Below are 72,089 nucleotides of genomic sequence, written 5' to 3'. Positions count from 1 at the left end.
TAGTTTTCTGAATGTTCAGTTTTAAACCAACTTTTTCTCTCTCCTCTTTCACCTTCATCAAGAGGCTCTTTAGTTCCCCTTGGCTTTCTGCCATGAGGGTGGTGTCATCTGCATATCTGAGGTTATTGATATTTCTCCCAACAACCTTGATTCCAGCTTGTGCTTCATTCAGCCTGGCATTTCACATGATGTACTCTGCATATAAGTTAAATAAACAGGGTGACAATATACAGCCTTGGCATACTCCTTTCCTGATTTGGAACCAGTCTGCTGTTCCATGTCAAGTTCTTACTGTTGCTCACAGTTTTCTCAGGAGGCAGGGCAGGTGGTCTGGTATTCCCATCTTTTGAGGAATTTTTCACAGTTTCTTGTGATCCACACAGTCAAAGGCTCTAGCGTAGTCAATAAAGCAGAAGTAGATGTTTTTTCTGGAACTCTTTTGCTTTTTCGATGATCCAACAGATGTTGGCAATTTGATCTCTGGTTCCTCTGCCTTTTCTAAATTCAGCCTGAATGTCTGGAAGTTCACGGTTCACTATGGAGAAGAGTATGGACTAAACATAGAACTACCACATGACCCAGCAATCCCATTGCTGGGCATATACCCTGAAAAAACCATAATTCAAAAAGGCACATGTAACCCAATGTTCACTGCAGCACTTTTTACAACAGCCAGGACATGCAAGCAACCTAACCATCCACTGACAAATGAATGAACAAAGATGTGGTACATATATACAATGGGATATTACTCAGCCATAAATAATTGAAATTGAATCATTTGCAGTGAAGTGAATGGACCTACAGTCTGTCATACAAAATGAAGTAAGTCAGAAAGAGAATCTGTCTGTCTTTTGTCAGACCCAGATCTAATGTGGTACCAATTCCCTGATTAAATGAGACGTCACTCTACTGTGCTACTCAATTACGAAGTTCTCTGTTGTCAATTCAAGCACTGGGTTCTCTGTTATCAAACCTCTCAAACTTTACACATCTATTTACTAATTACTTCCATTACCCCAAATTATTTAAAGGTAAATGCAGTGTTTATCTTTGCTACTACATCAAATCTTTATTAACTGTTGGAAGAATAATAATATAAATTATTTTATTTTTAGGGCAAAGGCTTTGAGAAGCTCCAGATCAGGGTCTGATTCCCAAGCCTTTCACTAACCTGCAATGAAACCTGTGACCTCAGATATATTATCTAACTTTTTGACCTTCAGCTGCTATATCTGTTCTAAAGAGTTGTGAGTTTGAAATAACAGACTGTAATATTCCTGCTGTTGCTGCTGCTAAGTCACTTCAGTCATGTCTGACTCTGTGTGACCCCATAGACAGCAGCCCACCAGGCTCCCCTGTCCCTGGGATTCTCCAGGCAAGAACACTGGAGTGGGTTCCTAGCACACCACGAAATCCACACTGAAAAGCTCAACTCTTTCATGCCACAGTGGACATGTTAACACTAGGTTAAGCAGGTTAATAAAGATTACTAAAAATAGTGCCATATATCTAAGGTTATCTTCTGTTTGTTTTCGGGACCACACAGATTGATAGGACGGCACCAGCACACAACAGAGTACTTAATAGCTGGTTCCATGCTTAATGCAGGAAATGTTTAAGAAAAATGTGGAACATCTTGTTATACTAGATAACAAAGGAAGATATCAAAGGTTTTCTGTATCTGTATTTTGTTTTACATGAAAATAAATTTCAAAAAGTAAAATGAACAAGAGACTTCTACTCCTAGCTATGATGGAATAGTTTATGGTAGAATAACTTTCATGTAAAAAATAACCATGAAAACTGGATAAATCTCTTAAAAATCTGAGGATATCAACAGACTGCTGAAGCAAAAAGGGCTTAAACATCAGATCCTGGGGAAGGATGAATCTCAGGTGGGTGAGCCAAAAGACTGATCTCTTTTATCCTTTGACCATTTACTGATTCTAGGCATGCAGTAAGAGACTGAGGACTTGGATAGAGCACTGAAGCAATAAGAAACTGCTAAGAGACAGAGAAACCAGCAGAGATCTTAGTGCTCTCAAAGGGCACTAAAAGACAAAAATTAGGCTGCAGTTTTTTTGAATATTGAATAGGAGGGAGGGGTGTGGAACTTAGTCAACCACTCACCCTGTTTAACCATTAGGACATTTTCTAGATTCTGAAACTGTGCACAATGGAAGATTAAGAAGCTAATCAGAGAATCTTTGGGAAAAAAATGGATTTGGGGGGCAGTGTCAGATACTGAGTATACAAGGATTAGAACTGCAAGTGAGACAGATCCAGGGAACACACTTGGCAGAGAAGTTGCAACTCTATTATTTCTCACATTCCCTTACTAGCTAGCTGGCTTCCTGTTAGGTTCTGACGGTGGAAGGCACTAGAGGGAGACTGTATGGCACCAGATAGGTAACAGTTGCCCTAGAACCAGTGATTTTTTGCATAAGAGATGGCTTTATAATTAAGCCATTGAGATTTAGGGATTATTTTACTACTCTAGCATAAACCTAGTCTATCCTAATAAAATATGTAAAAAGAATCTCTGTACTTCATACCAGATACAAAAATAAAACCTAGGCAAATTAAAGCTATAGATGAAAAAAAAATGACTATAATGCTTTTAGAAAAGAGTGTAAGAAATACCCTTATGATCTTGGGATACAGAAGAATTTCTTAAAAAGACATACAAAGTGTAAATCAAAAAGGAAAAGCCTGATAAACTTGACACAGAAATTAAGAACTTCTGTTCAACAAAAGACAGAACTAGGATTAAAAAGACAAACTAGAAAAAGATATTTCAAAACATGTAACCAACAAAGAGCTTGTGTCCATAGTATATTAAAAACTTGTATGAATTAGTAAGAAAAAGACATGAATAGACAAATATGAAATCTAAAGGCTAAAAAGCATACACGAAAGTATTCAATGCCATTAATAATCATGTTAAGATAGAAAACACTATATACATAATAAACTAGTTAAAATGCAAGAATATGACAAGACCAGCTATTGGAGAAAGTTGGGATAACAACTCTTACTCCTAGTAGCAATGTGCTCAACCACTCTAGAATATATTATACTAGTAAAGTTGAAGACTCGTCTACTGAGATTCAGCATTTCCACTTCTAGATATATATTCTACAGAGATGTGTTTATTTGTACCAGAAATCATGTATAAAAATGCAATGACAGCCTTATTCATTAAAGACTGAAACCAGCTTAAATGTCTAACAGTGTATCAGTATATTATAGTACTGTCCTATGATAGATGCTAACAAAAGTGAACTAGACAAATTAACATAAATTACAGCTGCACAACAACATGAATGAATCCTACAAACAACTATCAGACAAAACAACCCAACACCTCCCAAAATATACTCTTGATTTCACTACAAAAAGTTCAAAATCAGGGAAAACAAAATAACTACTATTTATTTAGGGATACAGACCTTGATGATAAAACTACAAAGAAAAGCAAAGGCATGACCACCACAGATCACTAGACAGTGGTTACCACCGAGGTACTGGGGGTAGGTCAGAGATGTGATCAGAGAGGCTCACAGGGGCTCCTGAGGTGTAAGTCTGAAAATATTCTCTTCTCTAACCCAGATGATGGTGACGTGGGTGCTCGTGCTCACTTTCATACTCTTCAAACTGTACATCTATGTATCATAAACAATTCTGGGTGTATATTTCAAATTTTTAAAGTAAGAAATTTCAAATTGTAACAGCATCACAACCATGGACATACATGATCTCTATGTTCTCTGAGATGCAAGAAGACTGACTGCTCACTTTCCAGAAAGGACAGTGATGCTTTGAGGAAAGATAAGTGGGAAACCGTGTCTAGAAGCTAACATCAGAGTTTATCTCTCAAGATTTCATTATCCAGACTCTCCCTGTACAGAGAAGATGTACAGGAAAATGGTAAACTTGGTAAAAGCTCCCCATCTTAAAAAATATATAGTCTAAATAAAGCTCGTCAAGGCTTCTGGCAGGGAGGGACATTTTGTTTTTTAGTTAAAGCCACATTAATAGAAATTCCATAAAAACAAGCATGTAAACAAGGTATTAGAACTTTGGTTCACTGAAACATCTCACATCTAAAGCATTTGAAGTACAAAAGCACCTTGCTATGTGCCAGACCACCTCACTCAGCTCCAACCCTACCTGAGCGGCCGGAGATAGCACAGGCTGGCCAGAGAGGCTGTGGCCAAGGTCACCCAGGATGTTCCCCAGTCCACTCTCTACTCCACACAAATATTCATGCCTCCAAAAACCCGCCTGATGGGACTGGAACATGAGGGGGGTCTGCCACATTGAACCTGAAGACAACATGGGTTGTGGGGCCAGGAGGGTGAAGGGCAAAAAAGGATGAGTCAACTTCTGTTGATCCACACAGCCTCAAGAATTCCTGCCCTCATTCATAGAACCACTTATTGGAGAATGGACAGAAATAAGTAGATTAGTTCAGCAGCCAAAATGAATGATTCCTTCATGATGACTCCTACACTGGACCTGGGAGTCAGAAATGAGTAAGACTTGGTTTTGGGCATCAAGTTGCTTATGAACTGGTGAGGAAAAGAGGTAACTGTACAAAAGCCTGTCAGTGGCACAAAATATATGTGTGTAGGCTGCCACAGAAATAGAGCTAAAGAGCGTCTAACCATGTTGGAGAAGAGGAAACCCTAGGGCTGGGACAGAAAGCTGAACACGAGTTATCCAGGGAAGAAAATGGACAGAGCAGGTAGTTCCTATACCAAAGGGGTCTGGGAAGTGGGAAGAGGATGAGAAAGAGAGCAAGGAATGATCCACGCTGGTATGTGTCAAGGACCCCAAGCTTGATATTGCTGGTATACGGAGGGTGGAAACTGAGAGATAGGAGATGAAGCTGGAGGTTAAGATTATGGAAGTCCTGGACGTCAACCTCAAGGGCTCTGGCAAGTGGATCAATCTTAGGAAGCAGAGTTGGTGCTAGCAAAGTCTATTCCTTAAAGCTGTGCCTTAAAGGCTCATGAATCATGATTTCATTTCTCAATATAGACACATTCATAATGAATTCTAAAAATTGACTTTAACGCATTAATGAAGTCATAATACTTTAAAATATAATTTATAATACTTAATTTTAAAAGCAATACATATACTTTTTTGGAAAAGTCAAACTGTTCCACAAGAATTACAGTGATACACAGCAATCTCCTACCTATCTCTTCTCACCACCAATTTCCACTTCCAGAGGACATTCAACTCCTTTAGCTGTTTCTTCTGATATTTACCTTTATTTTTCTAAATAATATACCTACAGTGCTATTTCTTTCAATTTTTTATCTTATATGATGATAGTCTACCATGGAAGATAGAGATTTGGAATTTTTTACACTACTCTTAAAATACCTATTTCACACTCCTATCTCCCAATATAGTTAAATTACAAGTTTAGTTAAATTAATATTTAGTGTTTACATTATTATGTCATTTAAGTAAATATTGCTCACACCTAAGCCATCTAATAGATAAAACAGGTGATTCTTGAACCACACAGGTCCATTTATATGTGAATTTTTTTAAGCAATTTAAATACTATAGTACCATACAACCCCACATTCAATTGAATCCATTAATGTAAAAGCACAGATATGAAGGAACCATGTACACAGAGGACCAACTATAAATTATATGCAGATTTCCAACTGTGCTGAGGGTCAGTACTCCTAATCCCAACTTCGTTCAAGGCTCAACTATACTTCTATTTCTTGTACAACTTTTTCTTTCTCCTGAAGTCAGCAATTATCTCATTTTCTTTTTAATTTGCTTAATTTTCCATGAACCTATTATTACGTATCCCTATAATTCTCTAAGAGGGCTATAAATTCTTCTCTTCGTGATCACTTCCTGTCACAACCTGCTTCAAGCCTCTCCACGGCTCACCACAGCTGCTTCCAGAACAAAGTTCAAGTTTCAGCCTCCATGGTTTGGTCCCAGCGTTGACCTTCATCTCTTGACCCCTGTGCGAAGGCCTCTTTCTGTGCAAGAGACAAAGGCAGCCTGTCTCCACACCTAGAATGCTGCTTTTAGCCTGAGCCTTGTTCCATGTGGGCTTTGCTTGCCTGAGACACCTTTTCCCATCTCTGATTCCAGTTCTCCCTGACTGCAATCTCAGAACCCTTGCCAGAGTCCATTCCTCTTGACAGCCATGATCAAGAAGTCTCCACAATGTTCCCATAGTATTCTGAGAATGTTCAAGGGAAACTCAAATCAATTGTTTTAATATTCTCAACAAACTAAGTGGGTAGAAAGCTACATGCTGAAAGAGGGCTCTAAAGTAGTTAGTGTAGGAGATTCTATATAAGGAAATTGTCTTGCCTTCATAAGAACATGGAAGCAGTTCACTCCCAGCATAGAGTCTAAGTTTGACCACCAAAACCTAGTGTGAGGTCACAATGGCTAACCCCACTATTTATATCACTCACCCCATTTGCAGCCCACAAGCACAGGACAGGCAGCATTTTTGTTAGATAGTTGTCTTTCCCACTCCGCAGAAGGTTATACCAGAATATGGCTGTACCCTGGAAAGAGAGGGCTTATCAGAACGTATCCTGTTGCTGGTTTTGAGGAAACAAATCAGAAACAGTCCTTGGAAGACACAAATTTTGAACTCCAAAAGAGATGCCACTTGTGATAAGCACATGACCTATTTTTGTCCAGGGAAAGTCATCAGCTACCTATATAGCCACCACTCCAGTTTCACACGGTCTCTGGGACCTGGCCATGGAGTACTTCTGAAACTCCAATCTGAAAGGAAACACTCTCACCAAAGTGTAAGGGCACAGAGCTCTAGGATTCCATGGGCATTATGCAGGCAGTATCTACCCCTTATGATGTGGTGAACATCTGGAAACCCACCCGTCCTTGAAGGATCTCCTATACCTTTTTCCAAAGTAGTGGCCAAAAGATTATAGTCCAGGTACAAAGTTAGTTCCTGAGGCCATCACAGTCACAATAAAGCAAGCTAAGGAATGAAGCAGGGAAATGAACAAGTCCTGTGCCCTGAAGCAACCAGTGACCTACAAAGAACACAAATTACCTTCTTGGGTGAAATCATAGCCCCCAGGTATGGGAAGACAGTGGCAGCACCAGCTTCTACATCACTCATCTGTGAAAACAAAGCATAATAGTTAGCCCTTCTCACTCAAGGCTCTTAGACTCTATATCCTGCTTGATTTGGGAAGGATCCAGAACACAACAAGCTGGTTTTTTTTCCCTACCATCCATGGTCAGGTCTCAGTAAAGATCAAGTTGGGCAAATATTTCTGGTCACTGACTATAAGACCTTTCTCTTTGAGAAAGGGGAACTGTTTCATAGAGCAACAAGTTTATTTCTGTTGATACTTTCTGTGTGGGTCTTTTCCCCAGGCCTGACTCCTTTACTTCTTGAACTCCTCAACCTGGAAAAGGTGCTCATTCTTTTCTCTGCAAGGATTCATAAGCAAAAAAAAAAAAAAAAAGAAAGAAAAAAAGAAAGAAAGAATTCATAAGCACCTGATACACAGTAAAAAAATTTTCCAACTCTGGAACAGTGATTAAAAAAAAAAAAAAAGGTGTATACATTCCCTGCCTCACAGTTGGAGCTCCCAGTTATGTACTGTGGTTCTCAACTTTGCTTCTGCCTGACATACCCCATCTGTCAAGAAGGGCTGACTACAATAGACATACACTTGGAAGGGGTCATGAGAGGAAGATGAGGCCAGAGATCAGTATCAGAGTCTCTGATGTCTATCAGTCACCAGTCTACTGGTGTCTGATCTCTAAAGGAGTCAGTGGCAGAGTTCAAGTGGAGGATACTTAAACCAGAGCTCACTCCATACTTCTCAGCCAGCTAATCCACTCCTTTACTTACCTAAAATGAAAGCACAGTTGTTGTTAAAGTGAAAGTCATTCAGTCATGTCCGACTCCTTCTGACCTCATGGACTACACGTCCATGGACTTCTCCAGGCCAGAATACTGGAGTAGGTAGCCTTCCCTTCTCTAGGAGATCTTCCCAACCCAGGAAAAGGACTCAGATCTCCTGCCTTGCAGGCAGATTCTTTACCAGCTGAGCCAAAAGGTTGTACAATATTATATAAGTTACAGGTGTTCAACAGAATGATTCACCATTTTTAAAGGTTATACTCCATTTATAGGTATTATAAAATGCTGGCTATATTCCATATGTTGTAACACTTATCCCTGTAGTTTATTCTATACCTATTAGCTTGTACCTCTTACTCCCTTACCCCTTTTCCCCTCTCCCCTTCCCTTTCCCCACTGGTAATCACAAGTTTGTTCTCTATATCTCTAAGTTTCCTTCTTTTCTGTCATATTGACTAGCTTGTTTTATTTTTTAGATTCCATATGTAAGTGAGATCATACAGTATTTATCTTTGACTTATTTCACTTAGCATAATGTCCTCCAAGTTCATCCATATTGCTGCAAATGGCAAAATTCTGTTCTTTTTTGAGTCTGAGTAGTTTATTGTACATGTCTACCACATCTTCTTTATCTGTTCATTTGTTTGGGCATTTAGGTTGCTTCCATACCTTGGCAGTTGTAAATAATGTTTCTATGAACTATGAACCAGGGTGTACATATCTTTTTGAATTAGCATTTTTGCTTTTTTCAGATATATACTCAAAAGTGGAATTGCTGAGTCACAAGGTAAATGAGTCATAAAAAAATAATGCTTTATTTTCAGAAATCTCCATTCTGTTTTCCATAGTGGCTACACAAATTTACATCCACACCAACAGCAAGAGGTTCCCTTTTCTCCATATCCTTGCCAACAGGTGCTATTTGTGTTCTTTTTGATGATGGCTGTTCTGACAGGTGTGAGATGGCATCTCACTGTGGTTTTGATTTGCATTCCCCTGAGGATTAATCACATTGAGCATTTTTTCACAAGCCTGCTGGCCATCTTCATTTCCTCTTTGGAAAAATGTCTATTAAGCTCTTCTACACACTGTTTAAAAAAAATTATTTATTTTAATTGGAAGCTAATTACTTTACAATAATGTGGTGGTTTTTGCTATGCATTGACATGAATCAGCCACGGGTGTATGTGTGTCCCCCATACCAAACCCCCCTCTCACCTCCCTTCTCATTCCATTCCTCTGGGTTGTCCCAGTGCACCGGCTTTGAGTGTCCTATTTCATGCATCAAACGTGCACTGGTCATCTACTTCACATATGGTAATATACAGGTTTCAATGCTATTCTCTCAAATTACCTCACCCTTGCCTTCTCCCACAGAGTCCAAAAGTCTTTTATTTATATCTGTGTCTCTTTGCTGTTTCGTGTATAGGGTCGTCATTACCATCTTTCTAAATTTGATATATATGTGTTAATATACTGTTTTTTCTTTCTGACTTATTTCAGTCTGTATAACAGGCTCCAGTTTCATCTACCTTATTAGAACTGATTCAAATGCATTCTTTTTAATAGTTGAGTAATATTCCATTGTATATATGTACCACAGCTTTCTTATCCATTCATCTGCCGATGGACATCAAGGTTGCTTCCATGTCCTGGCTATTGTAAACAGTGCTGAGATGAACACTGGGGTACATGTGTCTCTTTCAATTCTGGTTTCCTTGGTGTGCATGCCCAGCAGTGGGATTGCCAGGTCAGATGGCAATTCTATTTTCAGTTTTTTAAGGAATCTCTATACTGTTCTCCATAGTGGCTGTACTAGTTTGCATTCCCACCAACCGTGTAAGATGGGTGCCTTTTCTCCACACCCTCTCCAGCATTTATTTTTTGTAGACTTTGGGATAGCAGCCATTCTGACCGGCATGAGATGGTATCTCATCATGGTTTTGATTTGCATTTCTCTGATAATGAGTGATGTTGAGCATCTTTTCATGTGTTTGTTAGCCACCTGTATGTCTTCTTTGGAGAAATGTCTGTTTAGTTCTTTGGCCCATTTTTTTGATTGGGTCATTTATTTTTCTGGTATTAAGCTGTGTGTGTTGTTTGTATATTTTTGAGATTAATTCTTCATCAGCTGCTTCACTTGATATTATTTTCTCCCATTCTGAAGGCTGTCTTTTCACCTTGCTTATAGTTTCCATCATTGTGCAAAAACTTTTAAGTTTAATTACATCCCACTGGTTTATTTTTGCTTTTATTTCCATTACTCTGGGAGGTGGGTCATAGAGGATCTTGCTATGATTTATGTCAGAGAGTGTTCTACCTTTATTTTCCTCTAGGAGTTTTATAGTTTCTGGTCTTACATTTAGATCTTTAGCCCATTTTGAGTTTATTTTTGTGTACAGTGTTAGAAAGTATTATAATTTCATTCTTTTACAGGTGGTTGACCAGTTCTCCCAGCACCATTGTTAAAGAGATTGTCTTTTCTCCACTGTATATTTTTGCCTCCTTTGTCAAAGATAAGGTGCCCATAGGCGCATGAATTTATCTCTGGACATTCTATTTTGTTCCACTGATCTATATTTCTGTCTTTGTGCTAGTACCATACTGTCTTGATGACAGCAGCTTTGTAGTATAGTCTGAAGTCAGGCAGGTTGATTCCTCCAGGTCCCTTCCTCTTTCTCAAGATTGCTTTGGCTACTCGAGGTTTTTTTATTTCCAAACAAATTGTGAAATTATTTGTACTCAGTTCTGTGAAAAATGCCATTGGTAGCTAGAGAGGGATTACACTGAATCTATCAATTGCTTTGGGTAGTATACTCATTTTCATTATACTGATTCTTCTGATTCATGAACATGGTATATTTCTCCATCGATTTGTGTCAGCTTCGATTTCTTTCATCAGTGTTTTATAGTTTTCTATATATAAGACTTTTGTTTCTTTAAGTAGATGTATTCCTAAGTATTTTATTCTTTTCATCACAATGGTGAATGGGATTGTTTCCTTAATTTCTCTGTTTTCTCATTGTTAGTGTACAGGAATGTAAGGGATTACTGTGCATTAATTTTATATCCTACAACTTCACCATATTCATTGATTAGCTCTAGTAATTTTCTGGTGGTATCTTTAGGGTTTTCTATGTAGAGGATCATGTCATCTGCAAATAGTGACAGTTTTACATCTTCTTTTCCAATCTGGATTCTTTTTCTTTTTCTTCTCTTGATTGCTGTGGCTAAAACTTCCAAAATTATGTTGAATAGCAGTGGTGAGAGTGGGCACCTTTGTCTTGTTCCTGACTTTAGGGGAAATGCTTTCATTTTTTGCCATTGAGGATAATATTTGCTGTGGGTTCATCATATATGGCTTCTATTATGTGGAGGTATATTCCTTCTATTCCTGCTTTCTGGAGAGTTTTAATCATAAATGGGTGTTGAATTTTGTCAAAGACTTGCCCTGCATCTGTTTAGAAAGTAACATGATTTTTATCCTTCAATTTGTTAATGTGGTATATCACATTGATTGCTTTGCAAATACTGAAGAACCTTTGCATTCCTGGAATAAAGCCCACTTGGTCATGATGTATGATCTCTTTAATATGCTGTTGGATTCTGTTTGCTAAAATTTTGTTGAGGATTTTTGCATCTATATTCATCAGTGATATTGGCTTGTAGTTTTCTTTTTTTGTGGCATCTTTGTGGCATGTTTGATATTAGGGTGATGGTGGCCTCATAGAATGAGTTTGGGAATTTACCTTCCTATGCAATTTTCTGGAAGGGTTTGAGTAGGATAAGTGTTAGCTCTTTTCTAAATTTTTGGTAGAATTCACCTGTGAAGCCATCTGGTCCTGGGCTTTTGTTTGTTGGAAGCTTATTGATTATAGTTTCAATTTCCATGCTTGTGATGGGTCTGTTAAGATCTTCTATTTCTTCCTGGTTCAGTTTTGGAAGTTATACTTTTCTAAGAATTCACCCATTTCTTCCCATTTGTCCATTTTATTGACATAAAATAGTTCCTGATAGTACTCTTTTATGATCCTTTGTACTTCTGTATTGTCTGTTGTGATTTCTCCATTTTCATTTCCAATTTTATTGATTTGATTCTTCTCCCTCTTTTTCTTGATGACTCTGGCTAGTGGTTTGTCTATTTTATTTATCTTCTCAAAGAACCAGCTTTTAGTTTAGTTGATTTTTGCTATAGTCTCCTTTGTTTCTTTTTCATTTATTTCTGCTCTAATTTAAATTATTTCTTTCCTTCTACTAACCCTGGAGTTCTTCATTTCTTCTTTTTCTAGTTGCTTTTGTTGTAAAATTAAGGCTGCGACAGACCACATAGAAGTGTGGCCAAGAGGAGCTACCCCACACTGGAGGTCAGGGGTGGTGGCTGAGAGGAGCAACCCCACTTCCAAGGAGTGGCAGCTGCGTGGGCGCAGAGGGCAAAGAGGAGCTATTCCACGTTCAAGGTCAGGAGGGGCGGCCATGAGGAGATACCCCTCATCCAAGGTAAGGAGCAGTGTCTGTGCTTTGCTGGAGCAGCCATAAAGAGATACCCCACGTCCAAAGTAAGAGAAACTCAAGTAAGATGGCATGTGTTATGAGAGGGCATCAGAGGGCAGACACACTGAAACCATAATCACAGAAAACTAGCCAATCTGATCCCACAGACCACAGTCCTGTCTAACTCAATGAAACTTAGCCATGCCTTGAGGAGCCACCCAAAACAGACGGGTCATGGTGGAGAGGTCTGACAGAATGTGGTCCACTGGAGAATGGAATGGCAAACCACTTCAGTATTCTTGCCTTGAGAACCCCATGAACAGTATGAAAAGGCAAAATGATAGGATACTGAAAGAGGAACTCCCCAGGTCAGTAGGTGCCCAATACGCTACTGGAGATCAGTGGCAAAATAACTCAGGAAAGAACGAAAGGATGTAGCCAAAGCAAAATCAATACCCAGTTGTGGATGTGACTGGTGATAGAAGCAAGGTCTGGTGCTGTAAAGAGCAATATTGCATAGGAACCTGGAATGTTAGGTCCATGAATCAAGGCAAATTGGAAGTAGTCAAACAGGAGATGGCAAGACTGAAGGTCGACATTCTAGGAATCAGCTAACTAAAATGGACAAGAATGGGTGAATTTAACTCAGATGACCATTATATCTACTACTGTGGGCAGGAATCCCTTAGAAGAAATGGAGTAGCCATCATGGTCAACAAAAGAGTCTGAAATGCAGTACTTGGATGCAGTCTCAAAAATGACAGAATGATCTCTGTTCGTTTCCAAGGCAAACCATTCAATATCATCGTAATCCAAGCCTATGCCCTGAGCAGTAACAGAGAAGAAGCTGAAGTTGAATGGTTCTATAAAGACCTACAAGACCTTTTAGAACTAACACCCCAAAAAGACGTCCTTTTCATTATAGGACACTGGAATGCAAAAGTAGGAAGTCAAGAAATACCTGGAGTAACAGGCAAATTTGGCCTTGGAGTACAGAATGAAGCAGGGCAAAGGCTAATAGAGTTTTGCCAAGAGAACGCACTGGTCACAGCAAACACCCTCTTCCAACAACACAAGAGAAGACTCTACACATGGACATCACCAGATGGTCAACACTGAAATCAGATTGATTATATTCTTTGCAGCCAAAGATGGAGAAGCTCTATACAGTCAGCAAAAACAAGACTAGGAGCTGACTGTGGCTCAGATCATGAACTCCTTATTGACAAATTCAGACTTATATTGAAGAAAGTAGGGAAAACCACTAGACCACTCAGGTATGACCTAAATCAAATCCCTTATGACTATACAGTGGAAGTGAGAAATAGATTTAAGGGACGAGATCTGATAGAGTGCCTGATGAACTATGGATGGAGGTTCGTGACATTGTACAGGAGACAGGGATCAAGACCATCCCCATGGAAAAGAAATGCAAAAAGGCAAAATGGTTGTCTGAGGAGGCCTTACAAATAGCTGTGAAAAGAAGAGAAGCAAAAAGCAAAGGAGAAAAGGAAAGATATTCCCATTTGAATGCAGAGTTCCAAAGAATAGCATGGAGAGATAAGAAAGCCTTCCTCAGCAATCGATGCAAAGAAATAGAGGGAAACAACAGAATGGGAAAGACTAGAGATCTCTTCAAGAAAATTAGAGACACCAAGGGAACATTTCATGCAAAGATGGATTCGATAAAGGGCAGAAATGGCATGGAACTAACAGAAGCAGAAAATATTAAGAATAAGTGGCAAGAATACACAGAAGAACTGTACAAAAAAGATCTTCACAACCCAGATAATCATGATGGTGTGATCACTCACCTAGAGCCAGACATCCTGAAATGTGAAGTCAGGTGGGCCTTAGAAAGCATCACTACAAGCAAAGCTAGTGGAGGTGATGGAATTCCAGTTGAGCTATTTCAAATCCTGAAAGATGATACTGTGAAAGTGCTACACTCAATATACCAGCAAATTTGGAAAACTCAGCAGTGGCCACAGGACTAGAAAAGGTCAGTTTTCATTCCAATCCCAAAGAATGCTCAAACTACTGCACAACTGCACTCATCTCACAAGCCAGTAAAGTAATGCTCAAAATTCTCCAAGCCAGGCTTCAGCAATATGTGAACTATGAACTTCCAGATGTTCAAGCTGGTTTTAGAAAAGGCAGAGGAACCAGAGATCAGATTGCCAACATCTGCTGGATCATCAAAAAAGCAAGAGAGTTCCAGAAAATATTTCTGCTTTATTGACTATGCCAAAGCCTTTGACTGTGTGGATCACAATAAACTGTGGAAAATACTGAAAGAGGTGGGAATACCAGACCACCTGACCTGCCTCTTGAGAAACCTATATGCAGGTCAGGAAGCAACAGTTAGAACTGGACATGGAACAATAGACTGGTTCCAAATAGGAAAAGGAGTATGTCAGGCTGTATATTGTCACCCTGCTTATTTAACTTATAGAGTACATCATGAGAAATGCTGGGCTGGAAGAAGCATAAGCTGAAATCAAGATTGCCAGGAGAAATATCAATAACCTCAGACATGCAGATGACACCACCCATATGGCAGAAAGTGAATAAGAACTAAGAGGCCTCTTGATGGAAGTGAACGAGGAGAATGAAAACGTTGGCTTACAGCTCAACATTCAGAAAACTAAGATCATGACATCAGGTCCCATCACTTCATGGGAAATAGGGAAACAGTGGAAACAGTGTCAGACTTTACTTTTGGGGGCTCCAAAATCACTGCAGATGGTGATTGCAGCCATGAAATTAAAAGACGCTTACTCCTTGGAAGGAAAGTTATGACCAACCTAGATAGCATATTCAAAAGCAGAGAGATTACTTTGGCAACAAAGGTCCATCTCGTCAAGGCTATGGTTTTTCCAGTGGTCATGTATGGATGTGAGAGTTGGACTGTGAAGAAAGCTGAGTGCCAAAAAATTGATGCTTTTGAACTGTGGTGTTGGAGAAGACTCTTGAGAGTCCCTTGGACTGCAAGGAGATCCAACCAGTCCATCCTAAAGAAGATCAGTCCTGGGTGTTCACTGGAAGGACTGATGCTGAAGCTGAAACTCCAATACTTTGGCCAACTCATGTAAAGAGCTGACTCATTGGAAAAGACCCTGCTGCTGGGAGGGATTGGGGGCAGGAGGACAAGGGGACGACAGAGGATGAGATGGCTGGATGGCATCACCTAGTCAATGGGACATGAGTTTGAGTAAATTCTGGGAGTTAGTGATGGACAGGGAGGCCTGGCGTGCTGAAATTCATGGGGTTGCAAAGAGTCAGACATGAATGGGCGACTGAACTGAACTGAACTGAACTGATGAGATTTTTCTGTTGTTTCTTGAGATAAGCTTGTATTGCTATGAACCTTCCCCTTAGCACTGCTTTTACTGAATCCCATAGGTTTGGGGTTGTCGTGTTTTCAATTTTCATTTGTTTCTATGCATATTTTGATCTCCTTTTTCATTTCTTCCATTATTTATTATTCAGAAGCATGTTTTTTAGCTCCCATACGTTTGTATTTTCAATAGTTTTTTCCTGTAGTTGACATCTGATCTTACTGCACTGTGATCAGAAAAGATGCTTGAAATGATTTTTTTTTTTCATTTATCAAGGCTATATTTATGGCCCAAGATGTGATCTATCCTGGAGAATGTTTCATGTGCACTTGAGAAAAAGGTGAAATGCATTGTTTTGGGGTGAAATGTCCTATAGATATCAATTAGGTCTAACTGGCCCACTCTATCATTTAAAGTTTGTGTTTCCTTGCTAATTGTGTTTGGTTGATCTATCCATAGGTGTGAGTTAGGTATTAAAGTCTCCCACTATTATTGTGTTACTGTTAATTTCCCCTTTCATACTTGTTAGCATTTGCCTTATGTATTGAGGTGCTCCTGTGTTGGGTGCATATATAACTGTTATATCTTCTTCTTGGATTGATCCTTTGATCATTATGTAGTGTCCCTTCTTTGTCTTTTTCACGGTCTTTATTTCAAAGTCTATTTTTTTTTTCTAGTGAAAAATCTATTGTATTGTTTTTTCCTTTATTTTTATTAGTTGGAGGCTAATTACTTCACAACATTGCAGTGGGTTTTGTCACACATTGACATGAATCAGCCATGGAGTTACATGTATTCCCCATCCCGATCCCCCATCCCACCTCCCTCTCCACCTGATTCCTCTGGGTCTTCCCAGTGCACCAGGCCTGAGCACTTGTCTCATGCTCAAAGTCTATTTTATCTGATATGAGTACTGTTCCTCCTGCTTTCTTTTGGTCTCCATTTGCATGAAATATCTTTTTCCAGCCCTTCACTTTCAGTCTGTATGTGTCCCTTGGTTTGAGGTGGGTCTCTTGTAGACAGCATACATAGGGGTCTTGTTTTTGTACCCATTCAGTCAGTCTTTGTCTTTTGGTTGGGGCATTTAACCCATTTACATTTAAGGTAATTATTGATAAGTATGTTCCTGTTGCCATTTTCTTTGTTGTTTTGGGTTCAAGTTTATAAACCTTTTCTGTGTTTCCTGTCTAGAGAAGACCCTTTAGCTGTTGAAGAGCTGGTTTGGTGGTGCTGAATTCTCTCAGCTTTTGCTTTTCTGTAAAGCTTTTGATTTCTCCTTCATATTTGAATGAGATCCTTGCTGAGTACAGTAATCTGGGTTGTAGGTTTTTCTCTTTCATCATTTTAAGTATGTCTTGCCATTCCCCTCTGGCGTGGACAGTTTCTATTGAAAGATCAGCTGTTATCCTTATGGGACTCCTCTTGTGTGTTATTTGTTGTTTCTCCCTTGCTGCTTTTAATATTTGCTCTTTGTGTTTGATCTTCATCAATTTGATTACTATGTGTCTTGGGGAATTTTCCTTGGGTTTATCCTGTTTGGGACTCTCTGGATTTATGGAACTTGGGTAGCTATTTCCTGCCCCATTTTAGGAAAGATTTCAAATATTATCTCAAGTATTTTCTCATGCTCTTTCTTTTTGTTGTCTTCTGGGACTCCTATGGTTCAAATGTTGGGGTGCTTAACATTGTCCCAGAGGTCTCTGAGGTTATCCTTATTTCTTTTAATTCTTTTTTCCCTTCTGCTTCATATATTTCCACCATTCTATCTTCCCCCTCACTTATCCTATCTTCTGCCTCAGTTATTCTACTGTTGTTTCTCTCCAGACTTGTTTTTGATCTCATTTATTACATTAGTCATTATTGATCAACTCTTCTTTATTTCTTCTAGGTCCTTGTTAAACATTTCTTGCATCTTCTCAATCCTTGTCTCTAGTCTTTTTATCTGTAACTCCATTTTGTTTTCAAGATTTTGGATCATCTGTACTATCATTATTCCAAATTCTCTTTCAGCTAGACTCCCTATCTCCTCCTCTTTCGTTTGGTTTGGTGGGCATTTATCATGTTCTTTTACCTGCTGTGTATTTCTCTACGTTTTCATTTTGTTTAGATTGCTGTGTTTGGGGTGCCCTTTCTATAGGCTGGAGTTTGCGGTTCCTCTTTATTGTGGAGCCTGCTCCCTGTGGGTGGGGTTGGATTAGTGGCTTGTCAAGGTTTCCTGGTTAGGGGAGCCTGCATCTGTGTTCTGGTGGGTGGAGCTAGATCTCTTCTCTCTGAAGTGCAATGAAGTGTTCAGTAGTGAGTTTTTGGGTGTCTGTGGGTTTGGCATGGCTTTGGGCAGCCTGTCTTTTAATGCTCAGGGATGTGTTCCTGCTTTGCTGGAGAATTAGCATGGTATGTCTTGTTCTGGAACTTGTTGGCTCTTGGGTTGAGCTTGGTTTCAGTGCAGGTATGGAGGATTTGGGGTCAGCTCTTGCCTATTAATGTTCTCTGGAATCAGGAGTTCTCTCATGTTCTCAAGTTCTGCAGTTAAGCCCCTTGCCTCTGGCTTTCAGTCTTATTCTTACAGTAGCCTCAAGACTTCTCCCTCCATACAGCACAGTGAAAAAAATCTAGGTTAATGGTGAAACAATTCTCCAAAGTGAGGGACACCCAGAGAGGTTCACAGAGTTACATGAAGGAGAGGGAGGAGGGAGATAGAGGTGACCAGGAGAAGAGGGGGAGTCAAAAGGGGAGAGACCAATATATCCAGTAATCAGTTCCCTAAGTGTTCTTCACAGTCCAAACACCCAGAGAGATTCACATAGTGAAATAGAGAAGCGGGAGGGAGGAGATAGAGGTGACCTGGGGGAGAAAAGGGAGCATCAAAAGGGGAGACAAAAATCAAGCCAGTAATCACACCCTTAAGTGAAAACGGATACTGAAGATTAGATTCTTAAAGGCACAAAATTTAACAAACACCAAAAAGCAAAGATTAAAAATCTAGAGTAGAGATTAGGCTCTCAAAAAAACAATATTAAAAATACAAAACAAAATTACAAAAATTATAAAAAAATATATATGAATTTTGCTTTAAAAAGAGGGTCTTTCAGCCCTCAGATTGGGAGAAAATAATAGCAAATGAAGCAACAGACAAAGGATTAATTTCAAAAATATACAAGCAACTCCTCCAGCTCAACTCCAGAAAAATAAATGACCCAATCAAAAAATGGGCCAAAGAACTAAACAGACATTTCTCCAAGGAAGACATACGGATGGCTAAAAAACACATGAAAAGATGCTCAACATCACTCATTATCAGAGAAATGCAAATCAAAACCACAATGAGGTACCATTACACGCCAGTCAGGATGGCTGCTATCCAAAAGTCTACAAGCAATAAATGCTGGAGAGGGTGTGGAGAAAAGGGAACCCTCTTACACTGTTGGTGGGAATGCAAACTAGAACAGCCGCTATGGAAAACAGTGTGGAGATTTCTTAAAAAACTGGAAATAGAACTGCCATATGACCCAGCAATACCACTTCTAGGCATATACACCAAGGAAACCAGATCTGAAAGAGACACGTGCACCCCAATGTTCATCGCAGCACTGTTTATAATAGCCAGGACATGGAAGCAACCTAGATGCCCATCAGCAGATGAATGGATGAGGAAGCTGTGGTACATATACACCATGGAATATTACTCAGCCGTTAAAAAGAATTCATTTGAATCAGTTCTAATGAGATGGGTGAAACTGGAGCCCATTATACAGAGCGAAGTAAGCCAGAAAGATAAAGACCATTACAGTATACTAACACATATATATGGACTTTAGAAAGATGGTAACGATAACCCTATATGCAAAAAAAGAAAAAGAGACTCAGATGTATAGAACAGACTTGTGGACTCTATGGGAGAACCCGGGGGTGGGATGTTTCAAGAGAACAGCATCGAAACATGTATATTATCTAGGGTGAAACAGATCACCAGCCCAGGTTGGATGCATGAGACAAGTGCTCAGGCCTGGTGCACTGGGAGGACCCAGAGGGATGGGGTGGAGAGGGAGGTGGGAGGGGGGACCGGGATGGGGAATACATGTAAATCCATGGCTAATTCAATGTATGACAAAAACCACTGCAATGCTGTAAAGTAATTAGCCTCCAACTAATAAAAATAAATGGGAAAAAAAAATAAAAAAAAATAAAATTAAATTAAAAAAAAAAAGAGGGTCTTTTTTGCAAGGTAATAGTAGGTTATAAAAATGAAAATTAAAGGAGTAATAAAGAAAATTTAAGTAGTGATAATAGCAAAAATATATCTAGGAATTCCTCTGGAGTGGTTGTGGGCAGTGTAGCATCAGCTCAGTTTCAGATAGTTCCTTGTTCCAGCTTGTACTTGTTTGCAAGGTCTATAAGCCCCCTCCAATGCTTAGTCAATGTTAACTACAGGGTTTTAATCTGTTGCACCTGTCACTTTCAGAGTGGTTCCTCCTTCCTTGTTTATTTTGGCTTCCTCTTCTTTCATGCCTCTTCAGTGTCTAGTTTTTACCCTGATACAAGAAGGCAAAGGTGGTCACTTATTTAGGCTCGGTTGCATTGTGGGGAGAGAGGGACACTGCAAACAATATCACTGGTGTGTGTGGGGAGTGCTCGCAGTATATGGACCACACTGGGCTTGCCCCAGCTCAAGGTGGTGTGCTTCCCGGGTCTACACTGCTCAGGCTCCAAGGTGCTCTGCAGGGGCACTGTCCAAAGCGGGCCCTGTATTTTGTGCACTTCCCAAGTCTAAGCCACTCAGGTTCTTGGGTGCCCCAGAAGGGCACAGACTCTGTTGGGTCTGTGTTTTGTACCCTTCCCAGGTCCAAGCAACTCAGGCAACCAGGTGCTTGGTGAGCATACTGTTCTAGGCGGGCCATGCATCGTAATTACCTCCCCGGTCCCAGCCACTCATTTTCCCAGGTGTGCCATGAGAGCACCATCTCAGGTGTGCCATGTGTCTCCTCTGGAGAGCTGATCTCAGACTGCGAACCTCCTGGCAGATGTCAACTGTTCAGGATCTCAGGAAGACGTGGTTAGCAACTTGGACCCTGCTCAATTTGGTAGAGGATGCCAATCTCAGGTCGAGATTGTAACAGTCCCTTGCCTTCCAGCTCTGGCTGTCACTCACCTGCCTCTCTGCCTCCGGTGGTGGTGGGGGTGGCGGGGTGGTCCTGCATGCAGCCAACTAGCCCTCCCTTGGTATTCGCTCAATCCTTTGTTCTGTGAGCAGGCCAGGTTGTGCGTTAGCCTTTCACGGGAAAGTTCTCTTTTTTCTGTCTCTCTGGCAGTCCCACAGTTTGGGCTGCTGTCTCATGTTAGCTCCCTCAGATTGTCCTCAAGGCATTCAGGCCCAGTCCTTACCCTAAGCAATGATTTATGCATCCCATACCTCCCTGCCCAGCCCCCCCGCCCCCCACCTCGCTGGTGGCAGAAGTATCTGGGCTACTTCTCCGCTGGCAGTTGTGGTTAGGCATGTATTCTGTGGATTTTTTTTTTTCTTTCTCTCTCCCCATTATGTTGCCCACTGAGATTCCAAAACTCCCCACAGACACACCTGTGAGAGGGTCTCCTACTGTTTGGAAACTTCTCCTTCATGACTTCTTCCCCAGGATGGGTTTCCATCCCTAACTCTGTTGTCTCTCTTTTTGTCTTTTATATTTTGTCCTTCCTCCTTTCAAAGAGAATGGCCTGCCTTTCTGGGTGCCTGGTGTTCTCTGCCAGCATTCAGAAGTTGTTTTGTGGAAGTTGCTCAGCATTCAAATGATCTTTTGATAAATTTGTCAGGGAGAAAGTGGTCTCCCCATCCTATTCCTCTACCATCTTGGGACCGCCCCTTCTGCCCACTTTTTAATCAAGATTTTTAAAATGTTGAGTTGTATGAACTGCTTATATATATTGAATATGAATCTTTTATTGCTAATATCATTTGCAAATATTTTTTCCTGCTCAGTAGGTCATCTTTTTGTTTTGTTGACAGAGTTTCCTTTGTTGTGCAAAATCTTTTGTCCCATTTGTTTATTTTGCTTTTATTTCCTTTATTTTAGGAGATGGATTCAAACAAATACTGCTGTAATTTACGTCAGCATGTTCTAACTGTATTTTCCTCTAGGAGTTTTATATACCTAGTCTTTTAAAAAAATGTTTTATTTATTTGGCTGTGCCAGGTCTTATTTGTGGCACTCAGCATCATCCATCTTCATTGTGGCACCGTGGGATCTTCTAGTCGTAACATGCAGGATCTTTGGTTGCAGCATGTGAACTCTCAGTTGCAGCAAGAGGAATCTAGTTTCCTGACCAAGGATTGAACTGAGGACCACTGCATTGGGAGCTCAGAGTCTTAGTCACTGAGACACCAGGGAAGTCCCCTACACACCCAGTTCTCCATTTAGTTCTTTAATCCATTTTGAGAGTTTTTTGTACATCCCTTAAAAGAGACATCACTGGCTAACCCCTACTCAGTCCCCATGGACTTACCATTCTCAGAATTCACATAAAATCCATGGGTTGCTGTATCACCTGGCCCCTAGCTGGTAAAGCCCTGCTGCTATCCCTTTCTTGTTGCCAGTATCTTTGATCTACAACTCATCTCTGCAGCCTCAAGGATAGGCCTCTAGCTTTCTTCCAACTGCCTCTTCTCTGGGGTCCATGAGAAATGTTCTGTACAGACTACCTGGCCTAGGTTTCCCCTTCTCTGAGGCTTACAGCAGGAAACAACACCATGAGAGTCACTGGGCCATACTTTATCTGCAACTGCCCAGGAGGAGCTGATCCAACCCTGCTTTGCAAGGACTCCTTGAAAAGAAATATTTTTGACACATATCAGCCTGTGTTCTTTTGTCCCTTGTAATCTAATATTTTCCCCTTTCTCTGCCTCCTTTCAGCCAATCAGCCCAGGCCTCACACTGTAAAGCCTATGAGGCAGACAGGGTGGTGAGCCACCCAGATGCTTCTTTCTGGATTGAGGTATTCATTTCTTTTTTTTTTTTTTTTTTTTTTCATTTTTTAATTTTTTTTATTTTTTTTTCTGTGAAATATAAAAGATTTTTAAATTTATTATTATTTTTTTTTTAGGTTTCCCTACTGCCTCTTAGTTTTTATTTTTATTTATTTATTTATTTTTTTTTTTAATTTTTATTAGTTGGAGGCTAATTACTTTACATCATTACAGTAGTTTTTGTTATACATTGATATGAATTAGCCATGGATTTACATGTGCTCCCCATCCCAGTCCCCCCTCCCACCTCCCTCTCCACCCGATCCCTCTGGGTCTTCCCAGTGCACCAGGTCCAAGCACTTGTCTCATGCACCCAACCAAGGCTGGTGATCTGTTTCACCCTAGATAATATACATGTTTCAATGCTGTTCTCCTGAAACATCCCACCCTCGCCTTCTCCCAGAGTCCACAAGTCTGTTCCATACATCTGAGTCTCTTTTTCTGTTTTGCATATAGGGTTATCGTTACCATCTTTCTAAAGTCCATATATATGTGTTAGTATACTGTAATGGTCTTTATCTTTCTGGCTCTGTATAATGGGCTCCAGTTTCATCCATCTCATTAGAACTGATTCAAATGAATTCTTTTTAATGGCTGAGTAATATTCCATGGTGTATATGTACCACAGCTTCCTCATCCATTCGTCTGCTGATGGGTGAGGTATTCATTTCTGAAGCTGTCAGGAGTGTTGCTTGCTGATGACTCGCAGCTGCTATGTCCCTCTCTAGATACTGCCCTCATCTGAAAAGAACTGCCTCACCTATGTTACAACCTCCCTAGGGACAGTCTTTTTCAATGTTGGGCTGATGCCAGAGTAGGAAGGTCTAGGCATCTTGCCTCAATTTAGGGCAATTATAAGGGTCTTCCCAGTTTCAGACCTTCTCAGAGGGTTGACTCAGGTCTGTTTTGCAACTAAATCACAGTTCACCTTACTGCACTGCCCAACCCTGTTTCCCCCAATGTCTTGAATGCAAATCTCCAGTTCAGAGTCTATATTTAGAATTGACCTAAAACCTGTTAGTAAAGTGAGTGGTTCTAATACACAGATTCTAAGATAAGATTTTGGCAGTCAGTTACCTCCTTGGTGGCTAGCAATGAGGACCCTATCAGTGGTGGAAGATGTAATATTAATAGTCCCTGGAATGGTGTAGTTGTATATTTGTTCAAACCTTCAGTAACAGCAAACTGGGATAGGATATTAGTGGAAAAGAACACACTGGTGGTGCAATATCTCAGGTGGCTAAAAGATACAGGGGTATAGTATACAAATTAAGGTTCCCCTAAAGATGTAGAAAAAAAAACATATAGTTATCAGAGGGTAAACTTATGACTATCAGAAGGTAAATCAGTGCAGGCAGGAATCAATTAGGAGTTTGGTATTAACAGATACACACAACTATGTATAAATATCTTGCAATAATCTATAATGGGAAAGTTTGAAAAAATATACTACATATATAAATAACTGGGTTACTTTGGTGTACATGAAAAATAATATATAGTGTAAAACACTATAAATCAAGTATACTACAATTTTTAAAAATCTGAACTAGAAGCCACACACATGAAAAAAGACGTGGAAGACTTGCATACTGATAACTACAAAGCACTACTGCGGGAAAGTAAAAAAGACCTAAATAAATAGAAAAACACCCCCATGTTCTTGAACTGGAAGACTATATTGCTAAATGGCAGTACTATGCCAACAATTTATAGGCTCAGTGAAATCCCTATTAAAATTCCAACTCCCTTGTTCATAGAAATGAAAAAAACCTATCCTAAAGTTCCTGTGGAAATGCAAGGGACCCAGAATAGCCAAAAATCTTGGAAAGGAAAAATAAAGTTGAAGTACACATTCACTGATTTCAAAACTTACAGTAAGAAAAGAACAATCTTTTCAACAAATGGTGATGGGACAAATGGATATCTAAGTGCATGAGAATGAAGTTAGACCCATAGCTCACACCACATGCAAAAATTAACTCAGAAAGTTCCCCAGTGGTTAAGATTCCAGGCTTTCACTGCTGTGGCCTAGGTTCAAGCCCTGGTAGGGGAATTAAGATCCCACAAGCTGCATGGCGCAGCCAAAAAAAAAGTTGACTCAAAATGTATCAAACTTAAATACAACAGCTAAAATTATAAAACTCTTAAGAAAAAAAACAGGTATAATTTTTGTGACCTTGGATCAAGCAATGGTTTCTTAGGTGTGACATATAAAGTATAAGTAACCAAAAGGAAAAGGACAGATTAACTGGACGTCATTAAATTTAAAAACTTTTGTGCATCAAAGGACACCATCAAGGAAAGTCACAGAATGGGAGAAATATTTTCAAGTTATATATCTGATAAAATTCTAGTATCCTGGATATAAAAAAGAATACATGAAACTCAATAAAAAGACAACCTAATTTTAAAATGGACAATGGATTTAAATATATCTCTAATGAAGATAAAGAACGGGCCAATAAAAACATTAAAAGATGATCAACATCATTAGGCATTATGCAAATGCAAATATAAGTCAAAAGAAGATAATATATCACTCACCATAGGATGGCTATAAAAATAAAAAGCAGAAAATATAATAAGCGTTGACAGGGTTGTGAAGAAATGGTAACGGTCATACACTGATGGTGGGAAAGTAAAACAGTGCTGTCACTGTAGGAAGCAGTGTAACAGTTCCTATAAAAGTTAAACACAGAGTTACCATATAACCCAGTAATTCTACTTCAAGGATAACCAAGAGAATTTAAAATATCTGTTCACACAAAAATTTGTACATAAATCTTCTTAGTAGCATAATTCACAATAGTCAAAAAGTGGAAACAACCAAATGCTTATCAACTGATGGATAAACAAAATGTGGCATATTCATACAATGGCATATTATTTAGCTCTAAAAAATATTGAAATACATGCTACAACATGGATGAACCTTGAAAACTCTAAGTGAAAGAAAACAGACACAAAAGCCTGCATGTTATATGATTTTGTTTGTATGAAATGTTCAGAATAAATAAATCCACACAGGCAGAAACTAGATTAATGCTTGCCAGGGACTGAGAAGGGAAAAAGAAGGGGAGAATGTGAATTACTGTTAAAAGGACACAGGGCTTGTTTTGGGGGTGATGGAAACATCCTGGAATTATATTAATGATTGTTGCATCACCATGCTGTGCAATACACTAAAAATCATTGAATTATATACTTAAAAGGGTGAAATTTATGGTACATAAATTACATCTCAATAAAAATTTTTAAGAGGACAGATCTACCCCATTTACAAACATGGTAAAGCCTTGTAAAACCAGGTGCATTTCCCTCAGGACCTACATTCATTTCTCCTTCTGGTCACTACACCAACAACTGAAATCAAGTCACAGCATAACCTAACTAAAGAAGAAGTGGGCCTAACAAGGGAAAAACACACTGTATACTGAAGAAACTACAGGACCGCGTCAACATATTCCAGCAGGATCTAATTACTGGGTCTGGATTCTAAGGATGTTGGTGGGGGGTGGAGATGAGGCCTGTCACATGTAAAACTGGCACAGGTCTGTGTTTATTTTTACCATGCATCACATCTCTTTTCATACAATGTGAAGCACTCACAGATGTGATCATTTGGGTGATTTTCAAAACACTGCATTTCAGCACCATTCTGATAGCAATATATTTTAAGTTTGCACCCACATTTTGAGCTAACTCATTCACGACTGGAAGACTATACTGCTAACATGGCAATACTACCCAAATAATCTACTTGTTCAGTACAATTCCTATAAAAATCCCAACTCCCTTGTTCACATGAATGGAAAAGTCTACCATAAAGTTCCTGTTGCTGGGCCTGCCCCATCTTATGACATGGTAGATATGACAGACAAGAACCCAATGGGCAGCTTTGTTGCATAATCACTTCATATTTCAAGCTTAAACACTCAATTTCTACCACAAATACTCCATTTCTAACTTTCCTGCTACAGTACCCACTTAAAATTGGCCAACTTTCTGTTTTAGCTGTGAACAGGCAGAGGCAGATTACGGGATATGCTGCTCTGGACCAACTACTGGATATTTAAAGACTTCACAAATGTGGTAGGATCCTGAATTTTCACAATCTTTAATAGTTATGATCAAATGGCCAACTGGTCCTATCACAGTCTATCACCCCAAAAAATGGTAGCCTGACACAGTAGAGATCTCTTAAAGATGCCAGTAAGGTGTTAGCTTGAACGCTCTAATTATATTCTGCAAAGACAAGGTCATCTTTCAGGATACATTCTATACGCCCAAATCAATAACTATAATACGCAGAATACGTGGGTTTGGGAACCCTGGAGTGAAAATTGGAATGACTCCACTTCATGCCACTCGAGTGATTTACCTGGAGAATTTGTTTCCTATCTCTACAATTTTTAGGCTCTATTGATCTAGAGCTACCACAACCAAATAAGGTAACAATTAGCCATATATATCTGTTTGAATTTTAAAATGTAATTAAATTAAAAATCAGGTTCCTTAGTTGTACTAGTCATATTTCAAGTGCTCAACAGCCACATGAAAAAGTGGCTACCATAATAAATAGCACAAACACTATACATTTCCATTACCGTAGAATGTGCTATTGGACAGCACTACTCTACAGGACCGGATTACCAGAATAGAAAGGTTCTACCAGGGGATACAGAGAATCCTACTGAAATTTAAGCTATGGCTACGGCACTGTCCCTTCAAGCACTTCATGCCAAGAGACCAGGAAGAAATGAAAGGAGTCACTTTTCTGACAGGGTCATTGACCCTGATCATCAAGAGGAAATAGTGCTGGGACTTCCCTGGCAGCCCAGTGGTTAACACTCTGCACTTCTTCAGGGAGGTATGGATTCTATCCCTGGTTGGGGCACTAAGAGTCCACAGGGGGTGTGGTGTAGCCAAAACATTTTTTTTTTTTAAAGAAGATAAGTGTTGCTGTTACATAATGGAAATAAGTAAAAATATGGTGCTCAGGTGATCCGGAGGGTTTCTTGGACTTGTCAAATTTTAATAGTAAAGGGACAAGTGTATCATTCATGCCCTCAAAACATAATGGTAAACAAGGCTCAGACATCTCAGGATGAGGGTTTGGGTCAGATTAACTGGTGTGCCACCCATTACAGCAGAGGTACAGGCCTGACACAGGAATGAACAGTACCTTCATATTTCCTGTGCAGCAACATGACAATGACTCAAGGTCCAAATGAACAGGCTCCCAATGCTTTGTTACTATGTAAGTCTCTGAAAAACTGAACAACTGCCATATCTAAGGGCTGGGAGATCAGCATTGTCTGAATATGTCAGGAAATGGTGGCTGAAATTGGAAGAGCTACTTTCAAAATATTTCTTTGTGTTAAGTTTTTCTCTGTCTCAGAGCCTTTGCACTTGTTACACTCATCTTTCAGATCACTCACACAGCTGGCTCATTATTACCCCAATGTAATTTCCTTAAAAGAGATTTTCCCTAATCAACAAAATCTTCCAACATAGATTATTTTTCTTAATACCACTAAAATCAATTCCTTTTTAAGACTTCTAAAATGTGCATTCATCTTATTAATAGGTTTTACATTTTTCTTATTTATTGTTAAATTACACCACTTGAATTTAATCTTCACAAGCATGGACACTTTGGTGATTCTATTCACTGCAACATTCTCAGCACCTGATAATAATCAATGCCTAGTACACTGTAGGTGCCAATGTGTGTGTGCTAAGTCGCTTCAGTCGTTTCCGACTCTTTGTGACACTATGGACCGTGAGCCCAACAGACTCCTCTGTCCATAGGATTCTCCAGGCAAGAATACTGAAGTGGGTTGCCATGCCCTCCTCCAGGGGATCTTCCTGACCCAGAGATCGAACCCACATCTCCTGTGGCTCCTGCACTGCAGGCAGATTCTTTACCGCTGAGTCACCAGGGGAGCCCGCAGGTGCTAATACATATTTTCTTTCTTTTTTGCCAATAAATATTTTCTAATGGACTGTTGCAGAGACTAACAAAACTGGATTAGAAATTGGGACAGGTTATTTCAGTACCTTTAACTGACCAATAAATCAATGGGGACAAAAAACCTAAAGGCAACAACTTGCCAAATATACGCAGCTAGTTTCTAGCAGATTCAGCATCAGAACTTTGTTTTGGGGGTACTAAAGGCCCTGCCATTTCCACCGAATCATCTATATAAAAGTAAATAATAAATACTGCAACTGTTACAAGAATGTGGTAAGCAGCATATACATAAGGCAAACAAAGTGAACTATAATTAGTGCTGATGTGCTCAGTCGTGGCCGACTCTTTGTGACCCCACGGACTGTAGCCTGCCAGGTTCCTCTGTCCATGGAATTTTCCAGGCAAGAATACTGGAGTGGGTTGCCATTTTCGTCTCCAGGAACTATAATTAGTATCAACTTTAAATACCATACCTGCCATCTCTTGTCTATTTAACTATGAGAGAAGCAAACAGAATAACTTCCAAATACCTGTGGCAGTAGCAAAGATTGGGAGAACTAAGAATATAGTTAATTCACAAGAGAACTCAAACTACATTTCTTTTCCACCTTCTCTTCTAAATCCTTGACCAGCGTTTCTTAACATACCATAAAGGCATTGCTACAATGTTCATGCTGGAGAAAAGACATGGGGTAACTGTTCCAAATAATCTATACCTAGAATATTAGGCCTAAAATGCCTTATACTAATTTTGTAATTAATGATTTTCTTATTTTATCTTGGCGAAAACAGGAAATTTACACATTATGACTACTGCCTACTGGGACTAAAGTAGACCACCCATATCCGTTTTCTAAGTTATAATCACTCATTTAAACAAATAAAACAAGTCATATTCAAAAAATTCCTGAAATAACATTTTTTGTCCAAATTAAGCTTTTTTTCTTATTAATAATGATGATTAAAAGAACAGGAAGGATCTTCATGTTGTACCAACTTCAAATTGGGTATGACAAAATTTCAATATTGACAATCATTTCCTTCCAAAAGGGATAATAAGAATGAGAGAGAAACCGTTCCCCTTTGAAGCAGTTATTGTTTTTGTTGTTCAGTCGCTAAGCCATTGTCCAACTCATGGCGATCCTATGGACTGCAGCACACCAGGTTCCCCTCTCCTTCCCTGTCTCCCATGTCCATTGAGTCAGTGATGCTATCTAACTTCCCCTTCTCTACCACCCTTCTCTCCTCTTACCCTTAGTCTTTCCCAGAATCAGTCTTTTCCAATAACTTGGTTCTTCACATCAGGTGGCCAAAGTATCGGAGCTTCAGCTTTAGCATCAGTCCTTTCGATGAATATTCAGGGTAGATTTCCTTTAGTAGTCATCAGTGATGAGCAAAAGTCTCTGGGATGTCCTTCACAAAAGTGAGATCTAAATCTGCTATAACTTGGGAAAATTTTTTGGAAATTTTAAAAGCAGTGTGATAATACCAGAGTATTATTTGACATAATTTGGGTAGAGAAGGAAAGATAGTATAAAAATGCCTGTTATACGCCTCTAGGAATCTTGAGGGTTTTTTTCCCCTCACTGCTTATTTTAAAATTAGCTTTAAAAAATTAAACAATTACTTAAAGAAAATGAAAAAATTAGCCCTAGTCCGGAGGAGGAAATCACACCTGACTGTCAAAACAAATAGTTCTGGATCTTCACCCCTCAATGAAGAGACTGACAATGTTAAGGAGTAACCGAATGACTGCCCCAGGGGATTCTGCAACTCTTCCCTCTCCCTCTTTCCCCCTCTACTTTTAATCACTAAGTGACAGTGGTTCCCTTACCAGGTTGGTCATTAGAATCTACTACAGTGTTTTAAAAAATACAAATTCCTGGGTCTAAGTCCTCAATGTTTCATTCAGTGGTGATGTGTCCAGCTCATGCTTAGTGTGTCTAGGGGGCAAGTCCGTACTGACCACACTTACATAGTTCGTGAATGTGGCCACGCGATTCCCCGTCACAATAAACCCCAAAGGGTTACTGTCAAAGTCCTGTGAAAGTTATGTAAAAGTGAATATACAGGTCTTAAGCTTAACTAGTTAAGAAGCATGAACAATAGTTGCTTCCCAACCATTATGAGAATGAGAAACTCATCAAAGCCAAATGGAGGTTACCCTGCTCCTCAAGGATGGATATGAACATATAGGCAGGTGAGACTGGAATCCAGGCAGAAAGGGCAGATACAGGAACTAAGTGTTAACATTCAAGAACAAACCACCAATCCACTTATTTTTGCATGGTGGAGACAGAAAACTCAACAAAGGAAGTGGGTCAGAAAAGATGACTAAGAAGGAATGCATGCCACTCTAGAGAACATTTGATCCTAGAGCTGGGTAAGTCGGGAATATTTCAGAGTGGAATCACAAAGAGGTCTTATCCATCTATAGGAATAGATTGACTTTTGCTTTCAAGATCTATATCATTTCCTCAGTAAAAGCTATTCCCACAACATCAAGAATATGGTTTCACAGATTCCTGTAATCAATGGGTTAATTTTGACTGTAGAGACAGCTACTTTCAGACTATATTCTGGCAGCAGTGAGAAAGGGCTTTGATTCTAGGGACACCTTCTTATGAAGGGACAGTTTTAAAGGAACAATCTTAGCTTACACCTAAGGTCTCCCAGGCGGAGAAGGCAATGGCACCCCACTCCAGTACTCTTGCCTGGAGAATCCCATGGGTGGAGGAGCCTGGTAGGCTGCAGTCAATGGGGTCTCTAAGAGTCGGACACGACTGAGCGACTTCACTTTCACACATTGGAGAAGGAAATGGCAACCCACTCCAGTGTTCTTGCCTGGAGAATCCCAGGGACGGGGGAGCCTGGTAGGCTGCAGTCCATGAGGTCACACAGAGTCGGACACGACTGAAGTGACTTAGCAGCAGCAGCAGCAGCAAGCTCTCCCAGGAAGTCTTTTCTGAACATTTAGGCTGCATGCCTGTTCACTGGGTCTCAGGACACTGCACATACCTTCTTTATAGCACTTACTCAGTAACTTAGAAAGTAACTATTCACACGTGTGACACAAAAAAACATGCCTGTTTGAAAATGAGAATTTTTTTTTTTTTTTTTTTTGCCTTCCTATCCCTAGGATCCTAGGAGAGTAACCAGGATATCAAAAGTGCTGAAAAAACATTTGGTGTTTTGTTTGCTGATTCAGCCTGTTGTTCCCAGAGCACAAACAGTAATCTTCTCTCAGTGTCTGGTTCAGCCACACTAGGGAATTATGCAAGGCTGAAGTACTGGAACTCAGAGCAATAGACTCAAGTGCTCCTCCTATCAACAGAGGAATGAGGTCTGCCTGAAGAGACTAAGGAACCTTCTAGCACAAGAGAGGGGACATAGGTAGGAGGAAAAGACTCTGTGTAGTTCTCTCTCCATCACTTTCTACCCCAAGAATTTATCTCAAGTCCAGGTGCCTAGAGGAGGCAGCAGCACACTAGAAGACAATAAAATGTTTTCTCTTCTGAGTCTAATTTTAAGACAGTACCCAAAGATGTATCCTTGAGAATTTAGAGGACCCTGAGGTAGAGGCCAAACCTTCCATGTGAGTTGCTACCTTTTCCTGCCACTTGAAACACAGTTCAAAGGAACGATGTTTTGCTCTTACCAAAAAATAATCCACATGAGGTTCATAGTATCCTCCAATGTCATAATCAGCAGTTAAAAAAAAAAGAAAAAAGAAAAAAAACATGGTTAGCTAGGTGGGAAACCTCAAGGCCAGCTCAAAAACTGAATTCCCAAGACTGCTCCTATATGAAGACCGAAAAGCAGTTTACCTAGCACCTGCATCTGGACCAGGAAACTAAGGATCAGACAAAATATGGAATTTACCTATGGTGACACAGACAGAAAGTCACAAAGCTTGAATTCTTACCCAGGCTTTTTGATTCCTGAGGCCATGCTCTTAAACCCTCCACCATTTGTGCCCAGATAAAAAAACAACCAACAATCAGGCTGGGTAAGTTTCTGTGGGAAAGGGCATAGACTTGGGGCTCACAGCATTTCAAGACCCATGTCCTCAGGCTGGAGAATGGAAAGCTTCAGGGCAGAGGTAACTATGGCTCAAGTGTCTGATTAGAAAGGGGAACAGGACAGGACACAGATTCCACACTCAGGTTGACTCAGATACATCATACCTGGAGAAACTCGGCTGTTTCATTTGACAGCCCAGTGATGAGCCAAATCCTGCAATTCACTTGGCCAATCACAGGAGCTTCTTCTTCTGTTAGAAATACACTGGATGGAGAAAATCAGGTAGAAGACAGGGGCATGGGGCAAGGAGAAAAGGGGATCAATGAAAATGGAGTCAGGAGAAAAAGATGGGGTAGTAAAGGAGGCGGAGAGGACGAAGAGGTTGGAGATTATTCCTCTCACCTCAGGACACTGTCACAGCTGTCATTTCCGGTTCAGAAATGCCATATGGTGAGGTTTAGAATCAGCATTCACAGGACCCTTTTAACTCATCCCTTCCAACCTTCTGATCTCTTAACAATTATACTGGGAAGGTAAACTGGCCAAGTTTATACAGTCAGTAAGGGCAGAGGTAGGACTATAACTCAAGTCATCAAGATTTTAGCCCTGTGGTTTTTTGGTGAGACAACAAGATCTCCCCAAATTTTAAGTAAAACTCAATCAAACCAGGATAAAAATGAGTGCATAATTTAAGTTAGAAAAAAATCATTCTTGGGTCCATGAACAAACACAAACCACATGTATAAACCTATGTGCATAGTTGCTCAGTCATGTCCAACTCTTTCCAACCCCGTGGACTGTAGCCTGCCAGGCTCCTCTGTCCATGGGATTCTCCAGGCAAGAATACTGAATTGGGTTGCTGCTTCTTTCACCAAAGGATCTTCCTGACACAGGGATCAAAGCTAGGTCTCCTGCATTGCAGGCAGATTCTCCACCATCTGTGCCATAAGGGAAACCCCATGCACACATGCACACTTATAAGCCCACATGGAAGTATGCACACAGTCACAGCTAAGACAGTGTGAGAGACGAACAATAAACAAAAGGAGAGACATGAAGTGAACACCCAGGTCAGAGAAATCTCACATACACGAGTAGGGTGACTGGGAGAGATGCCAAACCATACCAAACCCAGATTACCTTTGGCTGATTCTTTGTTTGGATGACTGAGGAGAACCTGAAGTGAGGCTAAAGACTCTGGATCATTTCATCTAGGAAATAAAATCTGAGAATGAACTCAGTCTTATTTCACCTCTATCTGCTTATGTCCAAAGACTCTAGACATAGAACTATCATTCATTAATTAATTCATTTATTATTTTTAAAACTTATTATGAGCTATTTTAAAGCATATAGAGAACTATGAGGAATAACACAGCAGATCCATAGGTACCCTAACTCAGGCCTACTAATTCTTGGCATTGGTCAGAAGATGCAGAGACTACCTAACTACACAATACCTATATAAAAGACTTTCTCTCTTTTTTCACTAATAAGATAATTCTGATTTTATTTAAGATACCAATGTATCTTAGCTACTGGACCCATCAAGGAAGTCCCTCAATTTTTCCTTTCAAATAGTCCTTCCCTTCACTAATCAAAAGAAAGGCCTAGTGTTCATGAACATAAAATTTTATGATGGTGTATACTTCCCAAGTGTAAGAACTAGGGCATCAAAAAAAGGAATAACATGAAATACAGCTTCAGTGAAGCCTCCTCTAGGTTAACAAAGACACTCATTAACTCACAGTAGGGTTTCCTGTATCCAACATATTTGGTTAACATATAGTATTTAGAAATTGGGTATTTTGGGCCCTTTTGGGATGCTCTGAATAAAAATGTTTGTAAAGCAGGACACTATAACTGATAAAAATTTTAGTTTCATAATTTGGCCTCTTCTATTCCTTGATTATTTTCAAAGAAGGCTTTCAAATAGTCTTGTGGGATGAAGTAAGGGTCTAGTCAGGGTCTAGTAAAGGTCTAGTAAGTGTCAAGTGAGTAGTGAGAATGAATATTTATCTGAAAAGTGGCAGCAATTCTTTTCCTCTATTCTTAACATTCATCTCTAGTATTATAAAGAAATCCCACTTATTATAAAGAAAAGGAAATTCAAACACCTAAAAGAGTCCAAAGTCTAGGTTGATAACATTGATTATTTTAATAGTAAAAGGCTGTCAACAATTATATTCTTCTAAATGCAATTCCTTCCACATAGCTTCCAGAAAATCACCAATCAGGAAAGAAAACAAAATCACCCATCACCTATGCCTACAATGTAACTTGGAAACAGATACTACAAATTTCAATTTTCTCATTAGTGGGAAAATAAACATCAGATGTCAGCAGAGTGTTCCGAAGACATCTAAGCAAAGAATCCAAGGCAGCAGAAAGAATGAAAAGTGCAGTATGGTCTTAATGATGGTTAAACAAATATTAACGGTAAACATCATATAAAGTAATCTAGGGTCTTCTTTCCAGAGGGAGAGGTCATACTCTGAATAAGGAAATACTGAGAGAAAAATCTAAAACTTAGTGGATCAAAGGACTGCCTTTTGGATATTTTAAACACAAGAGCTTAGAAACTGTACTGAATCACAGAAAAGGCACTATTACTGGGGTAAAGGCAGTCTCAGAGAGTGAGATGGCTCTCATAGGTTTGGTGGTGGAGAGAAGTGGCTAAAAGTAAGGGACCCATGAAAATTATAAATTAAGAAATAATCCAGAGTAGACAGACCAAAAATAATACCATGAATTAAACTGACTGCATTTCACTGCAGAAACAGAAGAGGAAACATATAACATGAGATCAATGGTCCAGGAAAATACAACAAAAATAAACATGAACAAGAAAAATAAAAAAGAACTCACTACTCATACAAGTTACTGTCAAAAAACATAAAATGAAAATAAAAACTTTTCAGGAGTTGAAAACACAAAATCACCCAGCCCAGTCAAGAAACAGAAGAAAATTATAACAAAATACTGTAACATTAAATATAATTAAGCATCTGTAACTAGGAAAGAAAATTACAATTCATAAATTGAAAAGCTCAAATGGATATAGGCAACAAAAGAATATATGAATTAGAAATTGATCATATTCAAAGAAACTACAGAGAAAAAAAAACAATACTTTGGCCACCTGATGCGAAGAGCCAACTCACTGGAAAAGACCCTGATACTGGGAAAGATTGAGGGCAGGAGGACAAGAGGGCGACAGAGGATGAGACTGTTGGATTGCATTACTGACTCAAAGGACATAAGTTTGCTGAGCGATAGTAAAGGACAGGGAAGCCTGGCGTGCTGTAGTCCATGGGGTCGCAAAGAGTTGGACACGACTAAGCGACTGAACAACAACAACATACTCCTAACAGACTGACCGTTACCCAAGTAACTATAAACTCTGGAAAAAATATGAAAAATAATTACCAGAAGGCACTGCAGAGTAAACAAAAGCAGGCAGATTATGAATGGCAGTCAATCCTTAAAGGCAAGAATGGTACAGGGTGAATGATTTCCCATTTTTTAAACAGCTGTTAGCCTTGGATGACCATAGGTGACAGCACAGGACAGCTAAAATTCTGAGAGAAAACCCAAAGTTTTTCTAACCTGAAACACATTACATCGGTGCTTAAAAGTAGACTGAGTCACAATATGAGAGAAAACTGGTGGTGGTGATGGTGTAGTGGCTAAGTCGTGTATGACTCTTTGCAACCCCATGAATTGTAAACCATCAGGCTCCTCTGTCCATGGGATTTCCCAGGCAAGAATACTGGAGTGGGTTGCTGAGAGGAACTTTCAAATACTATGCATAAGCTCCACCTGATTCTCTCGCAGATCTCCAAACAAAGCATTTGTAGTTGAGACTGCAAGCATCACAGCTAAGAATAAGAACTGAACTGCACAGAAAAGCTTGCAGTTTGTGTCACACCAAGTTAACTTCCTGTATTAAAAACAGAAACAAGCTGTCCATTTCAAGACAGTGACACAGGATGCTCCTGAACTCACCTTCTTCCATGGACACACCAAATCTATCAGTGCAGTTCAGTTGCTCAGTCGTGTCCGACTCTTTGCAACCCCATGAATCGCAGCACGCCAGGCCTCTCTGTCCATCACCAACTCCTGGAATTTACTCAAACTCATGTCCACCGAGTTGGTGATGCCATCCAGCCATCTTATCCTCTGTCGTCCCCTACTCCTCCTGCCCCCAATCCCTCCCAGCACCAGGGTCTTTTCCAATGAGTCAACTCTTTGCATGAGGTGGCCGAAGTATTGGAGTTTCAGCTTCAGCATCAGCCCTTCCAATGAACACCCAGGACTGATCTTTATAGCTACATATAGAAAAATTTTCTCTGAAGGAAATCCAGAGAATGAGTGACAACTACGCATCAGATAAACAAGAAAAAGTCCACATCAAAAATGATAAGCGATCAGGGCTGGTGCACTGGGATGACCCAGAGGGATGGGATGGGGAGGGAGGTGGGAGGGGGGTTCAGGATGGGGAACACATGTAAATCCATGGCTGATTCATGTCAATGTATGGCAAAAACCACTACAATATTTTAAAGTAATTAGCCTCCAACTAATAAAAATAAATGAAAAAAATGGTAAGAGAAGGGGAAATCCCTGGTGGTCCAGTGGTTATTACTCTACACTTCTATTTTAGGGTGTACAGGTTCGATTCCTGGTCAGGGAACTAAGATTCTGCAAGTTGGATGGTGTGGCCAAAATATAAACAAATAAATAAAAATTATAAAAACAGTAAAACAGAAAAAAATCACAGAGAGAAAAACTAATGGTTATCAGTGGGAGAGGGAGGGGGGCACAAAACAGGGGTAGGGGATTAAGAGGTATTCACCTGAAACAGGTCTATTTGTATACTTTAAAAGCTGCTTCCAGAGGGTCCAGCTTACAATCAGCCTGCACCCAGGGGTTGACTGATATCCTTTCCTTTGGACACTAACAGCTCTTGGAACACCTTCAAATACTAGAAGCCACTAAGAACAAATAAGGCTGCTTGGACAATCACAAACGTTTAAGAAAAAACAAGAGCTAGGTCATGGTTTAATGACAAGGTTCATCTCCTACATGAGACTGAAGTGTAGGAAGTGACCAAATACCTTTAAACTGCTGATGGAAAAAACTGACAACCAAGAATACTCTACCCAGCAAGGCTGCTTTTCAAATTTTAATAAGAAATACAGAGTTATCTACACAAGCAAAAGATGAAATCACCACCAATATACCAGTATTACAAGAAATGTTAACGGGAATTATTTAAGCTGAAATGAAAGGGCACTAAGTAAAAAGAAAATATTTGAAGTATAAATCTCACTGGTAAAGGTAAATATATAGTTAAATTCAAATAATCTAATGCTGTGATGGTGGATTAATCACTGATAAATGTAGTGTAAAGGTTAAAACACAAAGGTAGTAAAAATAACTATAATTATAATAATGTGTCAATGTATACACAAGATAAAAAGATGTATATTTTGACATAAAAAAGTGAAATAATGGGTAGGGGAGAGTTAAAATACAGAGCTTTAAAATGCATTCAAACTTAAGCTGTTATTAAAACAGACTGTTATAAACACAAAATGGGGTTTATGTAAGTCTCATGGTAACCGCAAAGCAAAAATCTATTTTAAGTACACAAAAGACAAACAAAAAAATCTAGGCATACCACTATTTTAAAAAATCAAAAAGAGTCTAAGAGAAGAATAAAGGAATTTAAAAACAGCCAGAAAACAATTACCAATTACCAAATGGCAGTAAGTCCATACTTATTGATAATTACTTTATATGTAAAAGGACTAAATTCTCCAATCAAAAGACATGAAGTGGATGAATGGATAAAAAAACAAGACCCAGAAATATGCTGCCTCCAACAGACTCACTTCAACTTTATGGAAATACACTGACTAAAAGTGAAGGGATATAAAAATACAGTCTATACAATGGAAACCAAAAGAAAGCTGAGAGAGGTATACTTATCCTAGATAAAAGACTTTAAGAGAAAGACTATAATAAGAGACAAAAGGGTCATTATATTATACAGTGATAAAGTGGTCAACCTCGTAAGAGGACATACCATTTGAAAATACTTATCCACCCAACACCAGAGCTTCCCTGGTTGCTAAGACCTTAAAGAATCTGCCTACAATGCAGGAGACCCACATTTGATCACTGGGTAGGGAAGATCCCCTGGAGAAGGAAATGGCAACCCACTGCAGTATTCTTGACTGGAGAATCCCATAGACAGAGGAGCCTAGCAGGCTACAGTTCATGGGGTCACAAAGAGTCAGATACGACTCAGTGACTATCACACCTCCATGCACTCCACACAGGAGCATCAAAACATATAAAGACTTAAAGGGAACTATAGAAAACAATACAATAGTAATAGTAAATGTTGCTGTTCAGCCGTAAGTTGTGTCCAACTCTTGGCAACCCTGTGGGCTGCAGCACTCCAGGCTCCCCTATCCTTCACTATCTCCTGGAGTTTGCTCAAATTCATGTCCGTTGAGTTGGCAGTCATCCAACAATCCCATCCTCTGTCACCCCATTATCCTCCTGCCCTCAATCTTTCCCAGCATTAGGGTCTTTTCCAATGAGTTGGCTCTTTGCATTGAGTGGCCAAAGTATTGGAGCTTCAGCTTTCGCATCAGTCCTTCCAATGAATATTCAGTGTTGATTTCCTTTAGGATTGACTGGTTTGATCTCTTTGCAGTCCAAGGGACTCTCAAAAGCCTTCTCTAGATTTAAAAACATCAGTTCTTTGGCATTCAGCCTTATTTATGGTGCAACTCTCACATCTGTACATGACCACTGGAAAAACCATAGCTTTAACTACATGGACCTTTGTTGGTAAAATGATGTCTCTTCTTTTTAATATGCTGTCTATGTTGGTCATAGCTATTCTTCCAAGTTTTTAATTTCATGGTTGCAGTCACCATCTGCAGTGATTTTGGAGCCCAAGAAAAGAAAATCTGCCACCGCTTCAACTTTTTCCCTATTTGCTATGAGGTGATGCGACTGGATTCCATGATGTTAGTTGTTTTAATGCTGAGTTTTAAGCCAGCTTTTTCACTCTCTTCTTTCACCCTCATCAAGAGGCTCTTTAGTTCCTCTTCACTTTCTGCCATTACAGTGGTATCATCTGAATATCTGAGGTTGTTGACATTTCTCCCAGAAATCTTGATTTCAGCTTGTGAGTCATCCAGCCTGGCATTTTGCATGATATACTCTGTACAGAAGTTAAATAGTCAGAATGACAATATACACCCTTGTCATACTCCTTTCCTAATTGTGAACCAGTATATTGTTCCATGTCTGGGTCTAACTGATGCTTACTGACCCGCATACAAGTTTCTCAGGAAACAGGTAAGGTGGCCTGGTATTCCCATCTCTTTAAGAATTTCTGTAGCAGTCCATAATTTCTGCATCATTGGAAGGACCATATCCATAGTTTCTTGGGCTTCCCTGATAGCTGAGTTGGTAAAGAATCTGCCTGCAATGCAGGAGACCCCGGTTCAATTCCTGAGTTGGGAAGAGCCACTGGAGAAGAGATAGGCTAGCCATTCCAGTATTCTTGGGCTTCCCATGTGGCTCAGCTGGGAAAGAATATGCCTGCAATGTGGGAGACCTGGGTTCGATCCCTGGTTGGAAAGATCCCCTAGAGAATGGAAAGCCTACCCACTTCAGTATTCTGGCCTGGAGAATTCCATAGACTGCAATGTCCATGGGGTTGCAAAGAGTCAGACACAACTGAGCGACTTTCATAGTTTCTAGTGAACCACACGGTCAAAGGCTTTAGCACAGTCAATAAATCAGATGTTTTTGGGAATTCCATAGCTTTCTCTATGATACAAAAAATGTTGGCAATTTGATTTCTGGTTCCTCTGTTTTTTCTAAACCCAGCTTGCACATCTGGAAGCTCTCAGTTCACATACTCCTGAAGCCTAGCTTGAATGCTTTTGAGCATAACCTTACTAGCATGTGAAATAAGCACAAGTGTCCAGTAGTTTGAACATTCTTTGGCATTACCCTTTTTGGGGATTAGAATGAAAGTCTGATGCTGTAGAGAACAATAATGCACAGGAACCTGAATCAAGGTAAATCGGACCTGGTTGAGCAGCAAATGGCAAGAGTGAACATCAACATCTTAGGAATCAGTGAACTAAGATGAACAGGAATGGGTGAGTTTAATTCAGACAACCATTATATCTACTACTATGGGCAAGAATCCTTTAGGAGAAATGAAGTAGCCCTCATAGACAAAAAAAGAGTCTGAAATGCAATACTTCATTGCAATCTCAAAAACTACAGAATGATATCAGTTAGTTTCCAAACCAAACCATTCAACAATAGTAGTAGGAGGCTTCAGTACTCTGCTTTCATCATGGGTAGAACACACAGAGAGAATCAGTAAAGAAATGTTGAACTTACATAACACATTACACCAGAGGGATTTAACAGAATATTTTTAGGTCATTTCATTTAAAAGCAGCAGGATATACATTCTCCTCAACATATATGGAACATTCTCTATTATACATCATACGTTATGCCACAAAACAACTCTTGATAAAGTTAAGAGGACTAAAATCATATCAAGCATCTTTTCCAATCACAACATTATGAAACTAAAAACTAACAGCAAGAAGAAAGCTGGAAAATTCACACATATGAGCAGACTAAACAACACACCGTTGAATAACCAATGGGTCAAAGAAGAAGTCAATCAAGAAGATACTGAGAGGGTACTCTTTCTACCCCCTTCTGATGTCTATGTCAGAAGCTTTCTCTACCTCCTTTATACTTTAATAAAACTTTATTACACAAAAGCCTCTGAGTGATCAAGCCTTGTCTCTGGCCCTGGATTAAATTCTTCTCCTTTGGAGGTCAAGAATCCCGCATCTTTGCATGATTCAGCAACAACCTTTCATCTTGGGGGCTCGTCCGGGATCCTACAGGACAAGATGGGAGCTAACAATTCTACCCTCACTCCTTTGAACTGTATCCTGAAAAACTGGGATAGATTTCTTTAATCCCCAGGGCTTAAAGAAGACATACCTGGTCTTCCTATGTGATACTGCATGGCCACGGTATCCACTGGAGGATGGCGAACAGTGACCAGCTGGAGGGTCTCTTAAGTATAATGCTGTTTTACAATTAGACCGGTTCTGTAGAGAACAAGGGAAATGTGTAGAAGGAGCATATGTGTTGCTCTTTTTCTGTGAAATATGCCAGACTTGTGTCCTAAGGGTATAGATTTGGGTGTGACTCCTTCAGCTCCCTCCTGTCCTCCTACTTTGCTAGATGAGATGGAGGACAGGAGACAAAGAGAAAGAAAAGCAGGTTTCTCCAATCTATCCCTGGGATCATATGCGCAGAGCAGCCAGAGAGACTGAGGAACAGCCACACAAGCTGTTGCCTCTTCATGAAGCACCCACCAGGAGAAATAATCAGTCTATGAGAGTTAATAAACGTTTTTCTTATCAAGAAATACAAAGAATCAAGGAAGATCTGGGAGACTATTTAGAGGGCCCAGAAAAAATATATTAGAGCTTTTAAAGGTGTTACTCTGCTTTATGACCTTACTTGGAAGGATGTGATGTATATCTTGGGACAAACGCTGACTCCTGACTCAAAAACTCAAGTTTTGGGAAAAGCGGTTGCTTATGGAGATGAATGGTTTGGTAATGAAGCAGTAGGGAAGAGAGAGGATGAGATAACTACCCTCCCCACTGGGAATCAGGTGGTCCCAATTACAGAACCAGATTGGGACTACAACACAGCTAAAGGAAGATGGGATCAGAGTCATTCTGTCAGATGTATTCTTGATGGACTCAGGCAGGTGCATGCTAAGCCTTTAAACCATGACAAATAGGCAAACATAGAACAGGAGGAGAAGGAATCTCCTGGTAAATTCCTAGATAGACTGAAAGACACCCTTCACAGATTCACTGAGATTGATCCCGAAAGTGAAGAGGGAAAAGTGATCTTAAAGGATAGATTTCTCACTCAGTCAGCTCCAGATATCTGCTGTAAGCTATTAAAACAGGTATACGGACCAAATCAGTCTTTATATAATCTGTTGCAACTGGCTCAGACAGTCTATTATGGTAGGGAATATGAGGAAAATAAAGGCAGAAAAAGACAAAGGAACAGGCGGAAGCCCTCACAATGGCTATGAGAACAGCCTTAAACAGCCTGAGAAAAATGTCCAGAGGGACCCAGGTGAAAAGGGATGGGCTTGCAATTACTGTGGAAAGGAGGGACACCTCAAGCAGGATTGAGCTCAGGCATCTAAGCCACCCCGGATCCATGTTCAGTCTGCAAAGTACCACACTGGAAGAGAGACTGCCCTCAGAAGGGTAGGTTTCAGGGGTCGGACTCTCAAGACAATCAGGACTGAAGATGCCCAGGGGTCCCCACACAAGCTTCCGTCCTAATTACACCTGAGGAGCCCTGGGGATTAATAACTGTGGGGGGCCAATCTGTCGATTTCCTTTTAGATGCTGGGACAACTTACTCTGTGCTTCCTGAAGCCCCTGGCCCACTTTCTTTCCGATCCACTTCTGTAATGGGACTGTCTGGATGAGCCAAAAGATGGGCCTGATAATCTATGTGAGCCTACTTATGCTGACTCCAAAAATCCTGAGTCTGTCGTTTGAACCTCAAGACAATGCTTGGGGTTCACTCCTATGCAGCATTTCACAATCAGTCTAACTTCTGGGTCTGTGGAGAGCTCCCCTCTTCATCAGTGGAAGGCTTCCCGTGGTGGACATCTCCACTTCAAGGAAAGGACTTTTTCCAAGTCTGCAAATACCTTCAACAACAATCACATGTGATGCCTCTTCTTAAACTGATGACATCTAAAGAACACTAAGATGGACTGATGTAACTATGGGCATAATGTGACTTTTTATTTTGATTTTAACTTGGTTTAATGACTATTTTGTAACTGTATAATGGGGTTTTCTAAAAGTCTAAAAGCTTTTAAGTTACAAATGGCTGTCCAAGCTCCTACGAGGGTCATAACCTCCTCCAACTATTACTTGGGGCCCCTGGATCAGAGACCCTCAATTTGAGGGTTAGGAGAATATGTTGCCTTAACAATTTAGGGACCATGCCCCTAGACATCAGGAAGTATTTATGGAATGAAAACAATGCCCCTTTCCCTTGGCAACATAATTCTCCTAAAAGAAAAGGGGAAGAATGAGAGAGTCATTTCCTAGGCAGGTTGATAAAGAAGTCTAGGGGCCCCTAAGGAGACAGGGGTCTGGAATTATCAAGGAGGAAGAAAGGACAAACTTTTTTTCCTCTACATTCCTTAGGATTATATAAAAAAAAAATGTATCCTGTTTGAGGACAGTCTCTGGATTAAACCTTCTGGCTAGTCCTGTTACCTTAAAATGTAAATTATGGGAGTGGGTCTGGTGAGGTCTTTACAACCTCCAGACATTCTTTGGATTCACTGGAGAGTATATAACTCCACATTCTTTGGATTCACTGGAGAGTATATAACTCCATTGCTAACATTAGCAAGGGGGTACTCTTTCTACCCCCTTCTGATGTCTATGTCAGAAGCTTTCTCTATCTCCTTTATACTTTAATAAAACTTTATTACACACACACACAAAAAGAAGATACTGGGAGAAATAAAATTAAAATATATAAAACTTAAGGGATGCAGCAGAAGCAGTTCTAAGAGGGAAGCTCATAGCAATAAATGCCTGAATTAAGAAACAAGAGAGAACTCAAAACAACCTCATTATACACCTCAAGGAACTAGAAAGAGAACAAATGAAGCCCAACGTCAGTAAGAGGGAAAAAATAACAAAGCACAGACCAAAAACAAAGCGAAACACAGACTAAAAAGATAATAGAAAGGGTCAATAAAACTAAGAGCTTTAAAAGAAAAATGTAGACAAAACAGACAAACCTGTAGATAGATTCACCAAGAAAAAGAGAAGACTCAAATAAAATTAGAAAAGAAAGAGGAGCGTTACAACTGATACCACAAAAATACAAAGGTCCTTGAGAAATTCTGTTGAACAAGAACAAATTGGGACAACCTTGAAGAAATGGTAAGTACCTAGAAACACACAACCTACCAAGAATGTATCATGAAGAAACAGAAAATCTGAATAGATAAACTACTAGTAAGAAGACTGAATCAATTATTTGAAAATTCCCAACAAAAAGTTCAGGACCACAAGACTTCACTGGTAAATTTGACTAAATATTAAAGAAATACTAATAACAATTCTTCTCAAACTCTCTCAAAACTTTAACAGGGAATACTTCCAAACTTATTTTACTATCCCAGCATTACATTGATACCAAAAAACTATAAGAAAAATATACACCAATATCCTTGATGAACAAAGATGTAAAAATCCTCAACAATCTATTAGCAAAACAAATTATACAATACATTAGAAACACCGCACATTATGATCAAGTGGGATTTAACCCTGGAATGCAAGGATGGATAAATACTTGAAAATTAATCAATGTGAACCACATTAACAAAATGAATGGAAAAATCATATGATCATTTCAATAGATGCAGAAAAACCATCTGACGAAATTCAAGATCCATTCATGATTAAAAAAAATCTCAACAAATACAGAGGAAATGTGCTCCAACATAAAAAGGCCATATATGCCAAGTCCACAACTAACAGCATACTCAACAGTGAAAACATCAAAGATCTTCTGTAATCAGGAACAAGACAAGGATGCCCATACTCATGATTTTTATTCAGTTTAGCACTAGGAGTTCTAGACAGAACAATTAGGCAAGAAGAAGAAAAGAAAGGCATTTGGAAAGGAAGAGGTAAAACTATCTCTATTTGCAGATACCACGATCTTTTTTTTTCACCAAAGTACAGTTAATTTTTGGGCTTCCCTTGTGGCTCAGCTGGTAAAGAATCCTCCTGCAATGTGGAAGACCTGGGTTCAATCCCTAAGTTGGGAAGATTCCTTGGAGAAGGGAAAGGCTACCCACTCCAGTATTCTGGCCTGGAGATTTCCACAGACCGTATGGTCCATGGGGTCGCAAAGAGTCGGACACAACTGTGTGACTTTCACTTTTGGGCTTCCCTTTTGGCTCAGCTGGTAAAGAATCCACCTGCAATGTGGGAGACTTGGGTTCAATACCTGGGTTGGGAAGATCCCCTGGAGAAGAGAAAGGCTACCCACTCCAGTATTCTGGCCTGGAAAATTCCATAGACTGTATAGTCCACAGGTTCGCAAAGAGTCAGACACGATTGAGTGACTTTCACATAGCTAATTTACAATGCTGTGTTGGTTTCTGGTGTATATTAAAGTGAATCAGTTATATATATATTCAGTTATATATGTATACATATATTTTGTCTTTGTCACATTCTTTCCCACTATAGTTTAATATAAGATATTGAATATAGGTCCCTGTGCTATACAGTAGAACCTTTTTGTTTATCTATTTCATATATAGTAATTTCTACCTTCTAATTCCAAACTCCTAATTTATTCCTCCCCCAGTCTCCTTTAGTAACCATAAATTTGTTTTCTCGGTTTCTGTTTTATAAATAAGCTCATTTATATCATACTTTAGATTTTACATATAAGACATATTATATGATACTGTTTTTGTCTAACTTCATGTAGTATGATAATCTCAAGACCCATTCATGTTGTTGCAAATAGCATTATTTTATTCTTTTTTATGGCTGAGTAGGATTCCACTGTGTGTGTGTGTGTGTGTGTGTGTGTGTGTGTGTGTGTGTACACACACACAAACTACATCTTCTTTATCCATTATCTGCCAATGAACATTTAGGCTGCTTTATTTCTTGGGTACTGTAAATAGTGCTGATATGAACACTGGGATGCATGTACCTTTTTGAACTAGAATTTCAACTTTTCTGTATACATCTGAAGAAGTGGAATTAATAGATCATCATCTGTTTTTAGCTTTTTAAGGAACCTCCATATTGTTCTCCATAGTGGCTGTAGCAATTACATCCCCACAGTGTAGGGGGGGTTCCGTTTTCTCCACATCCTCTCCAGTCTATTCATAGACTTTTTGATGATGGTCATTCTGATGTGTGTGAAGTGATATCTCACTATAGTCTTGATTTGCATTCTCTAATAATTAGTGATGTTGAACATCTTTTAATGTGCCTGTTGGCTGTCTGTATGCCTCCTTTGGAAAAATGTCTGTTCAGGTCTTCTGCCCATGTTTTGGTTGCTTTGTCTGTTTCTTGCTGCCATTTTTTGAGCTTTATGAGCTGTTTGTATATCTTAGAAATTAATCCCTTGCCACTCACATCATCTGTAAATATTTTTTCTCCTGATCTGTAGACTGTTTTTGTTTTGCCTCCACTTTGTTCTTTTTGCTTAAGATTGCTTTGGCAGTAGGTGCCATGATTTTATATAGAAAGCTCTAAAAACCCTACCCAAGACTATGAACTAATAAACAAGTACAGTAGTTGCAGGGTACAAAAATCAATATACAACAATAAATTGCATTTCTATTCATTAATTACTAACTATCAGATAGAGAAATTAGGAAAACAATCCCATTTCCAACTGCATCAAAAAGGACAAAATACATAAGAATAAATTTAACCAAGGAAATGGAAGAAGTATATGCTGTAAACTACACAATGAAAGAAACTGAAGAAAACACAAATAAATGGAAAGATATCCCAGGCTCATGAACTGGAAGAAGTAATGTTGTTAAAATTGTTCATATTACCAAAAGGAATCTATAGATTCAATGCAATTTCTATCAAAGTATCAAAGGCACTTTTCACATAAATAGAACCAAAAATCCTAAAATTTGCATGGAACCACAAATGACTCTGAATAGGCAAAACAATCTTGAGAAAAAAGAACAAAGCTGAAGGCATCATGCTTCCTGATTTCAAACTATATTATAAACATATAGTAACAGAACAGTATGGTATTGACTTAAAAACAGACCCAAAGATCAATGGAACATAAGAGAGAGTCCAGAAATAAACCTATGCAAATGTAGTCAATTAATTTACAACAGAGAAACCAAGAATATACAATGGAAAATGGATAACCTCTTCAATAAATGGTACTGGAAAAATTGGACAGCCACATGCAAAAGAATGAAACTGGACCACTATCTCAAGCCATACAAAAAATCAACTCAAAGTGGGTTAGACTTGAATGTAAGACCCAAAACCATACAACTCATAGAAGAAAACAAAGGGTAAGCTCTCTGACACTGATCTTGGCAATGATTTTTTTTGTATTTGACACCAAAAATGAAAGCAAAAAAAGAAAAAATTAGTGATTGGGACTACATCAAACTAAAAAGTTCCTGTACAGCAAAAGAAACCATCACAAAATGAAAAGGCAACCTATGGAATGGGAGAAAATATTTGGAAATCATGTTTCTGATAAGGGGATAATATCCAAATCATATAAAGAACTAATACAATTTAACAGATACAAACAATCCAATTAAAAAATGAGAAGAGGATCTGCACAGACATTTTCCCAAAGATGATATAAAAATGAATAGACAAACATGATATACAAATAAACACATTTTTCAAAAGATGATTTAAACATATGAAAAGGTGATGGTGATGGTTTAGTTGCTAAGTAGTGTCCAACTCTTGTAACCCCATGGACTGTAGCCCAACAGACTCCTCTGTCCATGGAATTTTCCAAGCAAGAATACTGGAGTGGATTGCCATTTCCTTCTCTAGGGTATCTTCCTGACCCAGAGATTGAACCTGGGTCTCCTGCACGGCAGGAGATTCTTTACTAACTGAGCCACTAGGGAGGTCATGAAAAGGTGCTCGACATCTTTAGCCACTGTGAAAATGTAAACCAAAACCACAATGAAATTCCACCTCACATCTGCTACAATGTCTAAAAGACAACAAGTAAGTATTGGTATGTACGTAGAAACCTGTACACTGTTGGTAAGAATGTAAATTGGTGCAACCACTGTAGAAAATAGTACAGACATTCCTCAAAAATTTAAACATGGAACTACAATATGATCCTATAATTATACTTCTGCATACCTATTCAGCAGAAAAGAAATCACAATCTTGGAAATGTTCACTGCAGCATTATTTACAATAGCCAAAATAAGGAAACAAAGTAAATGCCCATCAACAGATGAACAGATAAAGAAAATGGGGTATTGCTAGATTTCTAATTTTAAAAAATATATATGCAACAAGCAACAGGGGTTTACTATATAGCACAGGAAACTATAGTCAATATCTTATAATACCTATAATGGAAAATAACTTCAAAAATAATATATGTGTATAACTCTCGGCTTTCTATTCTGTTCCACTGATCTATATTTCTGTCTTTGTGCCAGTACCATACTGTCTTGATGACTGTGGCTTTGTAGTAGAGTCTGAAGTCAGGCAGGTTGATTCCTCCAGTTCCATTCTTCTTTCTCAAGATTACTTTGGCTATTCGAGGTTTTTTGTATTTCCATACAAGTTGTGAAATTATTTGTTGTAGTTTTGTGAAAAATACCGTTGGTAGCTTGATAGGGATTGCATTGAATCTATAGATTGCTTTGGGTAGTACAGCCATTTTGACAATGTTGATTCTTCCAATCCATGAACATGGTATATTTCTCCATCTGTTTGTGTCCTCTTTGATTTCTTTCATCAGTGTTTTATAGTTTTCTATGTATAAGTCTTTTGTTTCTTTAGGTAGATATACTCCTAAGTATTTTATTCTTTTTGTTGCAATGGTGAATGGTATTGTTTCCTTAATTTCTCTTTCTGTTTTCTCATTGTTAGTGTATAGGAATGCAAGAGATTTCTGTGTGTTAATTTTATATCCTGCAACTTTACTATATTCGTTGATCAGCTCTAGTAATTTTCTGGTAGAGTCAAGCCCAGAGATAAATCCACGAACCTATGGACACCTTATCTTTGACAAAGGAGGCAAGGATATACAATGGAAAAAAGACAACCTCTTTAACAAGTGGTGCTGGGAAAACTAGTCAACCACTTGTAAAAGAATGAAACTAGAACACTTTCTAACACCATACACAAAAATAAACTCAAAATGGATTAAAGATCTAAACATTAAGACCAGAAACTATAAAACTCCTAGAGGAGAACATAGGCAAAACACTCTCTGACATAAATCATAGCAGGATCCTCTATGACCCACCTCCCAGAATATTGGAAATAAAAGCAAAAATAAACAAATGGGATCTAATGAAACTTAAAAGCTTTTGCACAACAAAGGAAACTATAAGCAAGGTGAAAAGACAGTCCTCGGATTGGGAGAAAATAATAGCAAATGAAGCAACAGACAAAGGATTAATCTCAAAAATATACAAGCAACTTCTCCAGCTCAACTCCAGAAAAATATATGGCCCAATCAAAAAATGGGCCAAAGAACTAAACAGACATTTCTCCAAAGAAGACATACAGATGGCTAACAAACACATGAAAACATGCCCAACATCACTCATTATCAGAGAAATGCAAATCAAAACCACAATGAGGTACCACTACACGCCAGTCAGGATGGCTGCTATCCAAAAGCCTACAAGCAATAAATGCTGGAGAGGGTGTGGAGAAAAGAGAACCCTCTTACACTGTTGGTGGGAATGCAAACTAGTACAGCTGCTATGGAATACAGTGTGGAGATTTCTTTAAAAACTGGAAATAGAACTGCCATATGACCCAGCAATCCCACTTCTGGGCATACACACCGAGGAAACAAGATCTGAAAGAGACACGTGCACCCCAATGTTCATCAACAGTGCAGCACTGTTTATAATAGCCATGACATGGAAGCAACCTAGATGCCCATCAGCAGACGAATGGATAAGGAAGCTGTGGTACATATGCACCATGGAATATTACTCAGCCGTTAAAAAGAATTCATTTGAGTCAGTTCTAATGAGATGGATGAAACTGGAGCCCATTATACGGAGTGAAGTAAGCCAGAAAGATAAAGACCATTACAGTATACTAACACATATATATGGAATTTAGAAAGATGGTAACGATAACCCTATATGCAAAACAGAAAAAGAGACACAGATGTACAGAACAGACTTTCGGACTCTGTGGGAGAAGGCGAGGGTGGGATGTTTCAAGAGAACAGCATCGAAACATGTATATTATCTAGGGTGAAACAGATCACTAGCCCAGGTTGGATGCATGAGACAAGTGCTCGAACCTGGTGCAGTGGGAAGACCCAGAGGGATCAGGTGGAGAGGGAGGTGGGAGGGGGGATTGGGATGGGGAATACATGTAAATCCATGGCTGATTCTTGTCAATGTATGACAAAAACCACTACAATATTGTGAAGTAATTAGCCTCCAACTAATAAAAAGAAATAAAATTTAAAAAATAATAATAATATATGTGTATAACTGAATCACACAAAAAAAGAATTCTACTTTCTGAAATTTAGTAATGTTTATCTTTTTGCTAGTTTTTCTAAATGTCCTATGGACATCTAATAGCAACAAGTAAGATACAAAATTTTAAATATTTTTGTGCAGGATATAAGATTAATAAAATTAATATAAACATAAATTATTGTATTTAAATTACTAATGACATCATTAAAAATGCTATTTTCTGCACTTGATAAAACATTCTTCAGTTCAGTTCAGTCCCTCAGTCATATCCGACTCTCTGTTACCCCATGTACTGCTGCATGGAAGGCTTCCCTGTCCATCACCAACTCCCAGAGTCTACCCAAACTCATGTCCATTGAATTGATGATGCCATCCAACCATCTCATCCTCTGTTGTCTCCTTCTCTCCAGCCTTCAATCTTTCCCAGCATCAGGGTCTTTTCCAATGAGTCAGTTCTTCGCATCAGATGGCCAAAGTACTGGAGTTTCAGCTTCAGCATCAGTCCTTCCAATGAATACTCAGGACGGATTTCCTTTAGGATGGACTGGTTGGATCTCCTTGAAGTCCAAGGAACTCTCAAGAGCCTTCTCCATCACCACAGTTTAAAAGCATCAACTCTTCGGCACTCCGCTTTCTTTATAGTCCAACTCTCACATCTATACATGACTACTGGAAAAACAGAAGTTTTGACTAGACAGACCTTTGTGGGCAAAGTAATGTCTCTGCTTTTAAATATGCTGTCTATAGCTTTTCTTCCAAGGAGCAAGCATTTTTTAATTTCATGGCTGCAGTCACCGTCTGCACTGATTTTGGAGCCCAAAATATTCTTAGAGAAATGTTAATGTCTTACTATGATTATACATTTTTTCTTTTCCCTTATATTTTTTATGTATCTTTCTTTGTTGTTATGCGTCTAATGATTTACAATGTCTATCTTCTTTGTGAATTGCAACTTTTATCAATAAAAATATTCATCTTTGTTTCATTTAAAATACATAAATTTAATTTAAAAAGGAGAAAAAGGAAAATGTGGTATTCATATATACAATGGAATATTATCCAGCCATAAAAAAGAAGGAAGTATTGCCTTATCAAAAATATGGATAGATCTTAAGGGCATTATGCTAAATGAAATAAAGACAAATGCTGTATGATCTGATCTCACTTACATGTGGACTCTAAAAACAAAACAAAAACTCAGCAACAACAACTGAACTTGAACAAAATACAGACTGATGATTGCCAGAAGTGAAGATTAGGGGTGAGCGAAGGTGCTCAAAAGGCACAAACTTCCAATTATAAGATAAATAAACCCTGAGGATGTGAAATATAGCATGGTGAATATAGTTAACAACAGTGTATTGTATATTTAAAAGCTGCTAAGAGAATAAATCTTTAAAGTTCTCATCACAAAAAAAAATTGTAATTAATGTGATGTTAACTAAAGTTATTGAGGTAATCATTTAGTAATATACACATATTATTAAATCATTGTTATACAGCTAAAACTAATACAATGTTATATGTCAATTATATCTCAATAAAACAACAACATTCTTAAAGGACTACAATAGAATCTAGAGTTCCAACATCATTATATTTGCAGAAGCCAGGATATAATAAAAAAATTACTTGACATATTAAGAACCAGGAACATGTGACCTATTCTCTAGAGAAAAGTCAGAAACAAAACCAAGTCAAAGATGGAACAGATGTTGGAATTAGCAGATAAAGATTTTTAAGCTGTTGTTATACTCAAGGATGGAAAGAAAAATAATACTTGCAATTAATGAGAAGAAGAAAAATCTCAGTCAGTAAGAGTAAAGAAACCATTGAAAATTTTAGGACTTCCTTGGTGGTCCCAGTGGTTAAGAATCCACCTGCCAATACAGGGGACACCAGTTTGATCCCTGGTTCGGTAAGATTCCACATGCTGCAGGGCAACTAAGCCAATGCACCACAACTACTGAAGCCCGCTTGCCTAGAACCTGTGCTCTACCACAAGAGAAGCCACTGCAATGAGAAGCCTGTGCATCACAATGAAGAGCAGCCCCCACTCTAGACAAAGTCCACGCACAGCAACAAAGACCTAGCACAGCCCAAAATAAATAAATCTAAAAGTAAAAATAATAGTAAATTTGAAGGAAAGATAAAAAAAGTGTAACAAAAAAGGATCTATTGAAAATTTAGAACTGAGAATTCCCTGGTGGTTCATGGTTAGGACTCTGTGCTCTTACTGCCAAGGGCCCAGGTTTGGTCCCTGGCTAAGGAATGAAGAATCTGCATGCCCTGTGGCATGGCAAAAAAAAAGAGAGAGCAAACTTTAGAACTGGAAAACACGATATCTGAATTTAAAACTTCACTAGATGCACTTAACATGGAAATGAAGATGACAAAGGCAGAACCACTGAGGTTGGGGGTTATCAACAGATACTATCCAATACGTAGAAAAGAGAAAATATCCAAATAAAATACTGACAAGACCTCCTGCTTATATAAAGATTATAACCCTATAACAATACAAAAAGAAAGAACAAGAATATCCTTTCTAACTACCAAAGGACAACCAATAACTATGATAAACTAATGAAACTGTTTTTGAAAGAAAAACTGCCTTCACTGAGCTTGTCATCTAACATCTAGAATATGAAGAAATAATTCTTCCCCAGATGACAGCAAAAAATGAAAACAGAGAAAAAACATACCAGAGATATGAATAACTAAGGATGAATAGATGATAAATTTTATTCCTGGGGAACTCTGAAGCTGACACAGGGTTTCATGGAAAGAACAGAAAAGATTTCCTCTGTTTGGTCACAAGTAATATGGCTTTCATGAGTTAAATATTTGCAATCTGCTGCATATTTCATTTATGTAACCAACTTTTAAAAGTCACATATAATTAAAAGAAAACTTTACAGATAAATTAAAAATTTAAACAGGTTTAAAAAAGGATCTCCTGGAGACACTAAATTAAAAGATAATATATACTGATATACTTCTCTTCAAAGAGGTCTTGGAGGACCAGATTATAAAGAATTTTGCTGAAACAGTCATTAAAAACTAACAAAACATATACAAGAGGAAAACTATCAAAACTCTGAAGAGAGATATCAAAGCAGAACAAATAAACAGTGATTCCATGTTCACAGATAAGAAGACTTAATACTGTCAAGAAGTCAGTTCATCCTAAATTAATCTATAGATTCAATACAATCCTAATCAAAATTCTAACAAGTTATTTTGTGGATATCTATAAAATGATCCTAAAGTTCATATGGAAAGACAAAAGACCCAGCACAGACAATACAATATTAAAGCAGAAGAACAAAGTTGGAGGATTGATACTACTTGACTCTGAAGCTACTACAAAGCTGCAGTAATCAAGACAATGTGGTATTAGTGAAAGAACAATCAATCAATGGAACAGAACAGTGAGCCTAGAAACAGACCTCCATAAAAATAATCGACTCATATTTGACAAAGGAGCAAAAGCAATACAATGGAGCAAAAAGTCTCTCAAAAAATGATGATGGAACAAATGGACATACATATGCAAAAAATATAAATCTAGACCTTACACTCTTCACTCAGTATAACTCAAAATGGATTACAGACCTAAATGTAAAACACAAAACTATAAAACTGGAAGACAACATGGGAGAAAATCCTGGTGACCCTGGGTATGGTAATATCCTTTTTTTTTTTTTTTTCCCATTTATTTTTATTAGTTGGAGGCTAATTACTTTACAGCATTGCAGTGGTTTTTGTCATACATTGAATTAGCCAAAAAGAACAACAAAGACATGATCCATGAAAGAAATGATTGATAAGGTGGACTTCATTAAAATTAAAAACTCTGCTACAAGAAAGACAATACAAAGAGAATGAGAAAACGAGTCACATACTGGGAGAAAATATTTGCAAAAGAGACATTTAAAAAGGACTGTTATCTAAAATATATATAATGAATTCATAAATACAACTATAAGAAAACAAAAACTCAACTAAAAAATGTACCAAAGCCCTTAACAGACCCCTCAGCAAAGAAATATACAGATGGCAAATAAGCATAAGAAAATATGTCCCACATCACATGTTATCAGGGAACTGTGAATTAAAACAATGAGATATTAATACCATCACATACCTATTAGAATGACCAAAATCCAAGACACTGACAACATCAAATGCTGACAAGGATATGGAACAATAGGACTCTCATCCACTGTTAAAACAAATGCAAAATAATGCAGATACTTGGAAAGACAGTGTGGCTATTTCTTACAAAACTAAACTTACTCTTTACACAAACCAGCAATCACATTCTTTGGTATTTGCCCAAAGGAGGTGAAAAGGTAATGTTCACACAAAAATCTGTACATGGATGTTTATAGTATCTTTATTCATAACTGCCAAAATGTGGAAGAAACCAAGATGTCCTTTAGTAGGTGAACAGATGAATAAACTGTAACACATTCAGACAACACAATATTATTCAGTACTAAAATGAAATAAGTTATGAAACCATGAAAAACAAGAAGGAACCTCAAATGGATATTAGTAAATAAAAGAAACTGATCTGAGATGGCTACATACTGTATATTCCAACTATATAACACTTGAGAAAAAGCAAAGCTATGGAAACAATAAAAATATCAGTGGCTGCTGTGAAGAGTGGGGGCAAAGATGCACAGTTGGAACACAGAGGATTTTTAGGACAGTGAAATTCTCTGTATTAGATTATAATGATGGATATAGGTCATGAGACATTTGTCCAAACCTATAAAGTACAACATTAAGACTGAACCCTTTACCCATAGGTATAGGTAAACTAAGGAATTTGGGGGGATTATGATATGTCAATCAATATAGGTTAATCCTTAATGAAAATGTACAATTCTGGTGAATGATGTTGATAATGAGGGAGGCTATTTATGTGTCAGGGCAAGGGGTATATGGGGAATCATTGTACCTTCCTCTCAATTTTATTGTAAACTTAAAACTACTCTAAAAAAAAAAAGGCAATCTGCTATCAGCTTTTCCCTTAAATGTCCCCCAAATAATGACAGCAAGGTAAGTCCAAGGAGGTAACAGAGGGAAATGTGCTCAGTACCAAATGAGAACTTACTTTGGGTTTTGCAATCTCCTTGATCTTCCTGATTTCCTTGTCAGACATGACATTGTAGAACCTGATGTATGGGCTGTCCCATTCATCCTCCTCTTTGAAGGGGGCGATGACCAGCTGGGGTGTCCTGTTGCCATAATGGTACCTACAGAAAAGCCTCTTCCGCCTCTGTGGTTTCTGGGAAGCACAGAGCAACAAGTCTATGTTACGAGCTCCTCAGTTTGCAGGCACCAGCCTCACTCCTTAGGCCTATCTCCTCCCTCTTCCCTCAGAAAGGAAAAAAAGCATAATGGAACACAAATCATTCAATATCTTCTCTGTCAGGAACATCCTTACTCACATTTACAAGCCCTTAGAGGGAAGTGATTCTTATATTGGACTTAAAAAACAGTGACAATTCACCTTAAATGGGTTTGGAAAAAAGAGTCTTTTTCTTCTATCCAACTTCCCGTAATGTCCAGGGGTGATCAGCTCACTTCTGTGATTGAACCCTTTAATGGTCTACTGTCTGTGGCCTTCCTACTTATGCTATGACCCAAGGACCAGCATCAGTTGGGAGATGGTTAGAAATACAGAATCTCAGGTTCTAACTCAGTATTACTGAATTAGAATCTGCATTTTAACAACATCCCAGGCGATTCCCATGCACCTTAGATTTTGAGACACTAACAAAGTCCAAGATCTACCCATGATCCACCTGGCCCTCCATGAGCCTACCTATATTAAAATTCTGAATATTATAGCTTCTTTTCTCAAATATTATGCTCTACTAATATAAGAAATGTTTCCTAATTCCAAAATATAGGATAATTTTTCTCACTGTACACTTGTTCATGGTATAGTCTCAGCCTAAAACTTCTTTTATTACATTGTTCACCTGGTAATCTAGTTTAGGAGTCCTTTACCTGTGAACCTTACAACTTTTTGTCCTAGAGTTAATAACCTTCTGTTTTATGTTGCTATCAAATCTTGCACATACCACTACTGTACTAAAACTACTTATTTATATTTTAAATATTCCTTTAATAGACTACATATTTCTGTAACAGGGCCATATTATTATTCATTTTTGCTTAATTTCTTTCACATGCAGGTAATAAAAAACAATATTCATAATAGTCTTAATGCCTAACATCTAATTAGCCATCAATTAAAATAAGTGTTTGATATAATTATAAGACTGAAAAAGACCCAGTGGTGCACTCAACGGGCAGGTTCAAGAACTAAAATATCTTTTCAACTAAATCTGGCCTTCCAAAGTCAAAAGTCTCCAGTATTCACATGGCCAGGTGGTCTAAAGGTCTCCAAGTACCCTAAGCATCCATTATAACCCCAATGACTCCCTTTCCCGTCTTACAAATTTGATACCCTCTCCGCGGCACAGGCTTTCATAGCTCTCCAGGGTTTGCTTATAATCCAGAGTATCCTGAGGAGAACTGCTCAGTGTCTCCTGCTTGGACTCTGATTCTTCATTCCCAAAGTTTCCTGCCCTTTCTTCCTCCAACAACTTCACAAAGTATGGCAGATTCAACTGGGCTTGTTTATGAGAGGAGTCTGGACAAAGGAAAGCAAATAGTTAATAATCAGAGAGATCATTCAGAGAAGCTCTGCAATTCTACTTCAAACGACACTGATAAACCAGTATGGAATTTGAACACTGTCCAGAATTATAATTAAGAGAGAAATAAAAACTGGTATGGAGAAAATCCACCCCACTGTGCCTCACTCACCAGTTCCAAGGGACCTAATACAGACAGGCAACCAGTGGTCCTGCCTCACACTCACAACTCAGTTTTATGCTGAGCACATCTGCTTCCTAATGCATTTTCATTACAATGTTATATATCATGTGCTGTTTTATATATCTATATATCTATATCTATATCTATATATATATATATATATATATATACACACACACACAGTAAGAATGTAGACTAGAGTTCCAGATAACTTCCACAAGCATCATTATCTCATGGGCCCTCACAATATCCAAGATAGAAGGATTTTGGTCCCCATTCCTCAGGTAAGAATACCAAGACACAGAATAAACAAGGAACCTGGGTCAAGATCATATAGAAAAAAATAAGCAAACCAGAACTAAAACCCAGATGTCTAACTCGGTGGCTATTATCAAAAATACTAAAAAAATTTACAAGGCTTATCTCACATAACAGTCATGAAGGACACTCCCATGTTAGCCAGTCAATGAAAGAGTTCTGGCAATAATGTCAACAAAAGAAAGATTTTATGAACCTGAGTCATGGCAGCAAAGTCTAGAGTGTTAAATCTTACCAAGTTTATTAATATAAATCAGGTGTGGTATGATAATATAAATGCTCTTTTCAAAAGAAAACATATTACAGTCAAATTAGATATAGCCCTTTGGTCATCCTAGAGTAATTATGAATCCAGGACTGAAATATTTTTCACTAAGCTCTCACAGTGCTGTGAATAGTTATCATGTTATTTTCTACAATCCATTGACTTTATCTGTTAACACGTCTAATCTCCCACTATCATCCCCAAATGACCTTAAGATATTCTGGGAATAGGCCATACATATTTAAGTCTTTTGCCCAGTACAGATTCTAGCATGTAACAGACCTCTGTAAGTTTGCTGAATTTAGTAACAATAAAATGACTCTGCAATATCCCCATCTGTTGGTAGTCTTTATGCCAAGACATCTCCCTGAAAACAAAGGGAATACACCACCTGTCAAGGAGCTCCTTCTGCTTTTTGGCAATTATCTTGAATTTCTCTTCAAACAGAACCCAAGAGTATCTAGCTACATAGTCTTCTCATGTGATCTAGGGCTAACTCTAAGGGCCACAGAGAACAAAAATAATCAATTCCTCTAATTCTTAAGTTAATCTTTTCTTCCTCCAATAATTCCAATTATTTGTTAAGATTTTGACACTGATTCTAATTTGTGAGTTTTCTGACATCACCAAGCAATTCTCTGACAGCTGCTGGGTGTTCTACTATTTAACTCAATTCTGGCACTACCCATCTGAAGATAGGGTCAGATCCCATAGGCTAAGGGTTCAATCCCACAACACGGACTCCTACCCTTACCTCTACTTCAGTGACCAATTGCTGTTCAATCTCTGAGTCACGTCTGACTCTTTGCAACCCCATGGACAGTAGCATGTCAAGCTTCCCTGTCCTTCACTATCTCCTAGAGTTTGCTCAAACTCATGTCCATTGAGTTGGTGATGCCACCCAACAATCTCATCCTGTCACCCCCTTCGCCTCCTGCCCTTAAGCTTTTCCCAACATCAGTGTCTTTTCCAATGAATCAGCTCTTCACATCAGGTGGCCAAAGTATTGGAGTTTCAGTCCTTCCAATCAATATTCAAGGAGATTTCCTTTAGGATTGACTGGTTTGGACCTCTTGCAGTCCAAGGAACTCTCAAGAGTTCCAGCACCACAATTCAAAACCATCAATTCTTTGGCACTCAGCCCTCTTTATGGTCCAACTTTCACATCTGTATGATGACTACTGGAAAAACCACAGCTTTGACTATACGGACCTTTGTCAGCAAAGTGATGTCTCTGCTTTTTAATACACTGTCTAGGTTTGTCACAGATTTTCTTCCAAGGAGCTTTCCAAGTATCTTTTAATTTCATGGCTGCAGTCACCATCCACAGTGATTGTGGAGGCAAAAAAATAAAATCTGTCACTGTTTCCACTTTTCCCCCATCTATTTGCCATGAAGTGATGAGACTGGATACCATGATCTGCTTTTTGAAATCTGAGTTTTAAGCCAGTTTTTTCACCCTCCTCTTTCACTCTCAAGAGGCTCTTAAGTTCCTCTTCACTTTCTGCCATTAGAGTATTATCATGTGCATATCTGAGGTTGTTGATATTTCTCCCAGCAATATTGACTCCAGTTTGCAATTCATCCAGTTAGGTCTTTCACATGATGTACTCTGCATAGAAGTTAAATAATCAGGGTGACAATATAAAGCCTTGTCATACTCCTTTCCCAACAGTGAACCAGTCCATTTATCCATGCCCGGTTCTGATTGTTGTTTTTTAACCTGCATACAGGTTTCTCAGGAGACAGGTAAGCTGATCTGGTATGCCCATCTCCAGAAGAATTTTGCCCAGTTTGTTGTAATCCACACAGTCAAATGCTTTAGCATAGTCAATGAAGCAGAAGTACATGTTTTTTCTGGAATTCCCTTGTTTTTTCTATGATCCAACAGATGCTGGTAATTTGAGCTTTGGTTCCTCTGCCTTTTCTAAATCCAGTTTGCACATCTGAACTTCTCAATTCACTCACTGCTAAAGCCTAGCTTGAAGGATTTTGATCATTACCTTGATAGCATACAAAATGAATGTAATTGTACAGTAGTTTGAACATTCTTTGGCACTGCCATTCTTTAGGACTGGAATGAAAACTGACCTTGTCCAGTCCTGTGACCACAGACGGGTTTTCCAAATTTGCTGGTGTACTGTGTTCAGCACTTTAACAGCAGCATCTTTTAGGATTTAAAACAGTTCAGCTGGAATTCCATCACCTCCACTAGCTTTGTTTGTAGTAATGCTTCCTAAGGCCCACTTGACTTCACTCTCCAAGATGTCTGGCTCTAGATGAGTGATCACACCATCATGGTTATTCTGGTCATTAAGCCCTTTTTTGTACAGTTCTGTGTATTCTTGCCACCTCTTCTTATCTTCTGCTTCTCTAAGGTCCATACCATTCTGTCCTTTATTGTGCATATCTTTGCATGAAATGCTCTCTTGGTATCTCCAATTCTAGTCTTTCCCAGTCTATTGTTTTCCTCTATTTCTTTGCATTGTTCACTTAAGAAGGCTTTCTTATCTCTCCCTGCTATTCTCTGGAACTCTGCACTTAGTTGGATATATCTTTCCTTTCTCCTTTGCCTTTCACTTCTCTTTTTTCTCAGCTATTTGTAAAGACTCCTCAACCACTTTACCTTCTTGCATTTCTTCTTCTTTGAGATAGTTTTAGTCACTGCCTCCTGTACAGTGTTATGAACCTCCATCCATAGTTCTTCAGGCACTCTGTCTACCAGATCTAATCCCCTGAATCTATTCATTACCTCCACTGTTAGTGCTTCTGACTACTGGCTGTGGATTGGAAGTTCTAGTGACTCACTCCTTGGGTTTGCTTAATTTGTTAGAGCACCCCAAAGAACTCAGAGAAACATGTTACCAAGTAGATTACCAATTTACAAGTTACAAACAAATAAAAGATATGCATAAGGCAAAGTATGTGGCAAGGGGTATAGAACTTCCATGCTCTTTGGTCTTGCCACTCTCTCAGCATCTCCATGTGTTCACCAGTCTGGAAGCTCTCTATGCCCTCTCCTCTGGGTTGTTATGGAAGCGTCATTATATAGGTAGGTTTGATTAAATCATTGGCTATTGTTGGTCAATTTAACCTCCAGTCCCTCTCCTCTTTCCTGGAGGTCAGAAAAGTTTCACACAGGGCTTGTTCCCCTGGCAAGCAGCTCTCATCTTTAGGTTACCTGAAAGTTTTCCGAAAGTCACCTCATTAACTTAACAAAGACATCTTTATGCCTCTCATCACTTAGGAAATTTGATTTTTGGAGCTTTGTGCCAGGAACAGGGAGAAACCCAAATACATAGTACTTATTGTAAGTCACAATATCACAGTCACTCAATACAGATCAAATTAAGTGTTTAGCACTACACTGGAGTTTGAAAATGCAAAACTGGTAAAAAAAAAAAAAAAACACTATTATTTCTAAAGTCTTTGCTTTAGAAATAAAATTTGCCTGTCCTTGGTAAACAAAGGATATTGTAACCACCAAGACATTACATTATAACCACCCAAAAGATGAGCCCTGAGGGAACCCAGGATGGAAACAGATTACCTGCCATTTAGGAATCATCAGATTGCAGCTATTCATGAGGGTGCAGCTTGGGGAAAGTCATGATGAGAAAACACAGGATACTGGCCCCATATTGCTGAGGTTCATATCAAGCAATGATTTCAGTGAGCCCAGACTCTTGCATCTTCCAATATTCAGAAAAGTGCTAAAATCCTTAACTTGAGATATCTGGTTTTCTTTGCTTAACAATAATCTTTTGATGTTTCAACTACTTGACCTTTGTTTTGCTGACTTAAAAAATGCACCAACGTGAGAGTTGTGAGTTAAGTTTTATTTGGGGCAAAATGAGGACTATAGTCTGGGTGACAGCATTTCAGATAGCTCTGAGAAACACATATATGATCAACATATATGTGATTTAGGAGCAGACATCATCATGAAGAAATGTGGTGCTTTTCTAGACATGAGAAGATGCAACAATTGAGCTCACAGAATCAATTCCTGAAAATATATAATTATTTGAAGACCTGTTCTGCCAATTTTTTCAAGCACGGAATGCCTCCTTCCTGTTCTCCTTCCTGAACTTCCTTCAGCAGATGTTGGAGGTCAGCAGCTGCAGCAGCATGTGTGATTTAATCCTTGTAGAGGTAGACAGGAAGTGTACATGGCAAGTGCCAACTGGCAGTTAACAGTCGCAAAAACTCCTATATATCCTGGCTCCCCCTTCTCCTCCTCATAACAGTTTTCTCAGCGCTATCTGAGATGCTGTCTCCCAGGTCTGAAGTCATAATAATGTGTGCTCAATAAAACTTTCAATTTTTAGGTTGTGCGTTTAAAAAAATTTTTTAATCTACTTGGCTGTAATGGGTCTTAATTGAGGTATGCAGTATCTTCAGTCTTCACAGAGACAGGCGGGATCTTTAGATGTGGCATGTGGAATCTAGTTCCTTGATCAGGGATCAAACCCAGGCCCCCGGAATTGGGAGTTTGTAATCTTAGCCACTGTATTATCACAAGGAAGTCCTTTAGGCTGTGCTGTTGTTTTTTTTTTTTTTTCTGTCAACAGCTTATTGGGGAAAACAATTTAATAAAGGCAATATAGATGGAAATGAACTATTAAAATAAAACATAATAAACTTCTATGGTGAAGGGAATTACAGGCTACTATGAAACTTGTAGAAGGGAAGAGGAGAATGTCAGAACAGATTTATCAGCACAGAGAATGCCTCAGTTGCGAGCCCTCTTACTTAAAGACTGATTATCGGGTCGAGAGGGAGGTGGGAGGGGGGATCGGGATGGGGAATACATGTAAATCCATGGCTAATTCATGTCAATGTATGACAAAAACCACTACAATATTGTAAAGTAGTTAGCCTCCAACTAATAAAAATAAATGAAAAAAAAAAGACTGATTATGCCTGAGAAACAAAATATTGACTGCTGTATCGGTAAACAAAGGATATTGCAGTCATCAGTGATTGTAGTCCCCATGGATGGTGCGCCCTGAGGGAGTTCACAATGGAAACAAGCAATACTGACCATGAGCAACCATTAGACTGCAGCCACCCTCAATGCTACAGCCTGAAGAAACTCGGTATGAGGAAACATGGGATACTGGCCCAGATAACTGATGTGCCTATCAAAGGAATGATTTCAGTGGGCCCAGACTTCCAAGTCTCCATTCACAGAAAAGCATTAAATTCCTTAACTTAAAGTATATAGTTTTCTTTTATTAACAGGAGCTTCTTGGGAATTTCCTGGCAGTCCAGTGGTTAGGACATGGTGCTTTCACAACTGAGGGTTGGGGTTTGATCCTTGGTTGTGGAACTATGACCCCACAAACCATGTGGTGCAGCCAAAAAACAAACACCCAAAACAGTCAATTGTACTGTTGTTGTTGTTGCAAAAATTCCCACATATCCTGGCTTCTCCTCCTTCCTTTTTGGTACAGTTTTCTCAGCATTTATCTGAGAGGCTGTCTCCCAGGCTTGAAGTTCTAAGAATGTCCACCAAATAAAACATTACTCTCAACTTTCAGGTTTTGTGTTTCTTTCCAGTTGACACGTCCCAGTAGAATTCTTTGTTTTACCTCTTATAACTTACCTCCATCAAATTTATACATGACTATATTTTAAATACAAATATTTATTGAAAGCTTAATTTTAAAAAATGGAACCACCTATTACCCCACATCTCCTTTCCATTCACATGTCTCAAAAGTGGCCACTTTCTTCAGTTGTTCCCCTTCACATTTTATTGCTAAATTTATGAATCAGAAAATGATAAGTTTATTATAAGACCTAAGTTATCATAGAGGGACTGGAAAAACAAGAAGTTTCTATAGCAACGATGTCTTCAAGAAAACAATGCATTAACTGATTATGACCATACCAAAACAAATAGACATTTTCACTGTTACACAGAGCTCCTTAGTGAATTTTCACTACCATATGAAGGCTAACTAGTTGTTCAGCAACCTACTTCATGCTCCTGGAAACAAAGAAACTTTGTATTTTCCAAACCTCCCTTGAAATGAGATGGGGTCCATGATAGCTCTGACAAGAGAATGTGGACAGAAGTGATGGATGCCACTTATAGGCCTGGCCTATAACATGTATCATGAATTCCTTCACACAGCTAGCATGAAGGGACTCCAAAACAACAGAATCATTCTGGAGTAGAAAAAAAAAAAAAACTCAATTTTTTTTCCCACACAACTTGTGGGATCTTAGTTCCCCCACCAAGCATTGAACTCAGGCCCCCTAAAGGGGAAGTGCAGTGTTCTAACCACTAGACTACCAGGAAATTCCCTCGAAAAAAATCTAAATTCTTGAGTCAACATTTAGAAAAGCCACCCAACCTGCAGGAGGACCTGCATGGATGAAAAGTAAAATTTTATACATTTCTTGTCTTAAAAGATTTGGGAGTTTATTTGTTACCATAGGGTAGTCTTCCCTGACTAACAATTGAGTCACAAGAACTCTATGGAATATTCCACCCAAGGCCAGGGCAGGTGGGTCAGTTGTTAAGTGGGATGAAGGAGCAGGTCAACACAGAGCAAATTACTTGCTTTCCTAGCTCCCAAGGGTATTACCAACAGAAAGCAGCTGATTGGTGAAGTCCACTGCCCTGTACAGGTCCAAGCCGGAAGCTGATATCTCTGAGATGGTCCAGGACTTGAATCTCAGAGATAGTGCTATGCTCCCCTGCATTCAGTTGCTTTAGCGCTTGCTGCATCCAAAGCATTGAATGGTGAAGGTCGTTGATGCTGAGAGCTGTCTGGCCCAGCCTGAACCAATCACCAACACAATCATCAACTCAGGGTAGAACGATACTTGGTTCCTAGAAGCAAGAAGAACAATGATATTCCTGATAAAGGACACAAAGGGTGATCACTGAGGTCAATAAAGAGATCATTTACACACTCTATTCCCACTATCCAAATACAACCAGTCTTAAGTTGTTTCCCTTCATATTTTATCTCTGAGTACATGCTTCAGAAAATGATCAGATTATTTTTATAACTACGTTTGGTTAAGATAAGGGGTTTACCCCATAGAAGACACTGAAATGAGTTCCCACAGACCACCTTATTAGTAGGAACATACTTAAAACATTAGGCAGTATGGGGAAAATAAGCATGTATCAGGAGCTCTATGCAGGTTCTAATTCAAGATAATATAAGAATGAGACACCAATAAAAGCTATATTTGATGAAGCAGGTGTAGACTTTAAAAAATATTCACAATCTAAAAGTTGAGAGTTATGTTTTATTCAAATTTTTAGGACTTAAAACCTGGGAGGCAGCACTTCAAGTAACCCCAAGAGAACCGCTCCAAGGAGGAGAGGAAGGGGAGCCAGGTTATATAGCAGTTTTGCAAAAGGGTAGGTAACATGCATGTTAAAAAAAATTACTGTTAATTAAAGGAAAAGTAGGTATCTCAAGTTAAGGAATTTAGCACTTTTCTATGTATGGGAAGATGCAAGAGTCTGGGCTCACTGAAATCATTCCTTTGATATGCACCTCACTTACCTAAGGCCAGTATCCTGTTTTCAAATCCTGAGCTTCCTCAGGTCTCACTGGCTCATGTTGGAGGGCTGCAATCACTGATGATTGTGACATCTTTGTTTACTGATATGGTAGGAAATATGCCATTTCTTACAAAGTTTTGAAAGTCATCTGCCTATTATACCAAATCCACCCAGGCATAACTGTTCAATTTCTCTTCTACTTCCTAAAATCAGATCCCAGTTTCCTAGAACATGAAGTGCTTCTGGTTTTTATCTCCTAAATTCCCATGAAAGGTCCAGAGTTCTCGGAGCACCTCACAGCAACATGAGGTGGCTAAAAGGCAAAAAGTAGCTTCTTCCTCTGTATTTCTCAAGTACTACAGGAAAAAAATTGCAAGTTCTAAAGGCAAGAAAAGCAGCTCTAAAGCAAATGTTCACAAAGGGAACCCATGCAAGTTGCTTACCTGGCAGGACTTCCCTGGAAAGAGCCTTCAGATCCAGTTTGTATGTGCACTGAAGAAGCAGCAGGGTCTTAGCAGCCCCAGTCACATCCTCATCTGTAGGGAAAAACCTGTGCAATGATGTGAGCCTGGAAGTAAACACTTCCACACACCAGAGAGGCAGAAAGTTAAAGGAGAAAGAAAAAAAGATCACATGAAATTACTGATAAAAGGAAATAATCCAGTAAAGAACAGACTGCGACTCGTGGGTTCGATTCCTATCAGGAAGATCCCCTGGAGAAGGAAATGGCAACTCACTCCAGTATTCTTGCCTGGGAAATTCCATGGACAGTGAAGTGTGGTGGGTGACAGTACATGGGGCTGCAAAAGAGTCAGACACGACTCAGTGACTAAACAACAACAAAGAACAGACCAGAGCATACTATCAGACCTCAATACTTTACACAAAATTGAAATCATCTGGAAATAGTGGGAATGGAGGTGCTGGGACAATGACTTTCTAAAACTATCCTCCACCATACACAAAAATAAACTCAAAATGGATTAAAGATCTAAATGTAAGACCAGAAACTATAAAACTCCTAGAGGAGAACATAGGCAAAACACTCTCTGACATAAATCACAGCAGGATCCTCTATGACCCACTTCCCAGAATATTGGAAATAAAAGTAAAAATAAACAAATGGGACCTAATGAAACTTAAAAGCTTTTGCACAACAAAGGAAACTATAAGCAAGGTGAAAAGACAGCCCTCAGATTGGGAGAAAATAATAGCAAATGAAGCAACAGACAAAGGATTAATCTCAAAAATATACAAGCAACTCCTGAAGCTCAATTCCAGAAAAATAAATGACCCAATCAAAAAATGGGCCAAAGAACTAAACAGACATTTCTCCAAGGAAGACATACAGATGGCTAACAAACACATGAAAAGATGCTCAACATCACTCATTATCAGAGAAATGCAAATCAAAACCACAATGAGGTACCATTACACGCCAGTCAGGATGGCTGCTATCCAAAAGTCTACAAGCAATAAATGCTGGAGAGGGTGTGGAGAAAAGGGAACCCTCTTACACTGTTGGTGGGAATGCAAACTAGTACAGCTGCTATGGAATACAGTGTGGAGATTTCTTAAAAAACTGGAAATAGAACTGCCATATGACCCAGCAATCCCACTTCTGGGCATACACACCGAGGAAACCAGATCTGAAAGAGACACGTGCACCCCAATGTTGATCGCAGCACTGTTTATAATAGCCAGGACATGGAAGCAACCTAGATGCCCATCAGCAGACGAATGGATAAGGAAGCTGTGGTACATATACACCATGGAATATTACTCAGCCGTTAAAAAGAATTCATTTGAGTCAGTTCTAATGAGATGGATGAAACTGGAGCCCATTATATGGAGTGAAGTAAGCCAGAAAGATAAAGACCATTACAGTATACTAACACATAATATGGAATTTAGAAAGATGATAACCCTATATGCAAAACAGAAAAAGAGACTCAGATGTACAGAACAGACTTTTGGACTCTGTGGGAGAAGGCGAGGGTGGGATGTTTCGAAAGAACAGCATGTATATTATCTAGGGTGAAACAGATCACCAGCCCAGGTTGGATGCATGAGACAAGTGCTCGGGCCTGGTGCACTGGGAAGACCCAGAGGAATCGGGCAGAGAAGGAGGTGGGAGGGGGGATCGGGATGGGGAATACATGTAACTCCATGGCTGATTCATGTCAATGTATGACAAAACCCACTGAAATGTTGTGAAGTAATTAGCCTCCAACTAATAAAAATAAATGAAAAAATAAAAATAAAATAAAATAAAATAAAACTACCCTCCAACACAGTAACCACTGGCTACATGTGGTTATTAAGGTGTAAATTTATTAAAATTAAATAAAATTTAAAATTCAGTCCCTCAGTCATACTAATTAAATTACATTTCAAATGCTCAGTAGCCAGATATGTCTACTAACTACCATGTTGGATAGTACAGATACAGAACACTTCCATAATGAAAGGTTTTACTGCACATGCAGTGCTCAGTTGCTGTCTTATTTGACTCCTTGTGACCTCCTGGATGTAGCCCATCAGGCTCCTCAGTCCATGAGATTTCCCAGGCAAGAATACTGGAGTGAGTTGCCGTTTCCTTCTCTAAGGGATCTTCCTGACCCAGGGATCAAATACGCACTTCCTGCATTGGTAGGCAAATTCTTTACCACTGAGCCACAGAAGTGCTCTAAAATAACTCTTGGAATTGAAAACAACAGATAAGATTAATAAATCATTGGTAGTGCTGCAAGGTAGCTTATTAATGCAAATGAAAATTGCTTCTAGAGGAACTCACTTTCAAGCAGATTTCAAAGAATAATTTCCACAGAAAGAAGTCCAAGGAAAGCAAATATTAATAGCTCTCAAGAGGGAGGAAAAAAAGCAGAAACAATCCAAAAAAATTTTTTTAATTCAGATGTTAGAATTATATGACATGTAATATGAAAGAATATCTTTAATATGTCTAAGAAATGGAATAGGGACTTGAAATACAATAAAATTGCAAGAAGATGACAAACACTATCCAAATTGACATACATAAAAATTGAATGAAAAGTTCGATAGATTTGGGACTTCTGGTTTTGGCCATGATAAAGTAGCTTACAGTGAAGTAACTTTCCCACAAAAAGCAAATATAAAATATGAACAGAATCAATAAAATAATTATCTGAAGGCATTGGATAGCAATTAATATAAATTGACTTGGAGGCTATACTCATTAAGAGAAGGAAGATACTAGAGGTAAGCTCTGCACTCAACCTAAATTTTCCAAAAGCCATTTAACTGTACACTTAAATGAATTTTATGGTATGCAAATAGCTCCTCAACAAAGCTGTTTTAAAAAGTCAGAGTATTCTTCTATAAGGAACTGAGTATCCTCATGAAAAGAACCAGATACACTGGCATTTTGATGTTTCCTAGAGTATGATTAGCATCCTCCCCAACAGCTAACCCAAATTCTACCAATATAAACATTCTGCTTACATTTTCAGTATTTTCAGAGGTTTTAAGTTTTCTCTTTCAACTTAACCTCTCTGATACCAACCCTCTCTGATATGAACAAATGATTTTTTAAAAATCCACCAAGCATATAATGAAACCCTCCAACATCAGAATCCATGATAATACAAAAATGGTGAAAAAGGGTTCCTGGTTAAACACATAATAATGGGAACAGAGAAAACTTTCCTTAAAACTGATAAATAACACTTAAGAGATATTTAAGTTGATAGACAATACATCCAAAACACAACTGCAAAACATCTTGTATAAAGAACAATGATCATAAAAATAAAGATTTTAAAAATTCAAAATGACTGTCAAAAAATTAAATTCAAAGTAAAATTGCCAGTTCTAGGAAGTATAAAAAACAGGAAAAGAAATGAAAAATATGAGAAAACAGATCAATGCAGGAGATCCCCCATCCAAGTAATGCAAGCTCCAGAAATAAAGAAGAGAGAAAATAGAGGAAATTATGAGAAATACAATTTTCCAGAACTAAAGAAAAACACAATCTCTTGTATTGAATGCACTCACCAAGTGTCAATCTGAGAAAATGAAACTGACAAACAAAAATCTCCCAAAGTACCATTGCGAAATCTTAGCCCAAGGATAAAAATAAGACCTTGCAAGAGAGGAAAAAAAAACAGGTATTCTACAAAGAAGAGAGAATCAGACTGGTATCAGTCTGTCCATTAGCTACACTGGACAATAGAACAACGAAAGTTCTGAGGAAAAATTCCTTCAATTTTTGGCATGCTTGAAATAGGGCTAAAAAATGAATAAATTCTATTTGGAACAGGAAAATAAATGTTTTCAGAAAGATGTTTTTAAAGAAACTCATAATAACTCACTTTACTAGACTTAGAAAATCAAAATAATAATATTCTGACTTCTGCTTCTGCCCACAAGTATTAAATGCTACAAGACTGTTCTCTCTCACCATGAGCAGCTAGAAAACTGGACCAAATAAATCAAATTGGACAAAAAGCAGAGCAGAGCAGGACTAATCCTTAAGAACAGTAAAAGAGATGATGAGAACCCCATGATAGCCCCATATTTCTGCCTGGAGACAGATTCTTAACATCACTGTTGGGGATGCCAAGGCGGTAAGAAACTGCAGAACAGAGTATCAAAGAAGAGGGACACACACACACACACATACACATGGTCCTGAAATCTAAAAATGGGTCTCCTCCATTCTTTGGCTGTAATACTATTCTATACTTGCATTAGGCAAAAATCCAAAAAACGAGACAAAGAAATACTGTAGAGGAAAAATAATCATCAAGAAGTTTAGATCTAAACAATTCTCATCATTTATACAAGGCAGGAAATCACTTGACTTCCCACTATCAAAATGGGGAAACTATGCTGAATACACAGAGCACTCACTAGAAATCCCACCAAAAATGGATCTTGAAGGAGGAGTTAATCCACAGAATACAGACCATTCTAGATTCACCTTAACAAAAATTAAAAGCAAGCTTCAAAGGAATAAAACTGATCTGCATTTAAATGCTTACTAGAATAAAAACACTCTATAAAGAATATCACAAAATTCAAGGTAGAATTCATAATCCTGGCACCCAGTAAAAAACTACCGGATCTGTTCAGAGAGGAAGTGGACCAGACACAACCTTTAAAAGAATAATGCAGTCCAAGAACATGAAATAAACTGATTAGAGCCAAAAAGGTCCAAGTCCACATCCATTAGATCTTGAGTCACAGTACACAGCTCATTATGATAACACATCAGCAAGCTAAGTGACATACCCATAGGGGCCATGACAGTTCCAAGGCCAACTATAAAAGTCAAAAAGTGGGTGGTGGTCCAAATCCTGAAAATGCCCATCCCTTGCTACAAAAAAAAGGAAACTACAGGCCAATATCACCGATGAACATAAATGCAAAAATCCTTAACAAAATTCTAGCAAACAGAATCCAACAACATATTAAAAAGATCATACATCATGACCAAGTGGGCTTTATTCCAGGGATGCAAAGATTCTTTAATATCCACAAATCAATCAATGTGATACACCACATTAACAAATTCAAAGATAAAAACCATATAATTGTCTCAATAGATGCAGAGAAAGCCTTTGACAAAATTCAACATCCATTTATGATAAAAACCCTCCAGAAAGCAGGCATAGAAGGAACATACCTCAATAAAATAAAAGCCCATATATGACAAATCCACAGCAAACATTATCCTCAATGGTGAAAAATTGAAAGCCTTTCCCCTAAAGTCAGGAACAAGACCAGGGTGCCCACTCTCACCACTACTATTCAACATAGTTTTGGAAGTTTTAGCCACAGTAATCAGAGAAGAAAAAGAAATAAAAGGAATCCAGATTGGAAAAGAAGAAGTAAAACTCTCACTGTTTGCAGATGACATGATCCTCTACATAGAAA

General features: G+C 38.7%; 1 protein-coding gene across 1 annotated transcript; it reads right to left on the bottom strand.

Annotated features, from left to right (window-relative positions):
- Positions 1 to 56,216: 56,216 nt before the first annotated feature.
- LOC110150690 (prolyl 4-hydroxylase subunit alpha-2-like) lies at positions 56,217 to 66,785 on the bottom strand (the record flags this gene model as incomplete). The annotated part of the gene is made up of 3 exons (XM_070457615.1): positions 56,217 to 56,479; positions 57,660 to 57,856; positions 66,611 to 66,785. Coding segments are annotated over 3 exons (630 nt in total), but the record flags the coding sequence as incomplete, so codon positions are not given.
- Between the last annotated feature and the right edge of the window lie 5,304 nt (positions 66,786 to 72,089).

This window comes from Odocoileus virginianus, chromosome 3 (genome assembly GCF_023699985.2).
Source record: "Odocoileus virginianus isolate 20LAN1187 ecotype Illinois chromosome 3, Ovbor_1.2, whole genome shotgun sequence".
Taxonomy (NCBI): domain Eukaryota; kingdom Metazoa; phylum Chordata; class Mammalia; order Artiodactyla; family Cervidae; genus Odocoileus; species Odocoileus virginianus.
This window is presented reverse-complemented; position numbering and strand designations above follow the sequence as displayed.